The sequence below is a fragment of the Choloepus didactylus genome, chromosome 13 (genome assembly GCF_015220235.1).
Source record: "Choloepus didactylus isolate mChoDid1 chromosome 13, mChoDid1.pri, whole genome shotgun sequence".
Taxonomy (NCBI): Eukaryota; Metazoa; Chordata; class Mammalia; order Pilosa; family Megalonychidae; genus Choloepus; species Choloepus didactylus.
In genome coordinates this window covers 77234293-77290016 of record NC_051319.1, presented here as the reverse complement: position 1 = coordinate 77290016, position 55724 = coordinate 77234293, and the positions used below count along the sequence as shown (strand labels likewise).

The 55724-nt window shown below is 39.3% G+C and overlaps 1 protein-coding gene across 1 annotated transcript; it reads left to right on the top strand.

Moving 5' to 3' along the window:
- Positions 1-14069: 14069 nt before the first annotated feature.
- PPP2CA (protein phosphatase 2 catalytic subunit alpha) lies at positions 14070-39226 on the top strand. Its single transcript, XM_037800790.1, has 7 exons — positions 14070-14430; positions 32239-32448; positions 35235-35408; positions 35982-36071; positions 36587-36748; positions 37423-37541; positions 38101-39226. Exons 1-7 carry the CDS (start codon positions 14329-14331, stop codon positions 38171-38173), a joined length of 930 nt encoding a protein of 309 aa, XP_037656718.1. The 5' UTR covers positions 14070-14328; the 3' UTR covers positions 38174-39226.
- Positions 39227-55724: the final 16498 nt, after the last annotated feature.

Sequence of the window (55724 nt, the reverse complement as noted above, 5' to 3'; positions counted from 1 at the left end):
GTACAATAAAGGATATTAATAGAGAGAGGGGAAAAATATGACAAACATAAACCAAAGGATAAGATGGCCGATTCAAGAAATGCCTTCACGGTTATAACGTTGAATGTAAATGGATTAAACTCCCCAATTAAAAGATAGATTCGCAGAATGGATCAAAAAAAATGAACCATCAATATGTTGCATACAAGAGACTCATCTTAGACACAGGGACACAAAGAAACTGAAAGTGAAAGGATGGAAAAAAATATTTCATGCAAGCTACAGCCAAAAGAAAGCAGGTGTAGCAATATTAATCTCAGATAAAATAGACTTCAAATGCAGGGATGTTTTGAGAGACAAAGAAGGCCACTATGTACTAATAAAAGGGGCAATTCAGCAAGAAGAAATAACAATCGTAAATGTCTATGCACCCAACCAAGGTGCCACAAAATACGTGAGAGAAACACTGGCAAAACTAAAGGAAGCAATTGATGTTTCCACAATAATTGTGGGAGACTTCAACACATCACTCTCTCCTATAGATAGATCAACCAGACAGAAGACCAATAAGGAAATTGAAAACCTAAACAATCTGATAAATGAATTAGATTTAACAGACATATACAGGACATTACATCCCAAATCACCAGGATACACATACTTTTCTAGTGCTCATGGAACTTTCTCCAGAATAGATCATATGCTGGGACATAAAACAAGCCTCAATAAATTTAAAAAGATTGAAATTATTCAAAACACATTCTCTGACCACAATGGAATACAATTAGAAGTCAATAACCATCAGAGACTTAGAAAATTCACAAATACCTGGAGGTTAAACAACACACTCCTAAACAATCAGTGGGTTAAAGAAGAAATAGCAAGAGAAATTGCTAAATATATAGAGACGAATGAAAATGAGAACACAACATACCAAAACCTATGGGATGCAGCAAAAGCAGTGCTAAGGGGGAAATTTATAGCACTAAACGCATATATTAAAAAGGAAGAAAGAGCCAAAATCAGAGAACTAATGGATCAACTGAAGAAGCTAGAAAATGAACAGCAAACCAATCCTAAACCAAGTAGAAGAAAAGAAATAACAAGGATTAAAGCAGAAATAAATGACATAGAGAACAAAAAAACAATAGAGAGGATAAATATCACCAAAAGTTGGTTCTTTGAGAAGATCAACAAGATTGACAAGCCCCTAGCTAGACTGACAAAATCAAAAAGAGAGAAGACCCATATAAACAAAATAATGAATGAAAAAGGTGACATAACTGCAGATCCTGAAGAAATTAAAAAAATTATAAGAGGATACTATGAACAACTGTATGGCAACAAACTGGATAATGTAGAGGAAATGGACAATTTCCTGGAAACATATGAACAACCTAGACTGACCAGAGAAGAAATAGAAGACCTCAACCAACCCATCACAAGCAAAGAGATCCAATCAATCATCAAAAATCTTCCCACAAATAAATGCCCAGGGCCAGATGGCTTCACAGGGGAATTCTACCAAACTTTCCAGAAAGAACTGACACCAATCTTACTCAAACTCTTTCAAAACATTGAAGAAAATGGAACACTACCTAACTCATTTTATGAAGCTAACATCAATCTAATACCAAAACCAGGCAAAGATGTTACAAAAAAGGAAAACTACGGGCCAATCTTCCTAATGAATATAGATGCAAAAATCCTCAACAAAATACTTGCAAATCAAATCCAAAGACACATTAAAAAAATCATATACCATGACCAAGTGGGGTTTATTCCAGGCATGCAAGGATGGTTCAACATAGGAAAATCAATCAATGTATTACAACACATTAACAAGTCAAAAGGGAAAAATCAATTGATCATCTCAATAGATGCTGAAAAAGCATTTGACAAAATCCAACATCCCTTTTTGATAAAAACACTTCAAAAGGTAGGAATTGAAGGAAACTTCCTCAACATGATAAAGAGCATATATGAAAAACCCACAGCCAGCATAGTACTCAATGGTGAGAGACTGAAAGCCTTCCCTCTAAGATCAGGAACAAGACAAGGATGCCCGCTGTCACCACTGTTATTCAACATTGTGCTGGAAGTGCTAGCCAGGACAATCCGGCAAGACAAAGAAATAAAAGGCATCCAAATTGGAAAAGAAGAAGTAAAACTGTCATTGTTTTCAGATGATATGATCTTATATCTAGAAAACCCTGAGAAATCGACGATACAGCTACTAGAGCTAATAAACAAATTTAGCAAAGTAGCGGGATACAAGATTAATGCACATAATTCAGTAATGTTTCTATATGCTAGAAATGAACAAACTGAAGAGACACTCAAGAAAAAGATACCATCTTCAATAGCAACTAAAAAAATCAAGTACCTAGGAATAAACTTAACCAAAGATGTAAAAGACCTATACAAAGAAAACTACATAACTCTACTAAAAGAAATAGAAGAGGACCTTAAAAGATGGAAAAATATTCCATGTTCATGGATAGGAAGGCTAAATGTCATTAAGATGTCAATTCTACCCAAACTCATCTACAGATTCAATGCAATCCCAATCAAAATTCCAACAACCTACTTTGCAGACTTGGAAAAGCTAGTTATCAAATTTATTTGGAAAGGGAAGATGCCTCGAATTGCTAAAGACACTCTAAAAAAGAAAAACGAAGTGGGAGGACTTACACTCCCTGACTTTGAAGCTTATTATAAAGCCACAGTTGCCAAAACAGCATGGTACTGGCACAAAGATAGACATATAGATCAATGGAATAGAATTGAGAATTCGGAGATAGACCCTCAGATCTATGGCCGACTGATCTTTGATAAGGCCCCCAAAGTCACTGAACTGAGTCATAATGGTCTTTTCAACAAATGGGGCTGGGAGAGTTGGATATCCATATCCAAAAGAATGAAAGAGGACCCCTACCTCACCCCCTACACAAAAATTAACTCAAAATGGACCAAAGATCTCAATATGAAAGAAAGTACCATAAAACTCCTAGAAGATAATGTAGGAAAACATCTTCAAGACCTTGTATTAGGCGGCCACTTCCTAGACTTTACACCCAAAGCACAAGCAACAAAAGAGAAAATAGATAAATGGGAACTCCTCAAGCTTAGAAGTTTCTGCACCTCAAAGGAATTTCTCAGAAAGGTAAAGAGGCAGCCAACTCAATGGGAAAAAATTTTTGGAAACCATGTATCTGACAAAAGACTGATATCTTGCATATATAAAGAAATCCTGCAACTCAATGACAATAGTACAGTCGGCCCAATTATAAAATGGGCAAAAGATATGAAAAGACAGTTCTCTGAAGAGGAAATACAAATGGCCAAGAAACACATGAAAAAATGTTCAGCTTCACTAGCTATTAGAGAGATGCAAATTAAGACCACAATGAGATACCATCTAACACCGGTTAGAATGGCTGCCATTAAACAAACAGGAAACTACAAATGCTGGAGGGGATGTGGAGAAATTGGGACTCTTATTCACTGTTGGTGGGACTGTATAATGGTTCAGCCACTCTGGAAGTCAGTCTGGCAGTTCCTTAGAAAACTAGATATAGAGTTACCATTCGATCCAGCGATTGCACTTCTCGGTATATACCCGGAAGATCGGAAAGCAGTGACACGAACAGATATCTGCACGCCAATGTTCATAGCAGCATTATTCACAATTGCCAAAAGATGGAAACAACCCAAATGTCCTTCAACAGATGAGTGGATATATAAAATGTGGTATATACACACGATGGAATACTACGTGGCAGTAAGAAGGAACGATCTGGTGAAACATATGACAACATGGATGAACCTTGAAGACATAATGCTGAGCGAAATAAGCCAGGCACAAAAAGAGAAATATTATATGCTACCACTAATGTGAACTTTGAAAAATGTAAAACAAATGGCTTATAATGTAGAATGTAGGGGAACTAGCAATAGAGAGCAATTAAGGAAGGGGGAACAATAATCCAAGAAGAACAGATAAGCTATTTAATGTTCTGGGGATGCCCAGGAATGACTATGGTCTGTGAATTTCTGATGGATATAGTAGGAGCAAGTTCACAGAAATGTTGCTATATTAGGTAACTTTCTTGGGGTAAAGTAGGAACATGTTGGAAGTTAAGCAGTTATCTTAGGTTAGTTGTCTTTTTCTTACTCCCTTGTTATGGTCTCTTTGAAATGTTCTTTTATTGTATGTTTGTTTTCTTTTTAACTTTTTTTTCATACAGTTGATTTAAAAAAAGAAGGGAAAGTTAAAAAAAAAAAAAAAGATGTAGTGCCCCCTTGAGGAGCCTGTGGAGAATGCAGGGGTATTCGCCTACCCCACCTCCATGGTTGCTAACATGACCACAGACATAGGGGACTGGTGGTTTGATGGGTTGAGCCCTCTACCACAGGTTTTACCCTTGGGAAGACGGTTGCTGCAAAGGAGAGGCTAGACCTCCCTATGGTTGTGCCTAAGAGCCTCCTCCCGAATGCCTCTTTGTTGCTCAGATGTGGCCCTGTCTCTCTAGCTAAGCCAACTTGAAAGGTGAAATCACTGCCCTCCCCCCTACGTGGGATCAGACACCCAGGGGAGTGAATCTCGCTGGCAACGCGGAATATGACTCCCGGGGAGGAATGTAGACCTGGCATCGTGGGACGGAGAACATCTTCTTGACCAAAAGGGGGATGTGAAAGGAAATGAAATAAGTTTCAGTGGCAGAGAGAATCCAAAAGGAGCCGAGAGGTCACTCTGGTGGGCACTCTTACGCACACTTTAGACAACCCTTTTTAGGTTCTAAAGAATTGGGGTAGCTGGTGGTGGATACCTGAAACTATCAAACTACAACCCAGAACCCATGAATCTCGAAGACAGTTGTATAAAAATGTAGCTTATGAGGGGTGACAAGGGGATTGGGAAAGCCATAAGGACCACACTCCACTTTGTCTAGTTTATGGATGGATGAGTAGAAAAATAGGGGAAGGAAACAAACAGACAAAGGTACCCAGTGTTCTTTTTTACTTCAATTGCTCTTTTTCACTCTAATTATTATTCTTGTTATTCTTGTGTGTGTGCTAATGAAGGTGTCAGGGATTGATTTGGGTGATGAATGTACAACTATGTAATGGTACTGTGAACAATCGAAAGTACGATTTGTTTTGTATGACTGTGTGGTATATGAATATATCTCAATAAAATGAAGATAAAAAAAAACTATATAAAAAGAAAAGCATGGAATGAACATAGAATTCAGGATCATGGTCCCCTTGGATGGGGTGTACAGGGATACGGGTTGGGGCAGGGGCTACTGTTACATATTAGTTATTGTTGAGGTCCTAGCTTTTGTTTTGGGTTGTGGATTCACAGTTATTGATTACATTATTAAAATTAACAAACTTACTACCTAAATTAACAAAATTGGGCCATCCATGTGCCTATAATGAGGGTGTGTCATGAATCAAAGATTATGTTTAGTCCAATTCTGTTTACTTGACATTAAAAAAATATATAGGGTATAGCCTTTAGCCCAGTCATTCTACTCTAAGCATTTATCCTGAAGGAAATGAACAGAGAAGCACACAAAAATTTATGAACAAGGACATTTATCCTGGTATTATTTATAATATAAATAATATTTATAAGTATATAATATAATATAAAAATATTTATAAAAATAAGAAACAATCTAAGTACCAAACTAAGGGATTAGTTAAACATGGGTTACATTGATATGCTAGAAAACTAGGTAGTCTTTAAAAAATATTATTTTTCAACAAGCTTTTAGGGATATGAGAAAATACTCATATCAGTTGAATAGAACAGGCTACAGAACAGACCTACCTACACAGTATGAGCCCAGTGTTTTATTTCCCATAAGTATATATATGCACAGAAAAAAGCTGGAAAGACTATACACCAAAATGATAACAGTCCTTTACTCTAGATGGTATGATTGTTTCTTCCTTAAACTTGCCAGTAGGTCACATATTTTCTACAATGACAATAATTCTTTTATAATAAGAAATAATTTATTATAAAATAGATAATGATAGCTAATGTTGATGGAGTACTTGTTATGTGCTAAGTGCTTTACGTGGATTAATTAATTTAATTCTTAAAATAACTCCATGAGCTATGTGATGATACTGTAAACCACAGATTACATACTTGGGATGGACTGCATGGAATGTGAATAAAATTACATTTAAAAAACTAACTCTATGAGGAAGGCATTATTATAATTCCCATCTTACAGAGGAAGATATTGAGGTTTAGGGGTTTAAATAATTTGCATGAGGACACAGAGATCATAAAAAATGGAATCTCGAATCAGGCCTCTAGGATTCTCTCCCAAAAGTTGTGCCCAGCGATCTTGGTCTCCCTGACATAGGGATGGCCGCACCAGAGAGAATGATCTCCCCAAGGCCGATACTGGGGACTGAACAGCCTTGATGCAGAACTTGAAATCCACACAGAGAAAGAGGCCCCCACCGGATGTCTGTGCCAGAACCAAATCAAGCCACCCAACCTGTGAACACCGGGAGAGCCGGCGTGGAGGAGCTGGGGCACCCAGTTGCGGAAGGTTTCTGATAGGCTCTTGTGGAAAACGAGATCCCACAGAGTGGAGAATGGCATGGAGAGCAGAGATGTTTTCCTCAGGTCTCTGGCCAGCTGACTGCCACCAGCCATGGAGAATTGGATTCCACAGCCTTCGGTAGAGAAGGGGAGGTTGTTGTAGGGATGGGACAGAGCCAGGGACTTTGCCGCGGTCTCTTCTCATCATTCATGCTTTAAATATAAGCACTGATGTGATCAAGGCACCAGAGATAAAATGCCTTTTCCAAGCTAAGCAGGCAGGATCTGGTATCCAATTTGGACAAGATGGTGGAAAATAGACTCTGGGGAATAAATCCCTTGGCCTCAGCACCTGCACCGGAGTTGAAGAATCTGACACCTTAACATTGTAGAATAAACAAATGTAGGCATGGTTTCCTATGTTTCCTTAAAAACATCTAGAATAGATATGATTTATGAAGAAAAGATTTTAATAGTTCTTCTCTTCTCAGCTGAAGAATTCCGGATTATCCTTCACGATGTAACTCAAGCATCAGCTTCTGTGCAAACACTTCCCCAGCTGCCCCAAGCAACAAGGCCACTATTCTTCTGTACAGTTTAATAAATGATTTGTTTACCTCTCTGACTGTCTGTCTTCCCCTGCTGGAGCATAAGCTCAATGGACTGTTTATTATGCAACTTTGGGTTTTCCCTCCTTTTCCTGCCCCTTTCCCTATTGCCCCTGCCCCACATGCATCCCTATGCCTGCCATGTGGTAAGTGCTAATTAAGTGCTGGCTGTTGGAACAGAGAGTTGTAGGGGCTTTGGAGAGCTGGGAATTGACCCTCTTTTTGGATCTACTACTTTTGTGAGAATCTGATGAGAACTAAGAACATTTCATCAGAAAAAAAGCACATGCAAGAGAAATTCCCAGTGGTATAGCACTAAATACACACACAAATGAGTGCATGTAAACCTGGGGAATCTGAAAAAGATTGGTGGACTGTATCAATGGCAATATCCCAGTTATGATATTATGCTATAGTTTTGCAAGATTTTACCACTAGGTACATTGAGTAAAGGGTACTAGGATCTCTCTGTACTATTTCTTACAACTGCATGTGAATCTACAATTATATCAATAAAAATTTAAATTAAAAAAAGAGGTCCCATACATTATCCTTTGGGAGTTCATGGATCCCCACCCCCACCCCCACCTCTGGAAACCCACCCATGAATCCTAAGTTGAGAACTCCCCAGTATAGTACAATCTACAGTTTGTTGGTTGGGGAAACTGATGGGAAAGAATGTGTTGAAAGTCATACAGCTTGATCCAGTTCTTTTTTCCCTACACTGCAATTAGTTCCTGGGAGGAAAAGGGTTTTGTCTATATTGTATATACTTGATTGAAAGCCAAGAGACACCAGTCCATTTGGATAACTGATATTCCCTGCTGTGGGAAAAAGCACTGAGTCTGGGTAGGGCTAATTGCTTTCAGAATAGATTGTCTCTTTTCTTCCCATTGCTTCCTTGGTTACCTGTTCTAGCTGAGATCCAAGTACTCAACCTAGGGTGGGGAGGATCTCATTCTCATATAAAGTGACTTGGAAAGAGGTAGCTCAGGGACCAGAAACCTTTTTATCTTGAGTGCCAAAAGAGGAGCAGAACACTGCCTATGGGTTAGCCAGCAGGCTGGACATATAGAGGAATAGGAGAGAAAGAAGAAAAAGAAAGGGGATACATCAGGAGAAGAGTGGGAGGAGGAGAAAACAGAGCAAAAGAGCATGATACCAGGAGAAGGCAATGGAAGGGGGAAGGGTATATTTGAGAAATAGTGGGGTGATGTGTTAGGCTGGGCCACAGGGTGTCCACTAAGCTGGAACCATTAAGAACACTAGTTATATGCTCTAGCCTTAGAGATTCTTTGGCATTGGAATTGTCATATGGTAAAATGGTCAAAGTCTTCCCTTCATGAAAATCACTTGTGATCCGATGCTAAAGGCTCTACAGTAATTAGCAGTTTGGCAGAGTTTGGGCATTGAAGCCAGACTGTCTAAATTCATATCCCAGTTCCTCTACTTACTAGCTATTTTACCTTGGACAAGTTACTCAATCTCTTTGTGCCTCAATTTTATCATTTGTAAAATGAGGATAATAATAGTACTTACCTCATAAGTGGTGAGGAATAAATGATACACTACATGTAAAGCACTTAGAATAGTACCTGACACATAGAAAGGGCTTAATGAACGCTGGCCCCTATTATTTATTACTACTTGACAGAAGTTCATTTCCTCTTGCCTGTTCCTCCAAAGATGTAGACAGCTGATTAGCATCCTTCCTCAAAGAACCGACCATGAACCTGTAGGCACTAAATTTCCCATTAGTTTTCTTTTTTCTTCATATGCGTTGTCTGTTCCTTCTTTTATTTGGAGGCCCAATTCCATGACCATTCTCCAGAATTAGAATTTAAAGATGAGCACACAAAGATGAGTGGTAATCAAGGGATCTCCCTGCCTGGTGTCTTCCTGTCGGCTTAGGGAACAAACTCCCGTGAGGGGAGAGTTTGTTTTTCCCACCATACAGGAGAACAGTATGGGCCTAGCTTTCTATTGTTACAAATAAATTTCACAGTGCTGCTTACATGCCTCTATGCTTGCAAATTTACCTCTTTGGGGAATCTGATTTTTCAGTCTTACCTGGACTCAAGCTTAGAGCAGTAGTGAAATGGTTTTAATCTGGAAAATGAAGAACAAATGTCATCAGATTTTCCCTCTGGCTCATGGCAAAGTGCCCCTCTCCTCCACATTGTTTCTAGATGTCTTTAAGGAACACCTTTCATGGGCTCACCTAGTCCTCCTCCATTCATACTCCTCTGCTATGTATGACAAGTGCTAGGTCCCTGTGCTGTCCACCAGACTGGGGGTCTCTTCTGCTGATCTACTAGGCGTCTCCAGCCAAGGAAGACCTATAGCCATCAGAGGATGCTTTTCAGCATGTGTGGGGCTTGAACTGATCTCAAACGACAGGGTTCAGATAGATACAAAGGGACAATTCAGGGAGCAGGGACAGGGTGAGCAAAGGGGAAACAATAGGAATAGTTGAGCACAGGTTGGGTTTGGGAGAGGAAGGGACCTGGCTGAGCTGAGGGGAAGAGCTTGTAATGGGAGGAGAGGCAAGAAAAAAGTCTTTGTGAGAAGGCCACAGCCAAGCTGAGATTTCTTCCCACAAGAAAGCAGGGTCTCTTGAGTAATATTCCAGGGCATAGTGGAATACGTAGCAGAACTATTGGCCACATGTTCTTTGGGCTTGTGATTCCCCCAAGAGATGCCTTGTCATGTTTACTCCAACATTCTGAAGAATGTTTTCCACAATTATGAAATGAATATGTATCTACTACAGAAGAAACAAGTAAGTGAAAAGAAAAAAAAAGAAAAAAAATGACCCCACTCAACAGAAACCACTATTAATACACTGTGTATACTTCCATAGTCTCTTATAAATACATATTTATAATGTGTTTAATAAATAAAACTGGGGTTATATCATGTATAATGTTTTATAAGGTCCTTTTTTCACTTACTGTATTGTGAATGATGTTCTATGTCAATAAACACACTTCTATGACAGGATTTGTAATAGCTGCAGAGTTGGTGATAGTATTCTTACGATTTACCCAGACTTCTAAAGTAATGAACTTCACCTTTCATTTCTGAGATTTTTTTTTTTCTGCAACAGATAAAAACATTTCTCTCTGTAACTGTGACTGGTATTTGGATGTCATGGGCATCACCAGGGGACATGGTAATTTCTCTCTCTCCCCCTCTCTCTTTCTTTAGCCAAACTACACTTGCTAGGGGAAAGGGCTGTATTATATCTTTGGCAAATTTCCTGGCCCCAAAATTTTGACCACATTTATAAAATTCTAATTCCAGTTGAAAGGGCAACATCAGCTTAATATTTCTGGAAAACCACAAAGGAGAGAAATAGGGATAGGTACTAATGTATTGTGAGCATCATTGTAAATACTGACTGCAGAAATCTGGTGGGTGGGCAGGCCCAAATGGCCAGAGCTTGCCTGGCTTCTCATGGTCAGAGCTACTAAGATGTTGACTGTTCAGATCTTTATTTGGAGCTTCTGGAGCTTGGAAGGCTTTGGTGCAAAGGGCATGTTATTCTTTTCAGATATGGCACCCTTTTCTGATATAAGATTCTGAGACTGACCAACTGTATTAATTCTTGGATTTATTTTCTCAAGTGACTTTCTCTATATACAAGAAGCCTTCTGAATGTCTGCTTAATGGTGTTTTTTTTGTTCCACCTCCACCTCTCCTTCCTTGAATTTCCTACCTCATCCCAACTTTGTCTCTACCTGATGTTTTCGATGCCCTTTTGTTCTGTTTCCAAAGACCACTACTATTTCATTATGCAGAAGGCAGGTATTGAGGGGCATGGGCTGGCATTAGAAGGTATTTAGAATCAGAGACTACTTGGAAATAATAATAGTATCTAACATTTATTGGGCATTTATGATATACTGGTTGGTGTTTTACCCTTGCAATCTCATTTAATTCTCAGAAGAACACTTTTATTTGGCTATTACAACTATCCCTATTTTATAGGTGAGAAAACTGAGACTAAGCAAAGTTAAGTGACTTGCCAAAAGTCACCATGCTAAGAAGTTGTAGAACCAGAAGTCAAACCCAGGCCCATCTGACTTCAGAGCCATTTCTTACCTACACTGCTCTACTTACTGTCTCAGTACGCATAGAGGTCAGGGAACTGGAAGGAACAACAACAACAAAATAAACCTAAGGTAAGGCCAAGAGAATTCCTTCTCCATGTTTAATGTCAATTTTTATATCTTGGCTAAGACTGCCTGTTACACAGCCATTTGCTCAAGGTTATCTGCCTCTTACCCTGCCCCCATCATCAGATGGTTTTTATTTATAGCCATGTTTAAACATCACAGGCAACATGCAGACTCTCTGTATACTGAATTTTCCATCTGAGCAAAGATTTTTCCTCAAAGCATATTTGCTTTATTCATGCTCTGCTTTTTGCCAAGAAATTAAAGAGACAATTCCTCTTGGTTTGCTTTTAAATTTTTGTTTCAAATACTCCTCGGTTCTGTAATTGAGCTAGTCAAGTCAAATTAGTCAAGATCAAATTAATCAAACTGAATTTTCAGACCTTTTGGTTACTTTGAGTCCTATAGAGTAAAAATATTCTGATTTCTTCTAAAGGAAAAGATATTCTGCATAATTTTGTTTTGTATTGTTTATAATAATGTATGCTTTACTTCACAACCTGAATACTAATGAGAGCGTTTTAAAATTCATTCCTTAAGAAGTTAAGTCATGGTATCTAATTATTTGGCAGGATGTTTTAAGTACATATAATTATAACTTCCCTCCATTTTATGGTGTTGGTGGGCCAAGTAATCAGCATCAAGAGGAAATAAATAACGCATACATTTATGCTATCAACAAGGAGCTCCAAGTACTTTAGAAAAACCTACTCATTATAATCTTAGCACACAGTGGGTTGCTTCCTACTTGTTTAATCTACCAAACTAACATCATCGTCACCTCTTTCTAAGTTAGAGAACGCAGACAAAGGGAAATTAGATGGACCCTGTTCCATATTTCAGTCCTTGGAAGATCAGCTGTGTGAATGTGGCTGACACCCTGCACTTCGGAGTAGGAAGTTTCAAATCCTGACCACCACCTTGGGCAAGTTCCTTTTCTGAGTGCCTGCCTGCTTCTTGCCCTATCAGACAGGATCAGTTCTCAAACAGGTAGCTACAGCATACTGGTGAGGGATCTGATGAGATAGCACACTGGATGTGGCTTTTAATCATGGGCACCGAATGATGATTTTTTTCCTTATTCATTCCATCTGGTCTTAACTAATTCTATTTCTAGAGGGTGTTAACAGCAAAACAGGGTCAGAATTTGGGCTAAAAAGGCTTTTCCCCAGCCTGGTAAATTAAATATGTGTTAAGCCTTCTGTTGAGATCTGAGGGACTCTTCCGGGTGTACTAGTGGGAGGTATAACGGGTAAGCAGAATTGCAATTCCCAGCCTGGGAAGGCCAAGCCAGTAGGCCTCGCCAAGCAGGTTGTCTTGGAAGAAGGGTTTTCAGTCCCGCCTTTGGCTGATGCGGGTCTCCAAGGCCTCCTTCAGGCTGTTGGTGTGGGTGGTGTCCGCTGAGCCGAGAGTTTGCGCTTTCCCCCAGTGCGTGGCTCAGTGCTTGCGTGCAGCCCCAGCCCAGCTAACTGCGTTGGGGGTAGAGGGCCTAGAAAACAGGAGACCAAGTTCAGCTCTTGCCCTGTCCTTTAAGGCTAAATGTCCTTTGCAAAGCTTCTACCTCTCAGATCCTGGGGGAGGGGGGGACGACATCATAATCCCTCTTCTGCCTTTCCCCAAACCATTTTAAGCCAGTACTGTTGGGAAAATGCAAGCTCCATCTGCCAGAGTACCTTGACTGTTTGGATGACCCCTCTCTCCCCAGGGTTGGTATCTGGCACATAGTTGGCACTCACCAGAGCGAAATATTTCTGTGAATTCTGGGGCAATGGAATGTGAACACGTTTCGCAAACCCCAAAGAGATTCATAATCAGACCGAGGTCCGAGCATTCTGCAAAGCGCGGGTCATAGCCGCTTTCTGTCACCGTCTGGAAGCGGTCGAAACGGGTCTCTCCATCTCCTACGGCATCCCACTCTAGAAAATAGGCAAGGGCGGGCAGGGCTTGGGGTCTCTCATTCCTAGGGAAACCTGGCGTCGGAGGAAGGTGCACACCTGGGGCGCAAGGCCACGCGGGGTGTGTTGGGGCAAGGCGCGGTCCGAGTTCCGGAGAGAAGCCCCAAGCCTTGGCCCCTGCCACTATGCCTGACGAGTCACCTAGGCCCGGAACAGGTGTGTGCCGGGGGCGTCAGGTGCACTGTGCGGCACACCCCCAGCAGGTACACCTTCCTCCGCCTACGAATGACCCAATTACAAGCTACCGGCCGCGCCCACAGCCTGGTTCACCTCAACCAGGCTGCCACTCGGCGCCCAGTTCCTGCCCACGAATAGGCGGGAATCCCACGCAATTCTAGCGCCATTGCACCATGGAGGGGCCAGGGGGGGTCGCAATTCTCGTTTCCCTGATCTGGCCGCCAGTCCCCAGGTGAACCGCAGGGGCGGATTACCAAGCCTGAGGGAAACAGTCTCAGGCAGCTAGCAGCCCCTCTCCCACACGGACTGCATGCCGGCGCCTCACAGGCAGTAGGGCTCTGGGAATCAGCTCTGTTCGCCTCTGCAAGTACTGCGCTTGCTCGGACCCAGTTCTTCCCCTCCCCATTCCACCCTTCTGGGAGACCACGCCCTAAAAGCGAAGGTGCCTCAGTTATCAGCCGGGTGCACTGCGCCTGCGCTTTGGTCCCCAGTTCCCGTCCCAACTCTGCTTTCGCTGTTGGTCAGCGTCCGATTTGCAGTTGCGCAGCTCTTGTCCCAGCCATTTTTTTCCTCCGCACCTCGCCGCCTTCTGACGCCGGGCCTGACGTCACCACGCCCGGCGGCCGCCATTACAGAGAGCCAAACTCCGGGGCTAGAGCGAGAGGAGGAGGCGGCGCAGCGGCTAGTGGCCGAGCACTGCGGAGAGAGCCAGCGAGCCATCGTTAGGGCCGAGCAACAGTAGCCACAGTACTACCCCGGGAACCGGCGGCGGTGTGTACGTGTGGCCCGTGTGCGGGCGGTGGCGCGGGAGCAGCGCAGAGCGGCAGCCGGTTCGGGCGGGCGGCATCATGGACGAGAAGGTGTTCACCAAGGAGCTGGACCAGTGGATCGAGCAGCTTAATGAGTGCAAGCAGCTGTCCGAGTCCCAAGTCAAGAGCCTCTGCGAGAAGGTACGTAAGTTGCGCGCCGGCTGCGGGAACCGCCGCGGGGCTGAGCCCGCGGAGGAGGAGACCACTGCCGGGGGGGTGCATCATGGCGGAGGCCGCCGGCCCGGGCCCCCAGCTCCTCCCAGACCGGCGCCCGGCGCGGTGCGGCGGCACCTCCCGAGGACCCGGCGCCCCCTGCCTCCCGCCCAGGCATTGGTCGTCGCCGCCGCCGCCGCTTAAAATGGCGCCGTTCGCCAGACACCGGGGGTTCTAAACCTCCTGGCCTTGGCGCCGGACCGGGGTAGCCGGACGGGGGAGCGGAGACCCTGTGTGTCAGGGTCTTGGACGGTTTTGAGATCTGGGTAGGGGGACTTGGGAATGGGGTCTGGGCGTCTACTGTGAGGTGGTTAAGAGGCATTTTACTTGTGCTTAAGCTTAATTCTCAGGTGCAGTGCTGTCCAGAGAATCCCTAAAGGCAAGCTTGTAGGCCAGATCCAGGACCTTAAAGGTCACAGGGCTTATAGTACTATTCTGGGATGTTTGTATTAAACTCATGAAACCTTTTTCTCCAGACACCTATTTAAAGTGCATTTAAAAGAAAATTTAAATCTGTAACCTAATTTCTACGAAGGTCATGGTGGTAGATGGGGAGGAGTATGAAGTACTTCTTTCTAGTTGGAAGAAATGGAGACTTCGGTGAGTCACACTACATCAGAGCTTTTGGATTGGAAATCAAGTTCGGTTTAATGTATGATTTATATGCTGATTCAAATTAGGTTGTGTGAATCTCTTCTCTAAGCTTAACATACTTGGCATTTTGCCATTTGCTTTTTAAATGAGCAACGAACTGGAAGAGCGGCAAGTTTTATATCCAGATTCGTTGTTGAAAAAGTCACTCAATTCTATTTTTTAGTGCCAGTAGTAGTAGTGATAATAATAGCTGCGGTTTGAACTCTTAACTGTGTTCTCAGCACTCTTTAGAGTAGAAATAAATAATTACAAAGATGTTGAAAATGGATTGGGTGTAGTCCACTTAACGCCAAACTTGTATTTTATATTATCTAATTGTTTTATTTTTCCTTAGGGATTGAGGAACAGGTAGCCTAATTGTCAGGTACTCTTAATAGCTATTAGCTGTGTTGTAAGTATTTTTAAAGTATTGTAACTCAGTTTTCTAAAGTGTAGAAAATGATCGTCTCCACTTCGAACATTTTAAGCTTCCCTTTTCAAAATTAACTTTGCAGCACTTCATTTTAGTACAGAATTGTGAAGTATCGTATTAGCATTTTGTATAGGTGAAAAGAGTTATTAGCGAGCTATTATGCTGACTCATTTGTGGTTTGATGTGAAAATGAGGCTATGAATTTGATGTATATGCTCCCAAGACAGACTTATTCAGAAACCATCCTGTGAATAAGTGGAATTTAAGCGAGTCAAATTTAGATTTATTTTAAACCTGAATAAAACTCTGTGGAGGTAGCACATCATCTAATGGAGCTTAATTTTAATGGCTAGCAGTGTACTGAATCTTTTGTTGCTTTTTGACCCTTATTTCTCTTATGTCGTATGAGGTTGGTATTTATTTAAAAAGTTTAGAAATAGGCTTTTAAAAAATTACTTAACTTATTTTGCAAGTTGTTAATTTCTGAGTAATATAAACAATGATGTTACTGACTTTGGAGGTTTAGTCATTAGTGTAGGAAACGTTGGAAGGGGAGTAATGATGTAATCTGAAAACCACTGGACTGCAAGTTAGTTGGACACAAAAGTTCTGTTTCTCCCACAATTGTGACTGACCTTGGGGCATCATTTTTCTGTCTATAAAATAGTTAAAACAGGTATTCTAAAATTTCTTCTAATTTTCTGATATTTTACTGTCTATTTTAAATAGTGCTTTGTATTTAAGTATTGAACATCTATTGAATACCCAAGATTGCTCTACTCTTCTGACGGGAATCAAAAGGAGTGAAGAATAATCATTCCTATTCTCAAGGAGCTTTGACTCTAGTTGGAGAGACAACCGTGTTAATCAATTAGGAGACAGACCATGGAAGTAGAGGGTTTGTGTTGGAGTCATGAAAAATAATACTGGGTGGCTGAGGTGAGGTGACTGAAGCTTGATGGATTTGGTAAATGTTTTCCATATCTTTGTAAAGCTAAGGTGCAGTGAAGTTAATTGCTTACTTTCAGATCTCCTTTGATCAGTTAGCTTGTCCAGATTTTAGTCTTGAGAGCCAAAAAGATGGAAATAATATTTCAAGTTAGCTGTTACATAAAAGTTTCCATGGAATGAATCTTTGTGGGGGTGGAGGTTATCATCACACAGCCTTTGTGCTGTTTTTAGCTTGTAAATATTTCAGCTTTTGGAACTATATCAACTTTCCAAGGTAATTAATTTGAAGACAGCTTTTTAGGTATGTGGGAAGAGTTAGGATGCATGGCTTGAAATGGTCTTTTATACAGTGTTTCTAGTAAAGCAGAAGTTCTTTTTTACTGATAATAATTGTATGGCCAGTAACCCCACTGGAGGTAAGCTACATATGCTCTTCAGTGTGGTTGCCTTCTAACTAGTGATTTAAAAAATCTTGAGGGTTAAAGTTTTATTATAATAATAGTTTTTAGAAAAAGAAAAGATATTTGTTAGAACTATTTGGTAATAGTTGATAATTTCTTTGATTGTAAGAGAGAATGGTAGTATAAATGCCTCCCTTTTACTCACCTGAAGATTCCTGATCTGAATGAAATATTTAAAATTAAATCATAAAGAGAGAAGTATAGCATAAAAGGTCATTGTGATTTGCAAATGCTGAGACCATTATCTCATCAACAATTAACAGTAATAGTAAAAATGGAGAGAATCCAAGTGTATTTATAGACAAGGATGAATATGGTTTTTATGCTATTAATTAGTCACACTTTTTTAAAAAGATAGGATTAAGGTTAATATCAAAATCAAGGTTATTGTATGTGCAGTAAACTGTGTTATTTTGGGCATCATGATTTGTTGAGTGTTTAAAAATCTGTGGTGAGGGGATGCGGTTTCGACTCTGGTACGGTTCTGTGGTCAGAATTACTACATCTGTCTAACTGACCTGATATATTTCCAACTACAGAATAGTAGTAAATAATGCCAATTTGCTTCTGAGTTAATTATAGTAGATGTAAACAGTCTTTTAGTATGTGATATCAGCAGTGGTTTATGGCTTTTGGCTTTGTGCTTTCAGGTCTTACCAAACTTGTGGAGAATGTTGTTTGATAACCAGATCTTTTTTTTTCCAAAGGAGTTCTTCACATAAGTATGGTGTTTTCCATTGCTCTACAAGCACTATAAATAAAGTGCAGTTATTAGAGGCTTCATTTAGTTTTAAGATTTGTTATGAGTATGGAAGAAAAAAAAACTACTTCCTTCTAGTTAGAGGAGCTAAAAAATATTTGACCAAGATTAAATCCCCATATGAAGTTGGTAATGTATTTGTATGTGCAAGTGTGTGTATGTAATTAAAAAAAACTGTTTGGTTCATTTTCGTAAATTTGAATGTAGAGAACAAACAGGTGGAGGGAAGGCATATTTCAGAGTATTATTTTCATCATACTTTCACACACGTAATTTTCTTAACAAAGGCAGTCATTATCCTCAGTTGCAGATAGAAATCAGGGGCCCTGAAAGATAAAGTAGCTTGACTGCAGTGGCTAAAATTGATATTTCCTAGGCTTATCAAGTTTAAACCTAATGTTCTAGTCTTGCTTCACAACTCCTCTTTTCTGAGATAGTGCTAATTGTGAAGGGTGCAGAGGAATTGGGACCAAACTGAATTCTGTAAAATGAAGTATTTTTATTCTGATTGTTTGAAAGCTTCCTATTTGTGTAACATACTGTTGTCCCACTTCATCCTGGAGGAGGAAACAGTAATTATTCTTCAATTTTGTAGAGTAAAACTGACATTTATATTGTTCATTACAGCTTATAGAATGCCTTTCATCCTTGTAACATCCACAGTCAAACCTGTGTGTGTGTCTTATGATTTCCCTGGCTGAAGCAGTGATGTGGTTGATTTTGGGTTGAATTAATTAAGAAACACAAAAAAGGTGAACAATTCTAATATTCAGATGTACAGATCCTCCCCAACCCCTTTGTTTTCTCCATCAGGGCCAAGATTTCTTTGTCTGCAAAAAGTAGGCCAGGGTGAAACTCATGCTGTAGAAAGAAGGATGGTCACAGGAGAAATGTATGTATAGAATAACCTTTATATCACCACTCTGGTGCACGCCCTCCCCCTCCCCTTTTTATGGCAGCAAATCTTTTCCTTATTGTATATCAAGTTTCTCAGTTACCTGTGGGGTATACTTCGTTTAGTTTGGATAAGATAAGCTAGGAAAAGCAGGAGACATTGGGCTTGGGTTGAGGTGATGGTGGTTTTTTTGTTTTTAATTTTTTTTCTTCATTAGAAAAGTTCTGGGTTTACAGAACAATCTTGCTTAAAATGCAGGATTCCCATATACCACCCCATTATTAACACCTTGCATTGGTGTGAAACATTTGTTGCAATTGATGATAGCAAATTTTTATAGTTGTACTATTAAGTATAGTCCATGGTTTAACTTAATGTTCATTGTGTAGTGTAGTTCCATGAATTTTTTTTTTTTGTAATTTTTATTCTGTTATCATATATACAATCAAACATTTCCCCTTTAATCACATTCAGATATAGATATTTCAGGGCTGTTGATTATGTTCACAATGTTCTGCTACCATTGGTTGCTGGTGTTTTTTGAGGGTGTTAAGGAAAGATAGGAAAAGATATGTGTAGCGGGGGAAATGCTTTTTTTCTACTTTCTCATCTCTACTTTTGCATTTTATCTTTGCCCATTTCTCATTACCATCCTTGTCTGAATAGCCCCAAACCTGAACTCTCCCACACATTTAGAGTCTGAATTATACTAGGAGTAAGAAGGGGGAAGTTTTTTTTTGCTTGTTTGTTTTTTGTAGTTTTTAATAGCTTTTCTTTTAGTTTTTTCTGGAGCAGAAGTGGTAGGTAGGCTGAAGTAGAGAGGTCTGTTGCTGAGATTACCTGCTTAATTTCCTCAGTAATAAAACGTTACAGTTACCTAAATACATATTGATACTGTGGTTTAGAATGGGTGAACAAGGCAGTGAAAGGGATGTGTATCTGAATCTGGGTAATGTTTTCTAAGCTATACTGGACCAGTTGGCTGGTTGCTCTGGCATTCCTTGTCCCCCTTAGTCACAGTTACTACTTAGTCATAGTTACACAGTGTCCTCCTTAGTCACAGTTACTACTACAGATGGGCTTTTTTATCCTTCTGGTATTGGGGTTGAAAGAAGACGAGAACCACCGTTCTGAACTGCCTGTGGGAGATAAACAGTCGAGTCTCTTTACTCGGCTAGAGTCACATTCAAAGTGTGGTTCACAAAGGTTATGGAGTGTCAGTGATACTATTAGCTATGTGACAGTTAGTGTACGTTTGTTTTTGGAATTCATTCAGCCAATATTTATTAAGCCTCTGTTATGTGCATTATTAGTTCTCACTGTTTCACTTTATCTGAGTAGCATTGTCTTATTTTCATGGATAGGGATTTGTTAATTTATTTTTTGCTTTAAATAACAGCAGGGTTTCAGATTTAGGTAGTCGGGAGGTTGACCTTGTAGTAAACTCTAGATGGAGTAGGTTTTAGACCTAGTGGTGATCAAGTGGCATTTATTTCTCTGGCACTCATTATCTGTAAAATAGCAGTTGTGCCCACTATCCAATTTTTTGACTGTTGATAAAGAGAGTTAAAGAAGTGCTTTAGAATGGCTTTAGAATGGAGTCAGATTTTAGTGATGAACCTTAAAGACCATCTAAGCCAGTCACCTTTTTACAGATAAGGGAGGAAACAGACCCAGAGTAGTCAGATCTTGTTCATGGTGTGTTACTGTGGTGGGTTTTTTTGAAAAAACAGTTACGCGTGTAGCAACATTTCTCAGTTGTTTAGTAGATTAAATTTTCTTTCCTGCATAGACATAGAATGGTTGGGAATGTTTAATTCATGCACAAATAGGTTATAGGTTGGTTAAGACTGAGGCCAGTCTGTTGCATGTCAGATACAGAGCTTTAAAGAAAATGATCATTCCATTGGGTCAGAGGCAAAGGTGGTTAGTTGACAAAAGTGAATGGAAAAACAGCAAATTCTGTGTTTTCTTTTAATTCAAATTTAGAATTATCCCTGACATTTTTCTTTTGTTTAGACACTAAGCCTTAAAGCCAAATAGCAAACACTAGTTCTAGAGCATTACATGGAGGGTTACAGTACTTTAAAAATATAACCATACAGATTTTAATCAAAGAAGACCAAAATGTTTCATAAAATATTAGTGGTATCTGTTCGGTATAATTAATGAAAGAGAAGCCATATGTAGAAAGGTTTGATAGCCGAAGGTAATTAACTCAAGACTCATCTGCTTCTAGGCCTGATACGGTAATTTATCGTGAATGTTATTTTTTTGGATACAGTTTTGAAAATGATATATCAAAGAAACTTGCCTTTTATTCTTCACCAAAGCAGTTTAAAGCAAAATGAAATTCTAAGAGATGGAAAAAAATTTTTGTTCTTGCTGGCAAAGGTAATTATTCTACTTTTTTGAAAAGTTTTTGAATGTCTTCACTTTTGCTTAAAATGAAAATTAAAATGCAAAAATTATTTATGGAATTTTTTTCAGCTTTGCTTCTCATGTCCTATGACTATATTGGTAGAAGAGGGGCTCAACTATGTGGTAGAATATGGTGTGTTAAATTTACTAGAACTAGAGTTCCAATGGACATTAGGATTAATAATTGCAGATTTTTATAGTAGCATGACTTCCAAAAATGAAGATTCCTTTGTCAAATAATGTACTGTTAGTAATACTAAGATTGTAAAGGGGTCATTTTTGTCTGGTTGTAGTTTGATCCCACTGAGGAGATGTGTTAAAACCAATGTTGACGTCTTCCTTCCTTAAAAGGATTGGTAGCTAGTTATCTTCTACCTATAATGATTTTTCCCACCAAGGGCAAAATGTATGATGCAAAAAGTGTTTTCTTTAGTTCGGTACAGATCATGAACCTGATGAACTTGACCCCAAATTCCTCAATAGACACCTTGGGGTTCTTCAGTGGCTTTTTGTAAAAGAGGGAGTATTTTCTGACTTTGAAGGAAAGTACTCTTAATATATACCTTTAAGAAAATACTTCATTGCTCTGTAATCCCTTTCAAGTTGCTAACATCAAAGATGGATATTATTATCCCAAAGATTGAACCAATGTTTGAAGCAAGTTATTTCTTGGTCTACTTTAGTGCCAGAATAGGTACTGCTATGTGATTGTTTTTTAAATTAAATTCAGTTTTATTGAAATATATTCATATACCATACAATCATCCGTGGTGTACAATAAACTGTTCACAGTACCATCATATAGTTATGCATTTATCATCCCAATCTGTTTTCAAACATTTTCTTTACACCAGAAAGAGTCAGAGTAAGAATAAAAAATAAAAGTAAAAAAGAACACCCAAATCATCCCCCCCATTCCACCCTATTTTTCATTTAGTTTTTTGTCCCCATTTTTCTACTCATCCATCTGTACACTGGATAAAGGGAGTGTGAGCCACAAGGTTTTCACGATCATGCTGTCACTCCTTGTAAGCTACATTGTTTTAACTGTATAAGTCTTCAAGAGTCCAGGTTACTGGGTTGGAGTTTGATAGTTTCAGGTATTTACTTCTAGCTATTCCAGTGCATTAAAACCTAAAGAGGGTTATCTGTATAGTACAGAAGAATGTCCACCAGAGTGACCTCTTGACTCCATTTGAAATTTGAAATCTCTTAGCCACCGAAGCTTCACTTCATTTCATGTCACACCCCCCTTTTTGTCAAGAAGGTGTTCTCAGTCCCAGGATACTGGGTTCAGACTCATCCCTGGGAGTCATATCCTGTGTAACATATCTGAACAACAAAGAGGCACTCAGGGGGAGACTCTTGGACACAATTATAAGCAGGTTTAGCCTCTCCTTTGCAGTAAGGAGCTTCATAAGGGCAGGTCCCAAGGTAGAGGGCTCGGCACATCAAGCCATCAATCCTCAATGTTCATGAGAACATCAGCAGCAATCCAGGTGAGGAAGTCCAACACTTCTGCATTTTCTCCCAGCTCCTCAGGGGGGCCCTGCATATATACTTTTATTCTCTGCCAAATTACTTTGGGATGTGTTGCTATTTCACTCTAACCTATATAGACTTACGATATCTCACTTCCTATTCAAAGTTCCATGTAATTGTGGTGTTTGAACAAACTGACTGTAGAAGTTATGTTGTTTAGAAAATACAGATCCTGCATCGAATAAACATCTCTTCCCCTGGTCTCACATGGAAGTTGAAGTTCTGACACACAGTCAGTTTCAGCCTTTACCCTTTGGCCCGATTTGCTCTAGTCTTAACCAGGTTTACTTCATTCATATCTCTAATTGAAGTCTGGGCTCTTTTTCAACTGTTTTGTTTTGTTTTGTTTTTGTTTTTGATTTAAACAGTTGCTGTCTGTGTTAATACTGACATTCATAGCTGCCGAGCTCTAGCTCTGATCACACAGATACCCAGTGTTCCAAGTTATACACAAAGGGATCAGCATCTCAGAGTTTGACGAAAGCCATTACAATTCAGGAATAGAATTGACTGCTGTAAGAGTTTCTAATCTAGGGACCATTACAATAATCGTTTCCCTGTTAGGCTGTGCTCTAAGATTCAATTCTGAGTTTACACTTTATAGTTAGTCCATATTGGTGAGGAATTATAGTGTTTGCCTTTGTTTCTGACGTAGTTCACTCAACATGCTGTCTTCAGGATCCTTTACCTCATTGAATGTCTCAACAGCTTCACTCTTTCTTGTTGTTGCTCAATATTCCATTGAATGCACACACCACAGTTCACCATTCTGTTCCTCAGTCGATGTACCCTTAGGCCGCCTCCACCCATTGCAAATCGTGAGTACTGCCTCCATAAACACCAGTGTGCAAATGTCCATTCATGTCTCTGCTCTCGGATTGTCCAAGTACGTACCCCATAATGAGGTTGGAGGACCTTATGGCCCCCACATACTTAGCTTCTTGTGGAACCACCACACTGACCTCCAGAAAGGCTACACCAGTCTGCCTCCTCATCAACAGTAACTAGGTACATCCCTCTCTCCATGTTTTCTCCAGCACTTTGACCCTATTTATATTTTTTCCTACAATTTTATAGAGAAATATTTGCATACCATACAGTTATCCACAGTGTACAGTCAGTTGTTCATAGTATCATCGTATAGTTGTACATTTATCACCACAGTCAGCACTTGAACATATTCATTACTATGAAAAAGTTTTTTTTTTTTTTTTTAGCAAATAATGAAAAAGATAATGAAAAAGAAAATACTATACAATACAATGTAATAGTAAGGACAGAAAACAATACCACTACCAAGAATCCCATATCCCTCCCTTATATCCCCCTCTCACACACAATTAGCTTTGGCATATTGCCTTTGTTGTATTTAATGGAAGCATATTACAATGTTACTGTTGACCATAGACTCCAGTTTGCTTTGATTATGTTTTTTTCCCAAATACCATCCTTTTTTCAACACTCTGCATGGTTGACATTCATTTGTTCTCCTGCATGTAAAAACATTTTTATATTTGTACATTTAGTAGCAGTCATTGGCCACTCCAGTTTTTGCCAAATTATACAGTCCCAGTCTTGATCATCTATCTTTATCTCTGGTGTCATACATTCCCCTGTCCCACCTCTTTCAGCGTTACTCACTGACATCTTTGTTCAGTGTACTTACAATACTGTGCTACCATCACACAGTATTATGCTATCTATTTCTGGGTTTATACAATCAATCCTGCTGAACATCGAGTCCTTCAGCATCAAATGCTTGATCTCTTCCCTCTTTCACTTTCCTTGGTAGCCTGTGTTACCAGCTTTTAACTCTCAAAGTTTGTTCATTAATGTTAGTTCATATTAGTGAAACGGCCTCCTATCACAAGATCTTTAAGAAATTGCCCTACATTTTCTTCTAAGTATGTGATTGTTTTTGAGACTAAGAAAAATACTGCTGTTGGAGATCCTGATGTGATGAAATCAATTTAAAAATTGCACTTTTGTGTTTTCCCTTAAGTATGGCAAGAAGAGTGCTCTGCTCTCCTGCAAAGTCATTTCCATGACCTGTTCTCTGATGGCCTTGCTGTTGAATGGCATGATCATGCATGATATTTGGAGTACCTAAGTACTGAAGACTTGAAGGATATAGATTGTTGTCTCAATTTCATCTTTTTTCAGTAAATGTTATCCCTTCTCAATAGTGAAGGAAATGAGAGTCTGGTTAGAAGTTACCATGTATATATTGATAACTGATATTTAAAACTCTAAATCCAAATTCAGTGATCTCTTTGATAATACAGGATTCTAAAGTTTTTAAACAGTTTTAAAAGTTACTTAGTGTCCTAACAATTTTAATTGTATTCAGGTTTTTGAGGTGCTGATATAAAAAGAAGCTTGATAAACTTGCGTATAATTGTGCCTAAGAGTCTCCCCCTGGGTACCTCTTTGTTGCTCAGATGTGGCCCTCTCTCTCTAAGCCACCTTGGCAGGTGAACTCACTGCCCTCCCCCCTACGTGGGACGTGACTCCTGGGGTGTAAATCTCCCTAGCAACGCAGGATATGACTCCTGGGGATGAATCTGGACCAAGCATCATGGGATTGAGAATATCTTCTTGGCCAAAGGGGGGATGCAAAATGAAATGAAATAAAGTTTCAGTGACTGAGAGATTTCAAATGGAGTTGAAAGGTCACTCTGGTGGACATTCTAACGCACTATATAGATAACACCTTTTAGGTTTTAATGTATTGGAATAGCTAGATGTAAATACCTGAAACTGTCAAACTCTAACTCAGTAGTCTGGACTCTTGAAGACGATTGTATAATAACGTAGCTTACAAGGGGTGTCAGCGTGATTGTGAAAACCTTGTGGATCACACTCCCTTTATCCGGTGGATGGATGGATGAGTAGAGAAATGGGGACAAAACCTAAATGAAAAATAGGATGGGATGGGGGGATGATTTGGGTGTTCTTTTTTACTTTTATTTTTTATTCTTACTCTGATTCTTTCTGATATAAGGAAAATTTTCAAAAATAGATTGGGGCGATGAATGCATAACTATATGATGGTACTGTGAACAGTTGATTGTACACCATGGATGATTGTATGTTATGTGAATATATTTCAATAAAACTGAATTTACTGTTGCTATATTAGGTAACTTTCTTGGGGTAAAGCAGGAACATGTTGGAAGTTAAGCAGTTATCTTAGGTTAGTTGTCTTTTTCTTACTCCCTTGTTATGGTCTCTTTAAAATGTTCTTTTATTGTATGTTTGTTTTCTTTTTAACTTTTTTTTCATACAGTTGATTTAAAAAAGAAGGGAAAGTTAAAAAAAAAAAAAAAACAAGGAAAAAAAAAAGATGCAGTGCCCCCTTGAGGAGCCTGTGGAGAATGCAGGGGTATTCGCCTACCCCACCTCCATGGTTGCTAACATGACCACAGACATAGGGGACTGGTGGTTTGATGGGTTGAGCCCTCTACCACAGGTTTTACCCTTGGGAAGACGGTTGCTGCAAAGGAGAGGCTAGGCCTCCCTATGGTTGTGCCTAAGAGCCTCCTCCCGAATGCCTCTTTGTTGCTCAGATGTGGCCCTGTCTCTCTAGCTAAGCCAACTTGAAAGGTGAAATCACTGCCCTCCCCCCTACGTGGGATCAGACACCCAGGGGAGTGAATCTCCCTGGCAACGTGGAATATGACTCCCGGGGAGGAATGTAGACCTGGCATCGTGGGACGGAGAACATCTTCTTGACCAAAAGGGGGATGTGAAAGGAAATGAAATAAGCTTCAGTGGCAGAGAGAATCCAAAAGGAGCCGAGAGGTCACTCTGTTGGGCACTCTTACGCACACTTTAGACAACCCTTTTTAGGTTCTAAAGAATTGGGGTAGCTGGTGGTGGATACCTGAAACTATCAAACTACAACCCAGAACCCATGAATCTCGAAGACAGTTGTATAAAAATGTAGCTTATGAGGGGTGACAAGGGGATTGGGAAAGCCATAAGGACCACACTCCACTTTGTCTAGTTTATGGATGGATGAGTAGAAAAATAGGGGAAGGAAACAAACAAAGGTACCCAGTGTTCTTTTTTACTTCAATTGCTCTTTTTCACTCTAATTATTATTCTTGTTATTCTTGTGTGTGTGCTAATGAAGGTGTCAGGGATTGATTTGGGTGATGAATGTACAACTATGTAATGGTACTGTGAACAAGCGAAAGTACGATTTGTTTTGTATGACTGCGTGGTATATGAATATATCTCAATAAAATGAAGATTAAAAAAAAAAAAACAAAAAAACGACATAATGCTGAGCAAAATAAGCCAGGCACAAAAAGAGAGATATTGTATGTTACCACTAATGTGAATTCTGTGAAAAATGTACAATGTTTTATACTGTAGAATGTAGGGGACCTAGAGATACCAATTAGTGGAGGGGGAATGATAATCTAATAAGAACAGATAAACTATGGAGGGTAATCTCAATGTTATGGGAATGCTCAGGAATGATTATGGTTTGTAAACTTTCTTGGATATAGTAAGATCATGTTGGAAGCAATAGAGTTATTTTAGGTTTTTTTTTTCTCTTATTCCTTTGTTTTCTTAGGGGTTGTTAATTTTCTTGGGGTATGGTAGGAACATGTTGGAAGCAATGTAGTTATTTTAGATTATTTGTTTTTCTTACTCCTCTGTTTGGACATGGTTTATTAATTTTCTTGGGGTATGGTAGGAACATATTGGAAGCAAAGTAGTTATTTTAGGTTATTTGTTTTCCTTAATCCATTGCTTTGTTTGAAATGTTGTGGGGTTTTTTTGGTTGTTGTTTGCCCGTTTGTTTTTAATTTTTTGATAAACAAAAGTTAAAAAATTGAAAAAAAATCAGTAGAAAAATGGGAGTAAAAACTAAATGACAAATAGGGTGGGATGGGGGGATGGTTTGGGTATTCTCTTTTCACTTTTATTTTTTATTCTTATTCTGATTCTTTCTGATGTAAGGAAAATGTTCAGAAATAGATTGTGGTGATGAACGCATAACTATATGATCATACTGTGAACAGTTGATTGTATACCATGGATGACTGTATGGTTTGTGAATATATTTCAATAAAACTGAATTAAAAAAAAACAAACTGAATTTACTTAAAAAAAAAGAAGCTTGAGTAGTTTGTTATGTAATCCTAGGGTCAAATTTAAAACAAAAGCTTTTAGAAAATGGTTAAGTGTTGGTTTTTCTTTTTAACAGTTTTAGCAAGGACAAAATTTACAAAGCAGAAATGGACAGTAAAAATTTTAGACTTTCATATGTTTAAAAAATTGTAAAATGTAAAAAAGTTAATTAAAATAACAGATTAACACATAGCCATACGAATGCACAAGAATGTCGTCTGCCTTTGAGTAGATACTCAAAGAATATGTGTGGAGACAGTAACATAGTAAATAAATGTGGAATAAGAAGCTTGAACTCTGAAATGAGAAATGACAATTAAGTCAATGAAATATCATTTTATATCTGAAATAGCTGGATTATCGGTAGTTTGATTATTGCATAACAAATCAGCATAAATCAAGAAAATGTTCATACTGTCTTGTATGATTTTGAGTATTACATAATAAGTTGCCATAAACCAAGAAAAATTTTATACTGTTTTGTTTTGTAATCCCACAATTACAAATTTTCTGAAAGGAAGTAATTTTAAAAATTTATAATACGTACATGGATGTAGATCTGTTTACATGATTATTATACAGCAGTTTAAAATGATTACTGTAATGCTGTAGGAATTGGGTTGGTGAATATGAAACTTAGAAATACAAAATGAGATGCTGAGAAATTAAAAATAAGAGGTCTGTGTGAGTAAAAACTGGAGGGTAATAAAACAGTTTTTATGCAAGTGTGGTAGGATTAAAGTCAATTTTAAACATTTTCCTCTTAATTTTTTTAAGATTTTAAACTGTAACTGCTGCTTTTTGAAAGTTAGAATGCTCACTGAGCCATTGGGGGAGGAAGGTTGTGATAGCCATATTCCTGCAGTTCCACTACTGAAATAAAGTCTCTTAACATTTTAGTGTCTTTGAGTCTGTTTTCTGTGCATAGAAGTTTGATGTGGTTGTAGTAATTTTGTACTTTAAAATGTTTGCTTGATTTGGTAATACATAAGCAGTTCGTAAATCTATTGCTGGTTTGTGGTTTTTTTTTTTCCTTTTTAATAGTCTTCCTTGGAAAATCTTGGCGTGGATGATCCATGAAATCTAGTTTAAGCCTGCTTTGTTTGTAATTTCTTATTAACCGTATTGGTTAGGATGGTCTTCTTCCAAGATTGTCAAAACAAGTCTGTAGGTCATTTACTATATAACTATTTAATATTAGTTTGAAAAATAAAGATGTGAGATTTCTGAATCCATACTCAGAATGCTAGGAGGAACTTGATAATAAGCTTTCCCTCAAGTGAGTCTCCAAATTGTTTGGAATCAAGGATACTACAAAATTTTAACTTCCCACAGTTAACTTGCCATGAGCTCTCATTAATGAACTAGTCTATTTCCAATTTCAACTTTGTTACATAAAGGTTTATGTCAAACCATTTTTGCTTGAATTCATTCATTCCAGTCTGTATACCATTTGACTGAGTTTTAGTAGCCTTTGATAAATAAAAATTGGGTATGCTGGAAACTTGATCTTGTCCCCCTCCCCAATCTTAATTACACTAGTGGAGAAATTTGAAGGTCTAGGAAAAATATTTTAGGGGGAGCAAATTGTTAAGTATATTTGTGTGTGTATGTTTTTGCTTCTGTTCGTAATTCAGGTGACATGAGACTTTAAATTACGAGTCAGATGCCAGAGAGAAAGGGTAGTCATTAAAAATAAAAAATTTTGAATCTTAATTAATTGCTTTGGAATTCTGGTTCTACCATTTATTTTGCAAATTAAACTAGAAGGTTGGAGGTTGTGTGGCTAACCTCTGAAACTGTTGGTTGATGAAGGTCCCATTGAGTAACCCATAGAGGTGTACTGTTAATGTGCTTCTGTGATTTACAGGGCCTGACTCCTTGTGCAGCTTTTCTCAGGCCTTTTTCTATGATTGGTTTCCATGATTGTAAAATCTTTAATATGGACGTCTGCACCGTTTATTATTCTGGAATAGTGTATGTTGGGGTGATAATCTGAGAACTGGTAAATTGAAACAAAAAGGCAAAAGCGTATTTAAAACTTGTCCTCTGAAACTTGCATTTTTGTTGTTAAAATATATTTAATAGCTTGATTGTGCCTGATACATACCACTGTTTTCTCCAGGATTTCATTGTAATTGGTTTGTGAGATTTGGTAGGTGGGGAAGAAAGAGCTTTGTTGGCTTTCCAAAATTTGTAGTTAAAATTTTCACTTTAGATTAGTTATAGTGTCCTTTCCATTTTGGAAGGCATTTTGGTAGTGCCAACATAAAATGCAAACTACTAGACATGCTAGTCGACCTACTTCATAGTGTCTTCTCTCAGGAAACATACATACAGGCCTTCATGTATGAACCAAGGAAGGAAATACTAGGATATACATTGGGGTACCACCCCACCTCCACCCCCCGCACCAGATATTGTAATGGTCAGTCTGTTAGGGAATACTCTGGAGCCACTGTGAGAAATTAACCATACCTATGTATAGGAATTATGAACTATCTGGGACATATTGTGAAGAGGAAAGCAGGCAACTGAACAATCTTGTTTCTAGTTTAAAATAAAAATGTAAAGGAACTTTATATGTACATAAAATGTGTAAAAAGGTTTAAAAGATGCCCATCAAAATGTTAATGGGGTCTACTTTGCAGGGGGTGAGGGGAGTGAGATTTTGGAGAGTGGTCAAAGAGGACATGTAGTTTTATCTGTGCTTGGATTTTTTTTTTACAAGAATATATCCAACTTTTATAGTTTTAAAATAAAGAATAAGGTGTTTATCACTGTGAGTTGCTTAAATTCAAGTAAAAGGAACAAATAACATTTAGGCTTATTTTTCCTTTTATAGTTTGAATAGAAATTTTTATGTAGCTTTTCATAAGGAATTTCTGGTAGTTCTGAATGATGGTTTTTTAATCATACATATGGAGAATAGCCTTGCAGTTAAGGATAGGTATCTTTTGTTCATGGTACTTTCAGTGTTTCAAGCAAGTGTCCAGAGATGTGCTTTGAAATTTAACTTCTGATAGAATTAATGTAAAAATGACAACATGGCAAGAGTTACATGGTATGTGAACATCTGTTTTCTTATGTCATTGTCCTTTTAAAACCTCTGAATAATTTTTGTAAATTTCTTTGAAGTGGACTTATCGTTCCATTTGCAGCTATATTTATTTAGTATGTACTAGGTGCTAAAAATACGGTGTTTGTGCCAAATAGACTTAATAATGGAATATGCCTAATGAACTGATGCTTTTTAGTAATTATAAATTACCCTAGAAAGAAAAATTTTAAATTAAGGTAGAACTTGAACTTGATAACAGTTGGGTTGCATGTGTTTCTTAAGAAAGATTTCTTTTGAGATATGAATAAAATTTTTTTCTAAACTCAGTAAAATTTAGATCGAATTAGAATTATTTTTGGAATGTCATTGGTTGGTGAGTCCTGAGATAGGCTCCTCAAAAGTTTTGGAGAGTTGAAAATTTGGATGCATCCAGGAAAGCACTGTGGGGGGCACTTAAAAAGAAAAAAAAAGTTTCTTGAGTCTGCCTCTCCTGCCGGACTGCGCTTTTATAGTCTGTTTTTTTTGTTATGTTATCTTATTTAAAGTGGCCTCTCCCAGTTTCTCTCCATTTCTTTGTGTCACTTAATACAGTCTGTACTTTGTTTGCTTGTTTACTTGTTTACGGTCTTTTTTACTCCCAACCCCTGTCTTGTTCACTGCTTTATTTCCAGTGGCTAGCTCTCATGGGGCCTGATCCATAATAGTTAGCCACTCAGATGGTTGAGCAAATGAATGACTATCTTTTAGTATGCTTTACTTTTCTGGCACACAATAAATGATCAATAAATGTTTATTGAATGAATGATAGGGTTTCTACTGAGCGAAATGTTACATGGCCCTTAAACATTACCCTTAAAAGTAATGTTTTAATTCATGCATGGGGAAATGCATATACTACCATACAATTTTTTTTTTAAAACAGCGTAAAAAGTGTGTTTTCTAAACAGCCATAACTGTAAAACGAAAAGTTTGTGATGTCTTCCAAAAATTAAAAGAAGTCAAGCAGGATAAGGAACCTTTTCTCATAGCCTGGAATCCTGGAGTGCCCGTGTTGCAGTTAAATCTGTAAAGCTAATTTAGTAGTCACTTGAATAGCCATTTTCATTGGTCTTGTATGGCTGCTAATGATGGTTTCTTGGTATTTAATTAGGTGGCATCTGATAGGTCTAAAAACTCCTGTTGTTGATGAGAGGATCAGGGCTACCTATCTTGATACACATTGTTTCTAAGTATCAGGGATGAGACAACAAATGGATGGAATCCAGCCGTGTTTTGTCCTTTTATTTTAATGGGATCATAAATGCCTACAAAGAGTAGATTAAATTAATATTTTCATCTTATACTGAGTCTGCCTTAAGATATATTGTGTAAGTAAATTTCTCTGTGGCAATGATGTTTAATGCCAAATGTTTACTTTCCCTCCATCTATAGGCTAAAGAAATCCTGACAAAAGAATCCAATGTGCAAGAGGTTCGATGTCCAGTCACCGTCTGTGGAGATGTGCATGGACAATTTCATGATCTCATGGAACTGTTCAGAATTGGTGGCAAATCACCAGATACTAATTACTTGTTTATGGGAGATTATGTTGACAGAGGCTATTATTCAGTTGAAACAGTCACACTGCTTGTAGCTCTTAAGGTAATTTGAATTTTATGTTCCAGCAATTTGAACTGGGTAAGACAATCCTTTCTAGTGTTCTTTTTCTCCAGTGATTTGTTTTTTTCTCTATGTGACTGCTCTGCAGATGTATTGTCACACTGTTAAATCTCAGAAGAAAACTTCACACTCAGGAATAAAGGTATTCAGGTTGTAGACTTTTAAATTATTAACCTGCTCTCATTCTGAATAAGTGGCATTCTCTAAGGAAGAGACTGCCTCAGCCCGATGGTTTGAAAAACGTTAGAGAGCTGGTCAGACGGAAATTTTAGTTCAGAAAATAGGGATATGGGGAGTTAATATAATTATACTTACAGATACTTTTGAAGGGAGAAAACATAAATATCAAAATGTTTTTATACTATCACTCAGTAATCCTATACTTGAAATTTTACTGAGGAAGAAATTCAAGAGGAAAAAAGCTGTTTATTTGAAAACACAAATTGCAGCATTGTCTTCAAGAAAAAATGCTCTATAAATATGCAGCAGTGGGTGACTAAATTTTAATTTTTCTCAGTGGACTATTTTGCAGCCATTAAACGTAAAACAGTATTCTAAACAGTAAAATTGATAACAGGAAAAAGTAATGTGCAAAATGATATGTATACCACTTGTGGCTTTGTGAAATGTATAAATGAAGATTTGAAGATAGAAAGCTCTTACAGGTGGCTTTTAAAAGAAAGTGTTTCACTTTACCTTTTGAGATTTCTTATTTTCCTAGCCAACAGACCCTTTTTTATTAGAGAATAGGCGGAACAGTAAAATAGTTGCCACAAACTTCTAATATTAGAGAAGCAGTGATCAGATCTGGTTTTCACAAGAGTTGAATTTTAGGTGTAATGTAATGTATGCATTTGTGAGGCTACTAACCTGAATCATGTAAAATACTACAAAACATTTCTGGAGGTCATTCTGTCCTGTGTCTATAAAATGAAAGATTTGGATTCAATGATTTCTGCTGCGACTGTGGATAGTTTTGTGAACTATGGAAAGCAAGTGCTTGAAGCCCAAGATGAATCCCATTGCTCAAAAGACAAATGACTATGCTGCTTTTAAGAATTCATGTATTGGGGGAAAGGATTGTTCCTTCAGCAAATGGTATTGAAACAATTGGATATCCATATGCAAAAATAAACTTAGCATACTTATCTCATAGCATACACAAATGAATCAAAATGGATTGCAGACCTAAATATACGTGCTAAAGTTATAAAACTTGTAGAAAGAATTCTAAAAGAAAATCTTTGTGACCTTGGGTTAGGTAAAGATTTCCTAGATACAGCATCAGAAGCACGATCTATAAAAAAATTGATAAATTGGACTCCATCAAAATTAAAATTTTTGTTCTTCAAAAGACGTCAAGAAGATGAAGACATCACAGACTGGGAGAATGCATTTACAAATCGTATATGTGATAAAGTACTGTATCCAGAAGATTTTTTTTTAACTCAGTAATAATAAGACAAATTAAAAATGGGAAAAGTATTTGAATAGATATCGAATACACCCAAGAAAATGTTCAACATCATTAGTCATTAGAGAAATACATACTAAAGGTGCAGTAAGATACTGCTTCATACCCATTACAATGGCTGTAATCAATAAGACTGACAATACCAAGTGTTGGTGAGAAGGAGGAGAAATTGGAACATCATCCATTGCAGGTAGGAATGTAAAATGGTGCAGCCACTATGAAAAACCGTTTGGCAGTTTCTTAAAAAGTTAAACATATGCTAACCAAATGACCCAGCATTTAAACCAATAGGAATCTACCCAAGAGAAAGGAAGACATTAAAAAAAATTTTTTTTTATTCAAATATATTCACATACCATGCAGTCACCCAAAGTGTAAAACAGTTGTTCACAGAATCATCATATAGTTGTGTATTCATCACCACAATTGATTTTTGGACATTTTCATTACTCCAAAAAATAAGAGTAAGAATAAAAATAAAAAGAACTCCCAAATCATTCCATACCCCTTCTCCCCCGTAATATTCATTTGCTTTTTGGAAAGGAAAACATTTATCCCTATGAAAGCTGGCATGCACATTCTCATAGCAGCTTTATTCATAATAGCCCAAAACTGGAAGTAGCCTGTATGTTTATCCACTGGTGAATGGAGAAACAAAATGTGGTATAGCCATGCAGTGGATGAGTATGCAGTAATAAAAAGAAACAAACCACTGATTGATGATACAGCACGGATAAGCCTTAAAAATATGCCAAGTGAAAGAAACCAGACACAAAAGAATACATATTGTATGGGTCCATTCTATGTGAAATTTCTAGAAACAGCAGATTTCTAGAGAAAGGAAGCAAATCAGTGGTTGCCAGGAGCTGAGAGTGGGAGTAGGAAGGTATTGCACATAGGCACAAGGGCATCTTTTTGGAGTGATGGAAAGTTCTAAAACTGGGTTGTGGTGATGGTTGCATAACTGTATAAATTTAATAAAATGCCATTGAGCTATTGAAGAAATAAAAAGAAATCCATGTATGGGGTTTAATTGCCCATGAATATCCCTGGCGTAAAGCTGGTGGTAGGGGGATTTGAGATGGAATTGTCAGGCACCCCATGGCATTTTAAAATGTTCATATATCTGTGATTTTAGGTTGGTCTGATGAGGTATGGGATTTCCTTTCTTTTTTTTTTAATTTTTTTTTAAACAAAATTGGAATTCTGGTTTCCCTATCAAAAGTTTCTTGAATTGTCCTTTGATTTTTGAAAGAGCCAGCTGCTTATATTGTTTTCTATTTTGTTACTTCAGGTTCGTTACCGTGAACGCATCACTATTCTTCGAGGGAATCATGAAAGCAGACAGATCACACAAGTATATGGTTTCTATGATGAGTGTTTAAGGAAATATGGAAATGCAAATGTTTGGAAATATTTTACAGATCTTTTTGACTATCTTCCTCTCACTGCCTTGGTGGATGGCCAGGTATGTGGGTCTTCTTACAACTCATATTACTGATATTTTTCTAGAATCTGCTTTCTTAATGTTTAGGTACTAGTAACTTTTTTTTTCCCACCCTCACATTCTTTTTGGGCTTTATTAATATATATTATTGATAACATTCATTCAGCCCACATTTTTTTAAGTGCCTTCATTGTAAGTTAGGATCTCAGGGATGGAAGACCCAGTCCATCCACCTTCTCGACATATTTCTAGGAAGTCTGGGAGATGTGGTTAGCTAATATAGGCATGCACAGAAGAAATTACAAGGAAATTCTGTGGGAATGAAAATATTAGTCTCTTTGGAGGGGTAAGGTCAGGGAAATCTTTTCTTGACGTTGCTGATTGAGGTGGCATCTGTGTGCAGTAGTGATGGTTATCAAAAAGAAGGGGAGTGTATTCATAGCTTAGGTAAGGAGCCGGAGGCAAGATGGACCTGAGAGAGACAAGCCTGGTTCAGGCAAAGCAGAGAAACAACCATTGGGACTAAGAGATGTGGGTTGCCACACATCTGATCTGCCCTTGGGTGTGGTTAACATTATAAACCACTCTTTTTAGATCTTCTGTCTGCATGGTGGCCTTTCACCATCCATAGATACACTGGATCACATCAGAGCACTTGATCGTCTACAAGAAGTTCCTCATGAGGTATTGACTCTTCTTTGCTAATAAAATCTTTTCTTTTCAGAAAACTTTTTAGGGAGAGGAGAAATTTAATTGCAGCTTAGATCATTGTATGTATTATCTCATTTAATTCTCAAAACCACTCCATGAGGTGTGGATAGTTGTCGTCCACGTTCTTCAGAAGATCACAGCAGCTGTAGAACTGGGCTTAAGGTGTCTTCAGGGCTTCTGGCTTAACCACTAGACTAAACTGCCTAACATAAAAAATTTCATACTTCTGGGCAGATCAATTAAGTTGGGGCTTTTTGCTATTGTGGCCCATTGATGTAGGCTGTGCCTCAGAAAGACTTCTAGAAATTGTGTCTTTGAGCTAGCAATGTCACTTATATATTTGACTTTAACTGCAAAATTTATTACTGCTTTCAGCAAATGCCACTCAAAAGGTGTGACTTACTAAGGTGCTCTTTCTGATGAATTATTCAGATCATGTGTTAACCATTTTTATAAGAGATGGTTTATAACTGAAACTTGCTTTTTAGGGTCCTATGTGTGACTTGCTGTGGTCGGATCCAGATGACCGTGGTGGTTGGGGTATATCTCCTCGAGGAGCAGGTTATACCTTTGGCCAGGATATTTCTGAGACGTTTAATCATGCCAATGGCCTCACATTGGTGTCTAGAGCTCACCAGCTGGTGATGGAGGTATGTTCTGTTCTGTAAAATGTGATTTGCTTTTTAGTAAACTTAATGAGGCCAGATAAAGAGGAACATGGACTAAGGTTTCTAGCATAGAATGTTGACTGACGTACTTTTAAAATTAGGGTTCTGTTGAGATTAATACTGATAAAACTCTGTGGTTATTGTCAATAAAATCTGACTTTTCTAAAGATAGGTAAAGCAGTTTGTGAAAAGTACTTAAAAAGTAGCTCATACATTCACATGACTTTGGAGGAAAGAGATTGGAGATCCTAGAGGCAACTCTCCTTTGTACCTGGGTAGTGTGACCAAATTAGGGCCTTCACCTTTGATTGAGTAGAATATTAATAAGTTCTTGTCTCCAGGAGTATGTACCAGCCTCTACAAGGAATGTCCATGTAAATATTTAGTCTTGGATCATGTTTAGGGCCACTGCAATACGAGATGCTGATGAGACACTTGTTTACAAAAGGCCAGATATAAGAAGCAGTTTATTTTTTAAGAGTTTTTCTTTTTATAGTATTTCCAAAGAAAAGCAGTTGTGCAAAGCAAATCCCTCAAAAATCATTAACATTTCTTAAGCCTTTTTTAGGGAGGGGTAGATCTTATTTTCTCTTTCTTGAGTGGAGTTCGTAGTTGTTTAAAAAACGTAGTAAAGTAGATTTTTATCTCCTTTGTAGGGATATAACTGGTGCCATGACCGGAATGTAGTAACAATTTTCAGTGCTCCAAACTATTGTTATCGCTGTGGTAACCAAGCTGCAATCATGGAACTTGATGATACTCTAAAATACTCTTTGTAAGTATTTACATCTGAATAGTTGGTTGCCATTACTTGAATATATAGTTGTAATGGGAGGTTTAAGCGTTATATCAGATTCCAGTTTGATTTAAAATCAGTTTTCTTTGACATGGATCTATAATATGTTGAAACACATCAACAGAAAGTGACTTATCATATACAGATCTCAATATAAATTATTAGAGTTTTAACTTTTAAATCCATGGTTTTTGGGTAGAGTTAATAAAATATATCCTGAAATGGTAATTCAGATACAGCACATTAATTAGGCTTTTAAAATTTTATTTAGTTGGTAGAACCTTTCTTTCAAACATCTTGGGAGGAGCCTCAGTATATACAAGGACAACTTCTCTGGCTGCAGTTGCCTTGGCTCTTCCGGAGATGAGTGCAGCTAGAAGGCCCTTATTAAATGCACAATTGGGCTACATTTAGGGCTCTGTTATATTAAGGCAAGCTGAAATTGGAAAGAAAAAAATATGTAAAGTTTGAAAGACTGATAAATTATGTCAATACAGATACCTTGGAATATAAACAATGGCTGTGTCTTGTTTTTCAGCTTGCAGTTTGACCCAGCACCTCGCAGAGGCGAGCCACATGTTACTCGTCGTACCCCAGACTACTTCCTGTAATGAAATTTTAAACTTGTACAGTATTGCCATGAACCATATATTGACCTAATGGAAATGGGAAGAGCAACAGTAACTCCAGAGTATCAGAGAATAGTTAACATTCAAAAACTTGTTTTCACACGGACCAAAAGATGTGCCATATAAAAATACAAAGCCTCTTGTCATCAACAGCCGTGACCACTTTAGAATGAACCAGTTCATTGCATGCTGAAGCGACATTGTTGGTCAAGAAACCAGTTTCTGGCATAGCACTATTTGTAGTTACTTTTGCTTTCTCTGAGAGACTGCAGATATTAAGATGTAAACATTAACACCTCGTGAATACAGTTAAACTTCCATTTAGCTATAGCTTTACTCAGCATGACTGTAGATAAGGATAGCAACAAACAATCATTGAAGCTTAATGAACATTTTTAAAAATAAATACCAAGGCCTCCCCTCTACTTATGAGTTTTCAAATCATTTTGTTTATTTTCAGGGATACCATTTAATTTAATTGTATGATTTGTCTGCACTCAGTTTATTTCCTTTCCAATCTCTGTCCCATGTTGTTCTTTGTTATTGTCAGAACCTGGTGAGTTGTTTTGAACAGAACTTTTTTTTTCCTCTCCTGTAAGATGATGTTACTGCACAAGAGCGCTGCAGTGTTTTTCATAATAAACTTGTGAACTAAGAACTGAAAAAGTCAAATTTTAATTGTTTCAATGGGCAAGACTAGTGCTGTTTATTAAAAAGATAAATCAATTGATAAATTCTAGAGTTGTAAAATTCTAGGTAAAGAAAAATAAAAATCAAGGCCACTGTGTCATCTGTCTGGTAACTCTGCCAGTTCTTCAGATTAATTTAGGACTGTTGGTAGTCCAGATAATACAACTTGTCAAATTGACCATGTGCTCTTCATGGGTTCTTCCTGGAAGAAGGAACCATGGGTTTCTTGACTGCAGGAAAGGAAATCTATGTGCTTATTAAAGTAAGAACTGACTGTAAAACCATGCAACTTGAGACTTAAGTTTTTTGAGTTTTGTTTTAATAAAATGGCATGTTTTCAGATAAGAGCTTAACAAATGAAATGAGAAGATGTTTCTATTTACTGGTTAGTGAAATTTCTGATTATAAATATTATATTGCTATGTATGTTACATGGGCTCTTCTAAAATGACAAATTAGTAAATTCTTAACAAATATTTGTGCATTACTTGCCATGTGATCTTAGAGTTAAATTTGTCCCAGATAAGGAAGATCTTAAAGCATTATTTGCCTGCATTAAACTCTTTAAGTGATAATAGTGAAATCAAATAGAAAACTATTGCTGGATCATGGTTTAGTTTTATGTACATTCACCAAAAGATGAAAGTGGTGCTTGAAATGAAATGACAATACTAAACTGTTACTGAATTTTTCTTTCCTCATTTTTCTTTTTTTTTTTTAATCATTACAGATTATGTATTTTGGATCCTGTAGGAAGTAAATAATGGAGTTATAAATCAAAAATACAGTAGTATTGGTATTTATATTTACCATGTGATCTTTACTGGAAATCTTTATTTCTTCATGTAGTTTTAGTCAATTGTTTAGTGTCTCTTCCTTTCAGCCTGCTCAACTCCCTTTAGCATTTCTTATAGGACTGATTACTGGTGATGAAGTCCCTCAGCTTTTGATTATCCAAGAATGTTTTCATCTCCCCCACATTTTTATCCTCCAGGTGTTTGTGAATTCTCCAAGTCTCTGATGGTTATTGACTTCTATTTGTATTCCATTGTGGTCAGAGAATGTGCTTTGAACAAATTCATTTTTTTTAAACTTTTTTTTTAAATTTTATTGAGGCTTGTTTTTATGTCTCAACATATGGTCCATTTTGGAGAAAGATCCGTGATCACTAGAGAAGAATGTGTGTTCCAGTGACCTGGGATGTAATATTCTATATATGTCTGTTAAAATTCTCTATATCTCTCTCTCTCTCCTTCCTTTGCTCCTCTGTCGGTAGGGCTCCCTTTAGTATCTGAAGTAGGGCAGGTCTTTTATTAGCAAAATCTCTCAGCATTTGTTTGTGAAAAATTTAAGCTCTCCCTCAAATTTGAAGGAGAGTTTTGCTGGATAAAGTATTCTTGGCTGGAAATTTTTCTCTCTGCATTTTAAATATGTCATGCCACTGCCATCTTGCCTCCATGGTGGCTGCTGAGTAGTCACTACTTAGTCTTATGTTGTTTCCTTTGTATGTGGTGAATTGCTTTTCTCTTGCTGCTTTCAGAACTTTCTCCTTCTCTTCAGTATTTGAGAGTCTGATCAGAATATGTCTCGGAGTGGGTTTATCTATCATATCCCTGAGATCCGTTTCAATTTTTTTGATTTTTTTTCTCCATTCTTTCTTTTGTTCTTTCATTTTCTTTTCTGTGGTCCTCAAGGAGGCTCAGTTGTTGTTAAGCTTCCTCTAATCATGTATTATGAGTATCCAGAGTCTTTTTAATTTGGCCTACAGTTTCTTTAATTTCTGTAAGATCTTCTATTTTTTTATTTACGCTTGCAATATCTTCTTTATTCTCTTTTAGGGTCTTCTTTGTGTCTTTTATATCTTGTGCTATGCTCTTCTTCATGTCCTTTATATCCTGTGCAATGCTCTCGTTGCCTGTCTGTAGTTCTTTTTTTTTTTTTTTTTTTTTTACATTTTATTTTGAAGTAAATTCAAAGTTATAGGAACACTTGCAAAAACAATACAAACCCCGTACACAGAACTCCAGCACTCCCTGACCCTCCTGATACCCCAATCCACTAACTTCAACATGTTGTCACACCGCTATTTCTTTCCCTCCCTCCCTCCCTCCCTCCCTCTCTCCCTATCTATCATCCATCATCTATTGCTCTGTCTTCTGAACATATGAGAGCAAGCTGCACACATCCTTGAACAAACAGTATAATTCACATATACAATTCCCATCAACAAGAGCATTCTTTTATGCAATCCCATTAAGCGCAGCTAAGAAGTACAAGAGATTCAACAATGATACAAAGCTTACATCCTATATTTCCTTTTCCTTATGTCTCAGCTGTGTCCCTTTGAGCCTCCTGTCCTCCATCCTCAGATCCCATCCAGGGTCATCCTTGGCATTCAATTGTCGTCTATTTAGACTGTCTTTTTTTTTTTTTTCCCTCAATTGTGGAAACACATATACAGCCTAAACCTTCCCATTCCACACCCTCCCTAGCATTCCATTAGTGGGATTAATCACATTTAGAATGTTGTAATGCTATCACCTTCCCACCATCCATTACTAGAAATTTCCCTTCACCTCAAACAGCAACTCTACACTCGTTTCTTAACTCCCCATTGCCCCTTCCCCCACTTCTCATAACCCATACTCTGCTTTTCATCTCTATGGTCATATTCTCTGATAATTTCTTTGTGTTTACTGTGGGGCTTAAAATTAAACTCTTAAATCCATAACAATCTTGTTTTTATTTGATACCTCAATAGGACACATAAACTATGTACCTATACTCCATTCCCCCACCTTTATATAGTTCTTGTCAAAAATTACATATTTTACATTGAGTTCAAAACCACTGATTTGTCATTAGAGTTTGTGTACTTTATATCATGTAGGAAGTAAATAATGGAGTTACAATTCAAAAATTATTGATTTCTATTTGTATTCCATTGTGGTCAGAGATTGTGGTTTGAATATGTTCAATTGTTTTTTTTGTTTTGTTTTGTTTTTGTTTTTAATTTATTGAGGCTTGTTTTATGTCCCAGCATATGGTCCATTCTGGAGAAAGATCTGTGATCTCTAGAGAAAAATGAGTGTCCTGGTGATTTGGGATGTAAGGTTCTATATATGTCTGTTAAAATTCTCTATATCTCTTTCTCCTTCCTTTGCTCCTCTGTCGGTAGGGCTCCCTTTAGTATCTGAAGTAGGGCAGGTCTTTTATTGGCAAACTCTCTCAGCATTTGTTTGTCTGTGAAAAGTGTAAGCTCTCAAATTTGAAGGAGAGTTTTGCTGGATAAAGTGTTCTTGGTTGGAAATTTTTCTCTCAGAATTTTAAATATGTCATGCCACTGCCTCTCACCTCCATGGTGGCCGCTGAGTAGTCACAACTTAGTCTTATGTTGTTTCCTTTGTCTGTGGTGAATTGCTTTTCTCTTGCTGCTTTCAGAACTTGCTCCTTCTCTTCAGTATTTGAGAGTCTGATCAGAATATGTCTTGGAGTGGGTTTATTTGGATTTATTCTATTTGGAGTTTGCTGGGCATTTATGCTTTGTGTGTTTATATTGTGTAGAAGGTTTGGGAAGTTTCCCCAACAATTTCTTTGAATACTCTTTCTAGACCTTTACCCTTCTCTTCCCCTTCTGGGACACCAATGAGTCTTAAATTTGGATGTTTTATTTTATCTATCATATCCCTGAGATCCTTTTCGATTTTTTTCTCCATTCTTTCTTTTGTTCTTTAATTTTCTGTTCTTTGGACCTCTAGGACATTGAGTCATTGTTCAACTTCCTCTAATCTTGTATTATGAGTATCCAGAGTCTTTTTAATTTGGCCAACAATTTCTTTTATTTCTATAAGATCTTTTTTTTTTATTTAATCTTGCAATTTCTTCTTCATGCTCTTCTAGGGTCTTCTTTATTTCCCTTTTATCCTGTTCCATGGTCGTCTTCATGTCTTTTTTTTTTTTTTCAATTTTTATTTTTATTGTTTATTTTTTTTCCACCTTTTAAATTCAATTTTATTGAGATATATTCACAAACCATACAATCATGCGCAGTGTATAATCAGTTTTTCGCAGTATCATCATCACATAGTTTTGCATTCATCACCACAATTAATTTTTGAACATTTTCATTACCACACACAAAAAAGAATAAGAATAAAAATTAAAGTAAAAAAGAACACCCAAAACATCCCATACCCCCCACCCCTCCCTATTATTCATTTGCTTTTCATCCTCATACACTGGATAAAGGGAGTGGAAGCCACAAGGTTTTCACAATCCCACAGTCACACAGTGTAAGTGATATAGTTATACAGTCGTCTTTAAGAATAAAGGTTACTGGGTTGCAGTTCAAGTTAATGCATTTTTTTCCTTTTGAATTTTTATTGGATTGTTCAGATACCATACAATTACCCAAAGATCCCAAGTGTACAATCACTTGCCCCTGGGTACCCTCATACAGCTGTGCATCCATTACCACACTTAATTTTTGTTCAATTTTTAGAAACTTTTCATTACTCCAGACAAGAAATAAAGTGAAAGATGAAAAAAGAAAGAAAGAAAAGGAAACTCGAATCCTCCCCTATCCCTAACCAACCCCCCTCAATTGTTGACTCATAGTGTTGGTATAGTACATTTGTTACTGTTTATGAAAAAATGTTGAAATACTACTAACTGTAGTATATAGTTTGCAATAGGTATATATTTGTTCCCTATATGCCCCTCTATTATTAACTTCTAATTGTATTGTCACACGTTCTGGTTCATGGAAGCGATTTCTAGTATTTGTACAGTTGATCATGGACATTGCCTACCATAGGATTCAGTTTTATACATTCCCATCTTTTGACCTCCTCTCTGGTTACATATATGACTCAGAGCTTCCCCTTTCCATCTAATTCACACACCATTCGGCACTGTTAGTTATTCTCACATCTTGCTACCGATATGTCTGTTCATTTCCAAACATTTAAGTTCATCCTAGTTGAACATTCTGCTCATACTAAGCAACCGCTCCCCATTCTTAAGCCTCGTTCCTGTCAGTGAGACCCTGCAATAATTATCCTCAAGTATCTGGCTTATTTCACTCAGTATATTGCCCTCGAGGTTTTGTCATCAACCCATTTTTTTTTATATGGTTTTGTTCAGTCACCATACATTCTATCCTAAGTAAATAATCAGTGGTTCTCTGGTCATATATTTATGTGTTCACCACCTTCACCAATATCTGTGTAAGGGCATCTACATTTCTACAAGGCAGGAGGGAGAGTCGAAGGTAGAGAGGCAAAGGAAAGAGGAAAAGAAATGACAGCTAGGAAGCAGCAAAAGGAAAAATAACCTTAAATCAAAGTAAAGAATCAGATAATACCACCAATGTCAAGTGTCTAACATGCCTCCCCTATCCCACCCCCTTATCTGCATTTACTTTGGTATTCACCTTGTTACATTAAAGGAAGCATAATACAATGATTCTATTAGTTACAGTCTCTAGTTTATGTTGATTGCCTCCCTCCGCCAATGCCTCCCCATTTTTAACACCTTGCAAGGTTGACATTTGCTTGTTCTCCCTCATAGAAGAACATATTTGTACATTTTATCACAATTGTTGAACACTCTAGATTTCACCAAGTTACACGGTCCCAGTCTTTATCTTTCCTCCTTTCTTCTGGTGTCTCACATGCTCCCAACCTTCCTCTCTCAACTGTATTCATAGTTCTATTTGTTCAGTGTACTTACCTTGTTGTGCTACCATCTCCCAAAATTGTGTTCCAAACCACGCACTCCTGTCTTCTGTCACTCTGTAGTGCTCCCTTTAGTATTTCCTGTAGGGCCGGTGTCTTGTTCACAAAGTCTCTCATTGTCTGTCAGAAAATATTTTGAGCTCTCCCTCATATTTGAAGGACAGCTTTGCTGGATATAGGATTCTTGGTTGGCGGTTTTTCTCTTTCAGTATCTTAAATACATCACACCACTTCCTTCTTGCCTCCATGGTTTCTGCTGAGAGATCCGCACATAGTCTTACTAAGCTTCCTTTGTATGTAATGGATGACTTTTCTCTTGCTGCTTTCAGGATTCTCTCTTTGTCTTTTGACATTTGATAATCTGATTATTAAGTGTCTTGGCATAGGCCTATTCAGATCTCTTCTGTTTGGAGTACGCTGCGCTTCTTGGATCTGTAATTTTATGTCTTTCATAAGAGATGGGAAATTTTCATTAATTATTTCCTCTATTATTGCCTCTGCCCCTTTTCCCTTCTCCTTCTGGGACACCAATGATATGTACATTATTGTACTTTGTTTCATCCTTAAGTTCCCGGAGATGTTGCTCATATTTTTTCATTCCTTTCTCCATCTGCTCCTTTGTGTGTAGGCTTTCAGGTGTTTTGTTCTCCAGTTCCTGAGTGTTTTCTTCTGCCTCTTGAGGTCTGCTGTTGTATGTTTCCATTGTGTCTTTCATCTCTTGTGTTGTGCCTTTCATTTCCATAGATTCTACTAGTTGTTTTTTGAACTTTTGATTTCTGCCTTATGTATGCTGTGTTTTCTTTACAGCCTCTATCTCTTTTGCAGTATCTTCTCTAAACTTTGAATTGATTTAGCATTAGTTGTTTAAATTCCTGTATCTCAGTTGAAGTGGACGTTTGTTCCTTTGGGCCATAACTTTATTTTTCTTAGTATAGATTGTAATTTTCTGTTGTCTAGGCATGGTTTCCTTGGTTATCCAAATCAGGTTTTCCCAGACCAGAGCAGGCTCAGGTCCCAGAGGGAAGAAATATTCAGTATCTGGTTTCCCTGAGGGTGTGTCTTAGAAAATTGCTCCACCCTGTGATGCCTCAGGTCACTGTGCTTTTCTGCCCAGCAGGTGATGCCTGTTAGTCTATAATTCTTGACTGGTATGAGGAGGTATGGCCCTGTTCCCCCAGGCTCTGGGGTCTGGTTCTGAATGGAAAGGGCCCCACCCCTTTCCTCTTAGAGAAGATAGACCTCCTAGGGGGAGGTCATTAGCATTTCAATGGTCTCCGCTCTATTTCTGCTTGTGTTGTCTCCACCCTTCTCTGAGTCATAGCCCTGGAAGCTGAAAATGACTGGGGCTTTCTCCACTGAGCTGAAAAAGAAACAGATAGTCTCCTTCAGACCTAGTCCAAGGCAACCCTCTGGCTCTGCAAGGTCAGTCGTCACCCAAAGCCTCTGTTTTTTTGGGGATTCGTACCTGTAGTGAGCAGTTCACACTCGCTACTTAAAACCACAGTTGGAGCTCAGCTGAGCTATATTCACTTGCTGGGAGAAAGCTGCTCTCTGGCAGCACGAAGCTTTGCGGCTCAGGCTATGGGGGAGGGCGTCTCGCGACTTGGAGCCGCAGGTTTTACTTACAGATTTTATGCTGTGATCTTGGGCATTCCTCCCAATTCAGGTTGGTGTACGATGAGTGGACAGTCTTGTTTGTCCCCCTGCAGTTATTCTGGATTATTTACTAGTTGTTTCTGTTTTTTTTTAGTTCCAGGGGGACTACTTAGCTTCCACTCCTCTCTATGCGCCATCTTGCCCAAGCTCTTCTTCATGTCTTTTATATCCTGTGCCATGTTTTCGTTCCTCGATTGTGATTGTTTGATTAATTGTGCCAAGTACTGTCTCTCTGCTGATATTTTGATTTAGGTGTTTGGGTTTGGGTTCTCCATATTGTCTGGTTTTATCATATGCTTTAAGATTTTCTGTTGTTTTTGTCCTCTTGGCATTTGCTTTACTTGATCTTTAATTTGTCAGAACTGCAGCTTGGTGGCGTATACTTTCTCTAACCAGCAGATGGCATCCATGAGTCACTTATTCCCCTTAAGTCAGTTCTCCCCAGCTTTGTCTTTGTGGTGTGTGGGGATCTGACTCTTGTGGGGTCCAATTGGTGCACTTAATTTGGGTGTGTAGTCGGTGCTGTCTGCCCTGAATGAGGGGCGTGTGTCTGAGCGGTTAGGGAGGAAGGGCAGCTTTAATAATCAAACCTCCCAGGTGTTCCCGGAGATTTAAGGCTGTTCTCTGCCACTGACCCAAAAGTCCTTGGTATTGGCATATGTTCCCTGGGATTTCCGAGTGGTTCCCCCTACCCATTTATTCTTAAATAGGATTGGGGGTTTAAAACAGTGCTTCTATGAAAACTAAATTTAATGTTTGATCATCTTAAGCAATCAAGGCAAACTTCAGGACACTTGATCATTAGTGATGTGAGTGTAGTAATAAAAGTTTATTTGCTTTTGAACTTGATTGAATTTGGAAATGACAAGGAAATGTTAGCATTTCCCTTTTCTAATAGTAGGTTTTTTTAAATTAATTTGTTTGATCCATTTTTCTTTCATCTCTTCTCTGATCTAATTGATAGGGTTTTTTTTAGTGGTTTACAGAGTTAGTTGTCCAAAGCAAAACAAAGCTCTTAGTTTTTCTATCTGTATGTCTCCATCTCTTGTTATTCTTCTTCTGCTTTTACAAGAATACAGGCTTACACATTCTCTCTCTTTTTTATTTTCCTTTGTCACTTGATGCCTTTTCTCTGAACAAATAGGTTGGTTGGTTGTTTTAGTTTTAATCCAGTGTCCAAGTGCTGTAGACACCAGCCAGCTGTTTTTCAGTTCTGGTGATACTAGAGTTGACTCTAAAGGAATGCCTGTTTTATAATTGACATGTGGTGCTGTCATCCAGGTTCAGATTATCTGAAGTAATTTCTTGTAGTGAGCAGAACAGGGCTTGTGGCTGGAATGATTTGGTTTTTAGAATAATTATCAGGATTTAAACTAATTGTGGACAATGAGTGGGCTTTGGCCATCTATTCTAGAAAGTCCCTAGTACTTGGTACCCTATCTCCTTATGAAGTGAGGAAGGAAAACATGCTGGTAAGGCTTGTGAACTAAGAATGAGTGTAATGAATACTCTCTGCTTAGAGCTTGTAGACATTTGCTTTAGAATGAACTTTTTAAGAGTAAAGTGAATTGGTAAGATAATGTGCCCATTTCTTAGGTTGACTATCCTAAGCAGACAGATGACTTTTCTTGCGGGTAGCTGAGCTTGTGCCTCGACTTACCAGGCCTGGGCCAGGGGACTTGATATCACCCCCTGGGGAGGGTAGTAGGTACGGGCGTGAGTGCCCTCTGCAGCCCCCCCGAGCCTGAGGAGCGAGGTCAAGGCAGCTCCCTTTTCCTCACCCAAAATGCCACTGGCAGGGGAGGCTTGCCGGAGGAAACCGCCTTTCTCCCAACTGCCCTTTCCCCACTTCCTTATCTTACCCACATACTCCCTTGTGCCAAGGCCACTCCTGCCACCGCCAGTGCGCATGCACCGTGGCCAGAACAACCCCCGCCCGCTGCAACGGCTCCTGCGTCCTCTCAGAACCAATCCTAGCCCCTCTCCCTTCAATATTGCCATTTTAGGCTACTTCACCTCCTTTCCAGCCCTGCCCCTCTTACCAGCCTATATAACCTGTAATCACCCCTGAATAAATCTCTTTGGCGCCTACTCCTACTGGATGAAGAGTGTTTTTTGTCCTTATCGCCGCCCTCCACACCTTGCACGCCTCTCGCCGAGGACCTTGGCCACGTCCTCCGCCTCCCCCTCGCCTCCGGGAAAGAGCCCCCGCCGCCGGTACCCTTTAAGCAGCCCCGAGAGCTGAGGGCTCGGCTACCGGCCGCCACTCCCCCTAGAAGCAGTAACCCCGACCGCAACTGGTGCCCCGTGTGAGGAACGTCTCCACACGACAGTTTGGCAGGTCACCCGCTCGCCCGGACGCCCCTCCAGCTTCCCATTTCCTCGCCTGCAAGATGATGCAGCACAACCAATATGGATCCCAGGAAGGGCAATCCGGCCCGCCACCAGCAACCACGCGTCCAACGAGACGGGAACGCCGTCGTCTCCGCAGCCTGGTGCACCAGATGACAACAGTATACCTGGGCCTGGACCCCAGTCCGAGCAGAGCGCAGCAGCGGCGAGAAATTAGAAAAATTATACGCCTCTATAAACAGGCAAAAACCAATGTCATACACCCTTTCAACCCTCACCCAAGCATAACCTCCCTTCTAATGGTCATGTTAGTTCTTGCCTCTTCTACCCAGGGCGATCCCCACCAGCCTTGGAAGTGGACTCTTGCGCGTTGGAAAGACTCCACAGTAATTTTTTCCAACACCACAGCGGGATCTCCCTCCTTCGTCTTTTATGCCATTGATCTGTTTATCCCTCCTAATCCAAAACCTCCTGGTTATCCAGGCAGCCTAAAAATTCAAGATTATTATGTTCAGGATTATTATATGTGTCCAGCTTCAAATCCTGGAAAATCATATTGTAAATCCCCAAAGGACTATTACTGCCCGTACTGGGGGTGTGAAACATTAGCCACTGGCTGGAAACCTTCTGTCCCTGACAAATTTCTAAACCTCGCAGTAATCCCGTATACTTGCCAAAATTCAGGCTATCACTATCTCAACAGGTACCTTTGTCCTAAAAGATTAATGCTCACCATACAAAACCCTGCCGATACGTCTTGGCTCCTAGGTAAAACTTGGGGCTTCCGAATTTGGCTATCGGGGTTCGATCGGGGAACCCTTATAATCATAAGAAAGGAGGCTTTAAACCAACCAAAAAAAGATACTGTTATAAAAAAGCCCTTTAACATTGGTCCCAATAAAGTCATTAACCCCCTTTTTCCACAGCCCTCCAGCCGCACTTCAAGTACAAGCAGCGCATCCGGAAACCGCACCTCAGCTGCAAACAACGCATCGCCAACCCCACCACCCCAGCTTCCTCTGCCCCCTTCTCGTTATTCCTCTCCCCTCCTCAGCCTCATCCAAGCCGCCTTTGCCTCAGTGAACTCCTCCAACCCCAATTTTACCTCCTCCTGCTGGCTCTGCCTCTCCACCTCTTCCTCACTGTACGAGCCCGTTGCCTCCAACCTCTCCTTTTCAGAAAGCACAGAAGACAGCCCCTCGGAGTGCAGTTGGAATACCTCTGCCGTCCCCCTGACCTTTCATTCAGTCTCCTATACAGGAAAGTGCGTCCGCCCTCGCTCCGGTAACTCTCCCGACCTCACTGCCTGTGCCAGCTACTCATCTCCCAGTAGCTCGGCAAAATTTCTCATTCCTCATAACTCCTCCCAATGGCTCTGCTCCTCTACAGGACTTACCCCCTGTCTCAGCACGAATATCATCAGTGAATATAAAGAAACTTGCCTCCTAATTGTCCTTATCCCTAGGATCTTATACCACAGCGAAGAAGACTTCTTCCTCCGTCTGGAAAGAACTGCAGTTCCTGCTACTCTGCAAAAGCGAGAGCCCATCACCGTCCTTACAATTGCCTCCCTCCTAGGTCTTGCCGGCGCTGGCACCGGAATCGCTGCACTAGCCAGTCAAGGCTCCGCCCTAACTCACCTCAGGGCGGCTGTTGACGAGGACATTCGCCACCTACAAAACGCTATTTACCATCTAAAAAATTCTGTCAATTCCCTCTCTGAGGTAGTGCTCCAAAACCGCCGAGGTCTTGACCTTCTCCTCCTCAAAGAAGGAGGCCTCTGCGCCGCCCTAGGAGAAGAGTGCTGTGTATATGCCAATTCCACAGGTCTCGTCGAGGACAGCCTGAAAAGGGTCCGAGAGGGACTGGAAAAGCGTAAAAGAGATCGTGAAGCCACCAATTATTGGTCCAGTTTTTTCACTCCCATCCTCCCATACATCCTTCCTTTTCTTGGCCCCCTATTAATAATTATTCTAGCTCTCATCTTAGAACCCTGCCTCATCCGCAAAATTGTCCAGCTTGTAAGAAAACAAACAGATGCCATTTTTTCCTCGTTCGTGCAAATCCAGTATCAGCGACTCGCCACCTCTGACGCCCCCCACTCCAAGATGACAGCCAACCCTCCGCGACCTCAACGCCACCGGTCGACCCGCCGACCGCGAGGCCCTTCTCAATCACCTGAACATCGCTCTCACCTCGAGTTCCAGCTTCTCTGAACCCCTGAACTTTAAACCCCTGAACTTTAAACCCCTGAACTTTAAACCCCTCACCTTCGCCCAGCCCGCTGCAGCGAAGCCCTTGTCGAGCGCCCGGGCACCACACCAACACTGAGCTCCAGCCTCGCTGAGCCACCGTCAACCCCTTTTTCCCTTCCCTGACCTCCCCCTTCCCTCACCCTTAGCGGGCCTCTCCGGTAAAGCCTCTTCCTCTAATTAGAAAAGAAAGGGGAATTGCGGGTAGCTGAGCTTGTGCCTCGACTTACCAGGCCTGGGCCAGGGGACTTGATATCACCCCCTGGGGAGGGTAGTAGGTACGGGCGTGAGTGCCCTCTGCAGCCCCCCCGAGCCTGAGGAGCGAGGTCAAGGCAGCTCCCTTTTCCTCACCCAAAATGCCACTGGCAGGGGAGGCTTGCCGGAGGAAACCGCCTTTCTCCCAACTGCCCTTTCCCCACTTCCTTATCTTACCCACATACTCCCTTGTGCCAAGGCCACTCCTGCCACCGCCAGTGCGCATGCACCGTGGCCAGAACAACCCCCGCCCGCTGCAACGGCTCCTGCGTCCTCTCAGAACCAATCCTAGCCCCTCTCCCTTCAATATTGCCATTTTAGGCTACTTCACCTCCTTTCCAGCCCTGCCCCTCTTACCAGCCTATATAACCTGTAATCACCCCTGAATAAATCTCTTTGGCGCCTACTCCTACTGGATGAAGAGTGTTTTTTGTCCTTATCGCCGCCCTCCACACCTTGCACGCCTCTCGCCGAGGACCTTGGCCACGTCCTCCGCCTCCCCCTCGCCTCCGGGAAAGAGCCCCCGCCGCCGGTACCCTTTAAGCAGCCCCGAGAGCTGAGGGCTCGGCTACCGGCCGCCACTCCCCCTAGAAGCAGTAACCCCGACCGCATTTTCTCCTTTTGGCTATATATTGAATGGTTGTTGGTTAGAATGTAGATATGTTTTAAATGGAAGTACAGCACGTCAGTATTAGATAATTTTTCAGAAATACTTATATTTAGCTTAGGAAAAGGATGGTTATTTCTGTATGGTTCCCAGTCTTTATGCCCACAGAGATTCTGATTTAATTGTTTGGAAGAGGTGTTTTTAAAGTTTCCCAAGTAATTCTAATTTACATCTAAATCTAAGAACCACTGCTGTGTTTCCCAACTATAGATTGAAGACAGGGTTTTATGGTGATTGGTGGTGGTTTGAGGGTTTTGATAATTAAAACATGACTTTTCGGTAGTGACTTACCAATCCTATGTTAGCAGTTCCTACTTGGAACCACAATGTATTCCTAGAAATGGGCCTAAAGTTTGGTAATAGGCTTGTTTTGAGGTGAGTTCTGTTTCTAGACAGTTAATTCTTTTTTTTTTTTAATGAAAATGATCTTTTACATATTCCTTTTTATTTTGGGGCTTTTTCCTTCAGACTTATACATTAATTCTAGTGTCTAGTGCTTATTAAGGTTGCAGATGTAACTTTGGGCATGTCTGATGATCTCCATATTTGTTTCAAGTGTAGTTTAAGACTTAATGCCTTAGGGCTGTACGTCTATTTTATTTTTGCCTTTTTATTATATGTGTATTAATTGCACAAGTACTGCTGTCTGGACCAATGGGATGTTGCTGAAATGGTGCTGTTGGCTTGCAGGCAGTGCTATACTGTAACTAGGTTAAAATGTTCATTTATCAGCTTGTCAGCTTGTATATGTTTGAGAGGAGAAAATATGGATTATGGATATTAATTTATAACGTATAAAATTTTGGGTTGTTTAAAAGTTGATCATACCGAGATCAGTGATAAGAGTAAGTGGACTGGGCATCAGGCCCCATCTTGATCTTCTCTTCATCCATACCTGGACCACAATTCCTCTCACCCAAAGGTAAAAGTAGATAATTATAGCTAATGTTCGAAAGCTGAGAAAAAGACCACCTTTTTTTTTTTTTAAAGGAAAAAATACACATCCTCATGGCTAGAGTTGAATTGTAAGTAGTTTCCTCAACAGACTTGGGAGAAATGACTGGGCTGTGGCTCATTTTGCTACTTAGAGCCTTTGGGAATCTCTCATGAGACAATAAACTGTGTGTACAATCTCCTCAACCTTCTATAGTGTCAGTGGGAAGGTCCATTTAGATATTAATGGACTTTACCAGATGTTTTATTCTAAAAGATGATTTAGCACATCTTTCTTATTTAGTGCAGTGGTAGACTGTAGCCACCGGTGAGTTTGGTGCCCTTTGGTGGATGCCAAATACCAGAATCCTGGTGATAGAAAAGGGAGTTAAGAGGGCTCCTTGCTCTGCAGAAGACTAGGAAGACCAAACTGCAGGAGCTAATTAAAGCTATTGGAAGTGCCTTTTCCTCAGAGATTAGCATACCTTCCAAACAGTAAGGAGTCTCAATGTTCTAATTTGGTTCAGGCTTTTGCAGTAGTTTTGGAACTGCCCTACAGTAGCAGTGGGACCCCAGGGGGCAGGTGTGAGGGCTGGTAGTTAGGTTTTGTAGGCTTGGTTAAGGTTGAACCTCCTGATTCCAAGGTCAGGTATGTCCAAACATAATGTTTGGAAAATCAGGTTATAAGGCATGGTAAAGAATACCAGATTTAGAATCTGTAGACTGTGTCCCTGTTGGGTTCAGCTTTCCTTTCAGGGAAAGTGCCTTCCCAGCCAACAGTGAGGGTCTGGAATGTGTGTTGAATATAGCAGGCTACCAGACCAGAGGAGTAGAAGCTATATGTTTGATCCTGAACATTGTTTTCCCAGAATGCAAAAGAAGGGTGATTAATCTCTGTTTTGGTCCAAATAATTTAAGGTTTTGTGACTAAAATAAGAACACAGACAAACCCAAGGTCTAGCTCTCTGTCCTCTCCCCATAGCAACACTGGAGCCAGTTGTGGTGGAAGGGGTTAGGGAGTTAGGCGGTTCGAATATGATTCAAGGCTCTCATGGCCTCTGGAAAGGCGGGAATGATTTAAGAGCTGGTTATGGTCTCTACCTGGTACCACTGCAGCATTTTTTTGCTCTTAATTCTGGCCTTAGCTTTGGGTTTCTTTTAAAATAAAATCTTAGTGATTGTGGGTCTTTGGGTTTTTCCAACTTTGCCTCAGATCTAGGAAAAATAACCCTACTCCCATAATCAGAAGCCAGGAATTTAAAAGTTGGGCTGGGAATGTGGATAGATGACCTTTGGATTTTCATAGAGTATTTGTTTAAGCCACTACTTAGGAGTGCTTAGACTTTTTCGTGATTACCCTGAGTGGTAAGTGACCTGCTTCATTCTGTGCATTAGAAGAGTACAGAGTAAGTGGTTTGTGGCTCCTAAAATAGAGAGTTTTGATGTTGCAATCCTAGAGGCAATTGCTGACATCACAAAGTAGCTTAAGGCTCTGGTGTTCTCAGCATTTAAGCTGAAATGATAATTACTTTAATTACTATAAAGGGTTTAGTTGAACTCAGAGTGACCAAGAAAGCAGTAGGTATTGGAAGTTAAGTCCTTGAAATGGCAGAAAAAGCTAATAGTGAATAATTATCTTACTGGGTTCTCTCAACACTATTTAGAAGGGAAGGAGAGGTTCTGGTATTCAGGCAGTCTGACCCCAGAGACCTAGATTTTTAGAAAGTGCATAGAGTTCTCTTGCCTTTGCTGAAATGTCTATCTAGTGGTATTGGGCAAGAGCCTAAATAGCTTTTGGTTTTGGAGAAAGTAACGTGTGTGTGTGTGTGTGTGTGTGTGTGTGTGTGTGACTCCTGTGTCTTGAAACTAACTGTGTGGCCCCTTTGGGGGAAGCATGGTGAGGGTGAGGGAGACACGTACACTGAGCCTCTTGGGTGTTGGCCCAAGTCAGGTATCCTGGTATCTTGGTTACTGCATTCCCTGAGCTCATGGATTAATTTGGCTATCAAAGGGCATGTATTTGAACTGGAATCAGATAAGGCAGATCAAAAAAAATGACTTCCAATTCAAACTCTGCCACCACTGCTGAAAATAAAGGATCTTTCACAGTGGACTTGGATTTAACAAATATATTTTTTAAATGAAAAGGAAAATCCATGTTTATATGTTTCTTCTGAGGGGGTGTTTATGGAGTGGGGTGCCCCATCCTCAAACTTCTAAAACTTCATGTAAGTGAAATAATTACCTTTTTTCAAACCCTGAAAGCCCAGTTGATTTTGTGCATATGGTAGCTGAGAAACAATCTTGGTGCTTTTAATCTTTAATAAACCTCTGAGGTTCTCTAAAAGACCATGGGAAACTAGTCAGCTGTTCAAGCCTTAACAAGGCTAGTTGATGAAATCTCATGCTAGCCCTTCATCACCTGGGCATCTTCCCACCCTTTTGAAGCCCCTTACCTTGTTTTGTGATCTCAGATGAACCAGAAGCCAAGACCAATGTAATCTCTTGTTTGTTCCCCTGATCGCCAGATACTCACCCACAGCTTTTGATGTTGAGGACTTGATGCTCAAACACTGCCCACCTCTGATCTGTATGGGTGCTCTGTCTTTTTTAAAAAGTGACCATTTCTACTTCATTTGTTATAAAATGCATACTTGAAAGTCAGCGATAGAGATTTATACAAAAAAGTTGTCTCCCCTCTACTCTTACTCCCATGAGGTAACTACTGTTAATGGTTTGTGGATACCTTTGTGCTCATACCAGCACACACAAGCATGCCTGTTTGTAGGGAGGTTGTGCTCCATCATACTTAATGATTATCATGTAAATTGCCTCTCCAGGAGCAACTTGGTTTAAGTTTTTTTGCATGTATATCAGCAGTATATGCATTGTGTGTGTTTGTGTATTACCCCACTCACCCTTTTTAAATAAATTGTAGTAGTCAGTTCTGCACATTGCTCCTTTTCTTCGTTTAACATCTTGAGTATCAT

Coding starts and splice junctions, on each gene's coding strand:
- PPP2CA (XM_037800790.1), top strand. CDS start 14,329: ATGGACGAGAAGGTGTTCACCAAGGAGCTGGACCAGTGGATCGAGCAG. Junction 35,409..35,981: donor CTGCCTTGGTGGATGGCCAG/GTATGTGGGTCT, acceptor CACTCTTTTTAG/ATCTTCTGTCTGCATGGTGG. Junction 36,072..36,586: donor TACAAGAAGTTCCTCATGAG/GTATTGACTCTT, acceptor CTTGCTTTTTAG/GGTCCTATGTGTGACTTGCT.